Source organism: Rhipicephalus sanguineus, chromosome 7, assembly GCF_013339695.2.
Source record: "Rhipicephalus sanguineus isolate Rsan-2018 chromosome 7, BIME_Rsan_1.4, whole genome shotgun sequence".
In the NCBI taxonomy this organism is placed as follows: Eukaryota; Metazoa; Arthropoda; class Arachnida; order Ixodida; family Ixodidae; genus Rhipicephalus; species Rhipicephalus sanguineus.
This window is the reverse complement of record NC_051182.1, coordinates 103,522,138-103,594,226: the sequence shown is the minus strand read 5'-3', so window position 1 is coordinate 103,594,226 and position 72,089 is coordinate 103,522,138. Positions and strand designations below refer to the sequence as shown.

The 72,089-nt window shown below is 46.7% G+C and overlaps 1 long non-coding RNA gene across 1 annotated transcript; it reads left to right on the top strand.

Annotated features, from left to right (window-relative positions):
• The first annotated feature begins 55,807 nt into the window (after positions 1-55,807).
• Positions 55,808-71,653, top strand: LOC119400833 (uncharacterized). The gene is made up of 4 exons (XR_005185266.2): positions 55,808-55,823; positions 62,808-62,920; positions 65,767-65,878; positions 71,418-71,653. It is a non-coding gene; the product is annotated as an uncharacterized LOC119400833 (long non-coding RNA).
• The last annotated feature ends 436 nt before the right edge of the window (positions 71,654-72,089 follow it).

The following is a 72,089-nucleotide window of genomic DNA, read 5'->3' as shown; positions in this document are numbered from 1 at the left end:
AAAGCTGAAAACTTTCGGGGGGGGGGGGTTGATCCCCCCCAACTACCCCCCCCCTGGCTACGCCCCTGGTTTGATTCCCTCTGGAACCGAAAAGTTTTAACAGCGGATCTATTTGTGCCACCCGTCGGTTGTAATCTATCCCAAGAAAATTATGATGATCATGAACCGGCACGCACTATGTTGGTTCACTGCTTCCTGTTCGTCTTCTTCATCTTCTGCTTCGTTCACAGAACACGTGCGTGGATTTGTTTTGCGCACGATTTAATAGCTCTGATGGGTGAGAAAACGGATCCATAGACATAGAAAAAAATAGACAGAGAGAGATAGAACGGAAAAGGTAAGAAATTGTTGGCGACAAAATTTTTTTCTCAAAGCGGGATTCGAAACTACGTACCTACTTTCCGAAAGAGACCTCCCTAACCACTCAGCTATCCAGGCACGCTAGCTGAGCATATTATAGCCTTGTATAGTATAGTATAGCAAGCGGCTTCGAAAGAGGAGTCAGGATGACGATGATGAAAAAAAAAAGTAGTTATAATAAAGCATATCATAGAAAGAGAGACAGAAGGACACAAAGAGAGAAAAGAAAGATGTAAAAAGAGAAACAGATCGAAAAAAAAGAGGAAGTGACAAATAAAGAGAAAGGAAGGGAAGAAACAGAAATAAAGATAGTGAAAGAAAGAGAAAAATAAGCAGAAATATATTCCGTTAAGCTCACTGAAACAGCTGCTTCCAGCGCTTCTCTTTAACTGTTCTTTTCGTTATCTTGTAGTTTGTCGCTGTAAGTTCAAGTATAAAGTAGCTGACCACAACTTTGACACTTACCTAACACGTGACGCATCAGCAACAACGCCTACACTGTTGCCAATGCATAAGCCAATGCAATAAGTGTTTTCTAGGGGAGCATTCACAATGAAACTCATCGAATAACTAATGTTCCTAAATTCGCGATTGCTGTCATTCAGTAGTCTTGAGGATGCCCTGTTCTAGCCACGGGAAAGAGCACGGAATGTCGTAAGTTACTCGTACGAATCTTCGGTTGAAAGCCCATGTTTAAGAATTACTAGTCGGTGTCATAATATCGCTGTTGTATCGATGCCAACACACATGGTGATAATAAATCCCTGACTTTTATGGTATAAGGCATAGCCTGACGTGAATTAAATTCGGGCAGCTTCGCAATAGGGGTGCCAAGCTTGAAGGAACAGAGCAGTGTGCTCTTCTTTGTTTGTCTTTATTTTTTCTTTGTTCATATCGGTTTCGCCTTTTCTCTGGTCTCTCAATTTTTATGTGTTTTGTCTTTGTTATATCTATTCCTCTCTCTCTCTCTCTCTCTCTCTCTATATATATATATATATATATATATATATTTGTCCCTTTCTCGCTCCTTCCATTTTTTTCCCTTTCTTTCTCTCTCTCTCTTTAATTCTCTCTCTTCTCCTTTTTCTCTTCATCTCTGTGATATGCTTCACTCTCTCCCCTCGTTCTGTACCTCCTACTCACCCTCACATCTCTTTCCTACCCCCTTGCTATACCATGATATACAAGGCTATGTTGAGCTCTGCTAGCGTGCCTCGATAGCCGAGTGGTTACGATGCTCGACTTCGGATCGTGGGTACGCGGTGTCAAATCCCGCCACGTCGAGAAATTGTTTTCGCCAAGAATTCCTCTCTTTGTCTCTCTCAGTAGTCATTCTCTCACCCATCAAGTTAATGCGCCTCACGTAAGACAAATCGGCGCACGTGTTCTGCGATCTAAGGAGAAGAGCACGAAGATGGCGCGTACACGTTAATGGTGACGATAACTTATGGAGACAGGAAACGGCATAACTAAAGCTTAACCGCTCCGCCGCGAAAATTTTTTGTTGTTCTCTTTTTCGCCGGAATACTGCACAATGGTTTGCGAACAAATTGGCTACATAATTTTTGCTTGCATTCTGTTTAGCGCTCATGGAAAATAATCTCGTACAATCATGTATGCCCAGAGACTTTATGTCAATAAAATTATATCGACCCTCTCGGTGGGTTACTGCCGTGTGCGCCGGAGCGCCGTTCTGTACGTGTGTATGTATGTATCCGTACACACACACACACACACACACACACACACACACATATATATATATATATATGTATATATATATATATATGTATATATATATATATATATATATATATATATATATATATATATATATATATATATATATATATATATATATATATATATATATATATATTCGCACCTGCGACCCCACAATTCGCGGCACGACGCGTTAAACTACTCCGCCACAGTGCACACGTCCTCCAGCGTACTATGCGTGAGCTATTTATATGCACAATTTACCGCTGATGGTACGCAGGGCTTTAACGTGTTTTAGCCTAGCAGAGGTGTGTTCACTAAGACCGCGTAAAGGGTGCACAATAATGGGCTTCGCCCCGCTCGCCTTTCGCCGGAGTTGGTATGCGCCCCTCCGCCGCCCTGTATGTTCACCAACAGGGCATGGTTGACCGTGGTCGCGCGTTAAATCTTGAGGGAGGTGGGTGTACGTGTTGTGCTTTCACATCAAAGTTTGAGTTGAAGAATGAAGGTCACAATGCTCGCTGCGGAGGCCGTGTTTGCGAACTATTCGGCCTTCCTTCGTAGGACATTCAGCTTTGGTACTACCGCAAATACTGCTTGGCCCTTGCGGCGAAACTCAATTTTTTGCTTTTAAACAAAATTAAATCTACAGATTCGCGTTGCATTGATGTGCCTCCGATTGATGAGTGGACGCTTCGTCTTTGCCGCTCTGTGCATGTTTAATTTTTATGTCGGATTTTACCCTGCTGCATCCGGCTGAATTATTCAGAGGTGTTTTTCGTCGTATTAACTGCAGTTTTCTATTTTTTTTTCTTTTCAGCCACCTGAAGGATGGGACGAGTGCGTATTATGCATGAAAATTATCAATTTTAGAGAAACTGTTGAAGTGCAAACATCTTTTTGTACGACTCTGTACCCTCGTACTTCGGTGGTAATAATTAGTACAGTCTCCGTGCGCTTTTGCCAGTTCCAGAGCGGTCACATGACCGTATAATAAGATGCACCTTTGGAAATCCTGTCGTCAGCTCTATAGAAAGGTCGTACATACTGAAGAACGTGACCATAATAAAAAATCTGATGAAAACGCCGGACCTGCGCGGGACACGCAGCACAGTCACATCTAATGCTGGAAGAGCTGCCTTTCTAGAGCCCGTTGTAAACTCTCTTGGGTCGACTATTACAAATACATATGCAAGGTACTTGTAATGCAAGGTCATTATTCTTGCGAAATAGGAAAGCACCCATTGAGCCATTATTTGCCATACTAAGGAGAAGCGAGGTACCCCCTACACATCTGTAGGGCATTATGTGTGCTTTGTTGATAATGTGGATGATGGCAATAAAGAATCATGGCTGAGCCCTTTGTAATGACTGGGAAGCTTAAAACCAACCACTCGTTACGCAAATCGCATTGTGTGAGCCCCAGTTGTTGTTTTCCTCTTCTAACACGCTATATTGCATCTAGCTCTTAACGAGATTCCTTGACCGATGTAATGCCTGTATAGGGTCTTTTCGCGGAATAGTTTAAAGAACCGGTTTGGTTCTGTGGTACAACATTGGCGTGCCGCGCAGATGGCCTGGGTTCTCAGTCCACTCGATGCTGTATATTTTTTTTAACACGAAAGTGTTTTATGCCGGGATCCACCAAGACTTTTATGACGTTTTTCTGTCACGGACATAAGCCAGCAAAATAAACGCCATCAAATGGCGAAGGAAACAATACTATACAAAAATGTTCCGTTGATGGGAATCGAACCCATGACCTCTTCGTCTGCAACGATGGCCGGCAGGCGCCTAGCCCACTGAGCTACCACCCAACAGATAACGGAGGCTACCTTTCACACTTCCCTCTCAGAGCGCTCTTAGACGGATGGACGAATGCTAGGAGCGTCCCCTTTATAAGGGGGCGGTGACGTCTGCCACCAGGCTAAAAAAACGAGCCGTTGTTACGACCGTCTCATTCGGCGCGTTTCCAAGAGAAGTGTTTTTCGCGAACGCTTTAGCGCCCTGCGAGGTGCTGGCTTTAGTCCAAGCCTCCCTCATAGCATCAATCCATATAAAAAATATAGCTCTCCGACGCTCGCCTGGCTGCCGTACCGCGTTCCCCGCTCGCCTTGTGAAAATTACCGGCCAGGTTGAGGGAAGACATGACGCACGTAGCGCTTTTCTTCGCGCTTCAGGACACTTTGAAAGAATGCATATCGAGTATCAGTGTTTATTATGTGCTTGTTGATGTCATATTTTGCGCGGGATTTACGATATGCGGTGTCCACGTCAGGGGCGTAGGCAGATTTTTTTTTTCAGGGGGGGGGGACTTCCTTGTACTGAAGTGGGGGCCGGGCAGGCAGATGTGGTCGAGTGTCATTTTGTGATCTGTATGCTGTGGCAAAAAAGAAATTTCCAGGGGGGAGCGCCGGCCCGGTGTGCCACCCTCTGGCTTTACCACTGGTTCACGTATATGTTGAGAACTTCAGGTTCCCCAACGGTTAAAGTATGATCATGGGCGTTAGTTGTTGGTACGGAGATGTGCCACTAGGCGTCAAAGTGAGTGCGTCCACATCAAGCGGTGCTATATCTGCCAAACAACAGTGCACACTGTACAATCTCTCATATACTAATGTATTATAAACAATCAACTACTTCTGTGACGACACGGTTCCGTTTCGTGTTATAACGATTTCTATAACAGAGGCAGGGGCGTAGCCAGAAATTTTTTTCGGGGGAGGTTCAACCATACTTTATGTATGTTCCTGGGTGCGTTTGTATGTGTGCGTGTATATATGCGCAAGCATAATTGAAAAATTTCGGGGGGGGGGGGTAGAACCCCCCCAAACCCCCCCCCCCCCTGGCTACGCCCCTGAACAGAGGAATCAGCCTTTTCTTTCTCTCATTTCGCGCGATAGCGGTTACGGACACCAGCGGTGGTGGCAGCGACAACTACGGCACCAAAGTCGGATGCTGTTGTGGTCTCATCACAGCTTTCGCGCTAAAATTAGGGTTTGAGCGGGAATCGAACCGAGAGAGAAAAGGAGAGAGAGAGAGCACTTTCCTTATCCAGAAACAGGATGGTTAACCAGCGTATATATATACCATTATGCAGTGGTCAGCTTCGGATGACACAGAGGAAGAAAGCATAACAGCGAAAGCTGTTATGAGATCATTTCAACGGCCGTTTTTGGCGCCGTAGTTGTCCGCCGCCGCCGGTGTCCGTAACCACAACCGCGCGAAATAGAAAAAAAAACATAAGAAAAAATTTCCAGCATGGAACGGAGTTAGAACCTGGTCCCTCTGCGTGGGAGGCCAGTGTTCTACCTCAGAGCCGTGCCGGTGCTTGAAACTGCCTTGCAAAAAGACGCTATACAGGCTTCATGTCCGGAAGGAACCACATTAACATATGTGATTTAGTGTGGCAGAAGAGTGAAATAACAAGCACGCATAACACAACGCGAATTCTGTAACCAGGTGTCACACAATGCGAATTGCGCAACGAGTGGGCTGTTGGATGCTTCCAACACATTACAAAGGGCTCTCCAATAATTCTTCATCCTCGTCAGGTACACCGTCAACAAAGTGCGCATAATACCTTACATGTTTTTAGCTGGTACCACGGCTCTCCGTTGAATGACGAAAAATGGCATAGTGGCTGCTTCCCTACTTCAAAGAAATTATGATGATTTATAGCGTAGTGGGTCCCTCGCAAGTGCATTTGTATTGGTTGCCAAGGAAGCCCATAATCGCATGATCCATTTCCTCGGGGTCTCAATAAAGTTCTTCGCCCCCCTCTCTATAAAGTTCTTCGCCCCCCTCTATAACATACGTCAACGTATGTTATACAGCATGACGGGAGAGGGAAATTGCGACCGGGCGTCACCCAATGCAAATTACATAACTGGTAGGCCGTTGAAAGCTTCCAACACATTACAAAGGGCTGAGCCATAATTCTTCATCGTCATCAGTCGTCGCGTCAACAAAGTGCACATAATGTCTTACGGACGTGCGGCGGGTGCCTCGCTTCTCCGCAGAATGAAGAATAATGGCGTTGTAGGGGCTTCCCAACTTCACAAATATTGTGATTTAGGCGTAGTGGGTACCTTGCTAGTGTACTTGTATTAGTAGCCCCAAGAGAGTACAACGGACTCTTGAAATGCCGCTCTTTTAGCTTTCGCTGTGACTGTGCTGCGCTTTCCGCGCAGGCCTGGCGTTTTTTAAATTAAACAAGCCTTTAATGTTCTTTATATGATCTGTGTTTTCTGCAACCTCCATACAGATAACTACTGTCAATGATGAAATTTCGTATTATGCAATTCAGGGACGTTTTTTGTTCTTGCATGTCCTTTGAATTCCGATTACAACGTGTTCTATGAAGAATCCTTTAAGTGCGGAGCACTTTAGGAGCCCGGCTTGTCGTCCATTCATGCATTTCATGTGGCGTGATCACGCTCACAGTAAAGCGCTCAGTGGATGCCATAACAAGGATAGAAATGCTAAAAATCGCTACCAATGATCAAAATTGTCATAATTAACCTAAAATTGCAAAAAAATGTTTTCCGATGCATGCGGCTTACTTCGATGCTGCGCTGGAGGGGGCGCCGCCGCTCCACGGAGCACGTGATTTCTCGTCTCACCGGCTTTTATGGCGCTACGTCTGAAGGGGTAAACAACCTGTCAGATCTCGCTACAAACGACACGTATGTCTCAATTGCCGGCGCAAGCAGGAAGCAGGGTTGCCAGGTCGGGGTTCTGTGCGCCAAAATGGCTACTTTTTCAGACTCTTGGCGGGAAAACTTTTGGCTTGGCTACTTGGCTATTATTGGCTACTTTTCTTACAGCCAAGCTATTGTAATCAAATAATTGATCGAAAGATGTGTACCTCATAATATGCAGCAACTTTATCAAAGACTCGAGACACCTGCCTCACATCCACGGCACTTCGAACCTTTTCAAGCTTGCCCACCGGCATCCTGAATCCGACGCGGGTGCTCTTTTCAAACAGATGATCCAAAATTTTGCATGTTGGAATCTTCAGCTCCAGCAGGAATTGCGGGATCTACAAGTGAAAGCTATTAATACTTAAAACCCGTCATCAATTTTTGACGAAGGTTTTAAGCTATAAGAATAATGTCTGGCAGACATTAACTGGTCCATCTTGCATAGAGATCTAGAGCAGTTGAGCAGATTGTCCTTCTGATCTCAAATGCCGAAGCCCAGCGAGTTTTTTTGCTGGGCTTGAGAAAAAGTGGCCCTAGGAAAAGGAACTTCATCATGAGAAACTTGTTCAAGTTTCTCATCGAATAAGGAACGTGAACAGTTCCAGCTTTGATATTCCCCGGAAATGATTGCCACTATTCAGGCAAACATATTACAACTGTACTGCAGCTGCGATTCGAATTGTGTGATACTGTTCCAGTGTTGCTTGCTTTCTCGATTAAACTGAATTATCAAAATTATCAATATCTGGTGACGCCTTAGGTTCTGGCTTTCGAGTATCCGGCAGCAAAGCACGGCGTCCTTGGCGTCTTTTCGCCTCCAAAATTTGAATTTGGCACTTGTCTTACACAAAAGGAAATGTTTGCGGATACGTGGCTGAAACTCGAAGACCGTTGCTTGCGATCTCATTCTGCAGACCTTTCATTGTTGAATGCGACTTTAAACCGTAATTGGCAGTGAACAGGACAATCGGAAGCGTTCCGCATCCAAAATGCTCTGCACTCACCGAAAATAGGAGTCCGACATCCCACGAACTGCGTTTGCAGTTTCTTAGGAATATGTCCGGACTTTGGCTCAATGATATTATAACGGCTCGGACTTCATCATCACGCAAGAAATTACTGCTAAGCTGACTCCAATATGTGCTTTAATCAAAGCAACTGTAATTTAGAGCACATTCATGCAGCACTCATTTTTATTGTCGCCTCATGGTCATTTATTTTATGAAAAATGACGCAAGACAATCTAAGAGAGTTCCATTTTAGGGACAGTGCAAGAAACTGTGCTATCCTACACGAAATGGTTGCTGAAGTGTACAATTTATCCTTAAATATCCCAATTCGGATTTCGAAGTGTTCATATTCTATTTATTACCACTTTCACCAAAAGGCATTTGCGTTTATTCGCGTGAACAAGAATGTTGCAATTATTCTGACGCGCGCAGGCCTACTTTTGGCTACTTTTGCTGCCCTTGGCATCAGTTGGCAACTTTTTTGGCTAGTTTTTTCAAACTTTTTGCCTAAATTTTCTCGTCTTGGCCTGGCAATCCTTGCAGGAAGTTGAAAAAGCGCAGCAATAGGTAGCGCACATGTCGCACACCAAGTTTGCGAATATTTTTAAGAAGATTCTACTCGTACCGGGGAAACCCTACGTGTTTTCATCAAACATTGCCGTCATCAACGCTTTGGAAAACGAAATAGTCGGACCTCTAAGAGCGGGAATCCTTGGGTGCCCGTGTTGCACCCTTTCTCAGGTTTCGTAGTAGTGAAGCTGCCATACGTCGTTTTATTCCTTTCTCTCGTTAAGAATCTACTGAAAAGCCCGGAAAAACTAAAGCACATGGTAAGCACAATTATTTTCACGCGATGAGCATGCCTGGTATACTGAACACTGGCACTGATTTGGTCCGCGTCACTGCTACCATGGTTACGGTAACAGATAAAGTAACAAAACTTGAAATTCCGTGACATGCTGCATAGCTTTCGGGAACATTAGAGCGGAAAACCAGACCTCACATAACCGAGAGATACAAAACATAGCGCTCGCAATGTGCCTCTCGTTCTTGTGAACGTCTGGTTTTGCGCTATAACGTTCCCAGAAATGGCTACGGTGCTCGGCTGGTGACTCGAAAGTCGTAGATTCGATCCCGGTGGCGGCGGTCGCATTTGGATGGAGGCAGAATGTTAGAAGAAAGTGTACTGTGCGATATAGTGCACTTTAGGTGGCACTGAATGGTCGAGATTTCCGGAGACGGTGGCGGCGGCATGCCTCATAATCATGCCGTGTCTTGGCTCGTAACATCGTTTGATGCTATATTTCCTGAGACCTATTTGTTGCACTTGGAGCTGTACACGCTCCACACTCCTCGGTCTTTAAAGAATATCGGAAGGTTAATAATTTAAAGACCACAACAACAGCTGTTCTGACCACAGACAGTGAATAAAGTAGCATATGGCATTACTTATTATGTACTGATGGGATAGTCGGGGAGCCATGACTTTCACGAAACTGAGAGCATTTGAAGTTTTGAATCGTCGATCTGCATACGGCTGTTCCACGTCTCGGTGATGCATATCAACGTGGCCCTCCGCAGTAGTTCATCGTGGTTAATGTCCGCGGCGTGGCTCTGCAGCGACCTCACGTTCTCGAAGGCCAACGTAAACTGGTCTTCTCCTACCCCGTCAAAGGTGGCCAGGCAACCTCAGCTAATCGTTTCTTCACAAATGGCGGATCAGAGGGGTAGCGCGCAGCTGGCAGGCTGTCGGCAGAGCCGTGTCTTCTTTCGAGAAGAAGGCGCGGAGTGACGCCACCGGTTGCTAGAAAACGCGCGGTAGCGTTATCGCTCTGCCGAGTTTTCTGTTCACCACAGACGGGCCAACGCTCGGTATAAAGAGCTCCGTCGTTAAAAACAGCAGCGAACACATTTCTAACAGCCTAGTACTTCTACAATGCTGCTTATTGCTGCGCGAAAACATATATACGTGTATTTATAACACTGACGCCTCTAGGTAAACCTAATTATTATATACTCTTTGACTTAAAGGAGTACTGACATGAATTTTAAAATTTTTCGGGTTGTTGCTCTAAATGAAAGCACGTGTGTCGAGAACCCTAAGAAGAGTGTCGTGGTGCCTGGGGATGCATGGCATATATTTTTAATACCGCTTCTTTCAACTAGCAGTTTCGGTTTCGGTTTCGAGAGGGCGGCTTCATAGTGACGTGTCAAGTCGGCCCGTGACGTCACGGGCAGACTGCAACGCACGAAATATGCACATGCTGTCCTTTGCTGTCAGTCGAACATGGTTCATGATGAGTGAACTGTCGTCCAGTGCCTCCGACAGCGATTTCTGTGATTTAGGCTGCATGCAGAACCCAGATTTCGCAAACCAAGTGAGCTGACTTGAAACGTCATAGGGCTCTCCATGCGGTGAACAAGGTCTATCCAAATAGGTCGCGAAGCTTCGGGCGAAAAGCGGTTCAGATCCTATTGTCAGCGACATCAGCATGGGGAGTTATGGGAGTAGCGATTGAAGCGCGACTAGGTGTGGTGGGAACAAACACTAATAACAAAAAACCTAATTTCATTCAACAACAAAATAATATTTATATTTTATGACCGAGATTTATTTCAGAATAACATTTATTTAGATCCAGTGTACAAAGAATTCATGAAAATGTATATGCATTATCAAAAATCTTCTTATTAGCGCCCTCTAAAGAATGACACATGTCATTGCTCTGCAACGCAGTCCTTGTAGTGTTCGGAAAGGCGCGCGTAAAGTTCGTCCTGCGGCGACACACCCCCTCAGGTGTGCTGGTGTTTCGCACTTGCATGCGTGCTGTGAATTACTGTGGTGAGAATTTGATTTTTGTGTGCGCGAAGTTGCGATGTGCGTTTCATCATTGGTGAACGTGTTGGCTACGGTGTCCAACGGACAACGGCACGAGGCGGCTAACATTTCACGCCGAACGCTTTCCTCGGTACTAGCGGAAACGATGTGGTGTTCCAAGGATGCAATAGCAACACGCGTACGCCTGGCGAGCCCTCTCTTCTAGATAAGACACCGGGGCAACGGTTCGGAGTAGTGTGCTTGCTGGATTTTCATGGATCAGTATTCCTGCTGCCCGGTTTCCTTCGTGAACATGCGGTGCCTACTATATTTCCGGTTATCGGTGAGCAGATCGCTAAGTTATCTGTCGCGCTACGATTGCTACAATTCGCATGTCTTGATACGTTACACGTAAGGTTAATTTATCGGAACAAAAGGCAAAACATAATGCACGTAGTGTACGCACCTTTTGTACTTATGACATTTGTTGCTCATTGTGTAGGGTGTGTTAAATTGCTTTATTGTGACCATTGAATAAAACTGAAATATCATTATTTTGGCGTGACCAGGCGTCATTTCTTCTCGTTAGAACTGAAGCACGCATGCAATGCGCTCTTTAAGTCCCCTGCGCATGTGCGAAGCAAATAAGCAACGCTGCAAATATGAGATATACGCTGCTGCCCACGTTATTCACGCTGTGGAAGATCACACGAACGCAGAATAAAAGCTCAGAGAATAAAGTTTCCTGGTAAAACCAAGGCGAATTCCACGACGGTACACTTAAACACGGCTGTTTATTCACGGGTCGATACTAGTTTAGCTAGCGTTGGCTTCAAGCGCATTCGCCAAGGGCTTGCCGGCTCGCTGTAGCGCGAGTCCTTAGTGATCAGGGGCCTAGGAAAAATATTTTGAGGTCAAATTTCGCGCTAGTGCCAACAAAATGACGTCACTTTTTTACCGGATATTGCGTCACATCCGCTTTATTTTTTGTTCCGCCGGAAGTGTTCCCTCCTCACACAGATGGCGCCAAGCCCCATGAGCAGCTGATGAGCAGCCATTTTCTGAACGTATGGGCTTCTATGGAAGCTTCGCTACCATTTACATTTACCTTGCGGTGAAGCTGCCTTGCAGGTGCTGGGAGATGAAAAGTTTAAAATCAAACTTAAATATTTATACGTGTTTCCCGGATGCGGTGTGGGGAGAGCGTTAACACTACATGCCAAGGAAACCAAAAACGTCCGTTTTGCTGCACTTCAAAATCGTGTCAGTACTCCTTTAACAACTTTGATCCGTACAAATGAAATTTTAGTGGTAAGTAGTCAGGTTGTTTAGGATTCCTAATATATTGTCACTAATTTCTTGAGTTCTGCTTTTAGGCTGTCTAACGCACCACCGCTGTTTGCTCTCCAGGCCCAGGGCCAAGGCGTTTTATTGTTCCGGGTAAAGCGCTAATGATTGTACTTTCGTGGGCTTGGCTCTTTTATTCATGGTGTCGGTGTTTCGTGAGTAGTGTTATTTGAGGCGAAAGTAGCACATTTTTTCTAGTATGTTTGATTATGCATTCTGTATTCCGTTTTGTGAGTGGCTGTCGTTGTATTTTTGGAGCGGTCGTCGTATTTATCGCCGCAACTTTCGAAACTTAGGTGACGAACTTCGCTGCTTTCCGGAATATTTATTTCTTCACCTTTCGCAGTATATCACTGTCATGTAAAATTTGTATTTATGGAACATACGTCGCCAATAACGCATAAAAGCATGCTTCCAGAGCTACAAACCATATTTCCTTTTGATTTAGAACTGTGGTAATGTATAGGCGGCGTTACTTTCTGAGGTATTACTTTTGCTTTATACAGTACATTCACTGTCGGCTTCAATTCATGCCCGGCATCGCATAATGAAATTGCTCAACTCTTTCATTTTCAGGGAAATACCCGTTCAGTTAAATGTTGCCAAGTGCTCGATAATAATGAATGTAACCAGATCATGTAAGTATAAGGAGCATTATTAAATGTATGAAAGTTACAGCAAGGCCGTAGTAATTTGTCAGTTGCCACTCTTAAATATGAAGCATTCAAATCATCAAGTTTCATGCGTATTTTCATGGCTGTTCTCTTCGTGAAGGTATCTAGAAACATTACTGTGATGTTTCATGCCGCGAACGAGAAGGGCGCGCACGCGAAAAAGTGCTGTGGCCTTTTGCATTGCCTGTATAATTTCTGTGGAGTTTGACGAAGATAGCTTTGTCGTTTTCAATGTTTCAAAGAAGTGCAAAGACATGACATCAATTTCCACGATCGGGTTCACTCCCGGCCCCCGAATGCTGTATTGGCCGGCATAAGAGAACAGCTGCCCACTTTGTATAAACTGTATCGCCGGGTATCAGTCACATCACAACCGGGTAGAGCTTCGGTAAGTGAGGTGGCTTGAAAGATATACCTATTGGAAGTTGAGAAAGACGGGGCATGACCTTTCCGAAGCGAGCCTTAGGAGGTGGCGAAAGCCTTAAAGGTTGTTGCTGGAGCCTCGGGAAAATCTTTCTTCGGAAGGAGAACGCACTTCTCGTAGACGGAAACGAGCTCTCGCAGATGCCAAATATGAACACCCAGATCAAAGCTCCTGTCACTGTAACACTGCACCAGAGCTGCGGGGTTGGTGAGCTGCTTTACCACCAGATAGGAAGAGAGCAAACGTCCAGCTATGCAGAGGCCCTCTATTGACCTCATATGTCATTTGCGATGGTTCGCTAGCACATCGAGCGAGTTCAGGAAATAAAACGCCACTCAAATTTTTGTCGCCTGCTCTGTTACATGATTCCAGACATCACGTCAGTCAGTGGGCTATCCTTCCGGCGCTAGTTTAGCCCACGTGGCTGGAGAGCCCATGATATGCACACAACGAGTACAATTACACGAAGACATCCATCCATGTCGTAATACTCGGCTCATAGTGCGACATAATCAAGCACTCGCTGACTGGTTCGCATGCAAACAGTCAGTGATCTGATGGATATTTTCAGTAATACTGACATCTGTGTTTTAATGCCAGTACCGACGTTCTGTCAGTTTATGAGGCATAGATATAGTCCAGCGTAGCGTGCACGCGCGACCACGCGCGACGCGGTTAAGCTACGCCGGCCAAAACCGGAGAACTTATAGTCTGGCGTCACGGCGTAGCTGGCGCGCCCGGCGACATTCGGCGCGCTCTGCGTGGCCAGCGCGGAAATAGAGCTATAGCAACCGCGCCCGGCGAGCGTGCTCGGCGCTCGGAATCCACGTTCGCATCGTGTTGTTTACTGTGCGGGCACGGAGTGTGGCCTGGGAACTCGAGTTACGGCGGCCGGGTCGGCCGGGTGTTGTAAACACAGCCGCCGGGCTGAAGCTACGCCAGTCGCCCCGTCGCTGCTGCCTCGTTCACCTCGCAGCGCTTTTGCTTAAATATACGAGTTCTTATTGTAGACGTGCCTTTGTCTTTCTTTACTTGTGAACACGCAATATCATCGCGCAACCAACGCTCCGGACGTCTACAAATTGGTGACCACGGACTATCGAATTTTTTACAAGCATTTTCCTGGCTGCGACGACGATGGAAACCACCGGCGATTCCAGACAACATCCCCCGACCCTGCAACGACGCCAGCAGTCTCCGCCGTCTCTTTTCGGCTTCCGCAATTCTGGCCTGCTGATCCGTCTCTCTGGCTGGCGCAAGTAAACAGCCAGTTTGTCACGGCCCGGGTAACGACTCAGACATCAAAATTCCACCACGTGGTGTCTGCGCTTCCACCGAAGATCGCCAGCGAAATCAGAGACCTCATTCTGGCCCCACCGGAGACGAACCCCTATGAGAAGTTGTCGGCCGAGCTCCTGAAACGCACTTCGTCTTCAGAAAGGCAGCGCCTCCAACAGCTGCTTTCTGCTGAAGAACTAGGCGACCGTAAGCCTTCACAGCTTTTGCGCCGTCTTCAGCAGCTTCTTGGTGACAAGGCCACCTCGTTCGATCAGGACCTGCTACGAGAGCTCTTCCTATAGCGCCTACCTTCGACCGTCCGCATGGTGCTCGCCGCTGGAGCGGACTTGTCGCTGGAAAAGCTTGCGCAGCTTGCCGACTCCGTGATGGAATTCGACTCCCCAACCATGTCAGCGATCGCGACCACTTCCACAACAAGTGAGGCATCTCGCCCTTCGCCACCAGACCTGCAAGCCCTACGCGACGACTTTCGCAGCCAGATCGAACAGCTATCCGCTCAGATAGCTACCCTGTCTGCGCGCTCTCGATCCTTGTCACGCCGCCGCTCCTCTTCCCGCCGGCGCTCCTCATCACAGTCTCCGCCTCCCGGCGAGTGTTGTTATCACCGGACCTTCGGTGCAGCCGCCCGAAAGTGCTCATCTCCCTGCACGTTCTCGGGAAACGCTCCGACTCACCACTAGAAGCGGCGAGTGGTGGCGGTCCAGCAAGCAGCCGCTTGTTCTTCGTTTTGGACAAGGCTTCTGGGCTCCGTTTCCTCGTGGACACGGGAGCCGAAGTTAGCGTTGTTCCACCCTCACCCGCATTCCCGTAGAGTCGCCGATCTGCAGTTACGCTGCAAGCCGCCAACAAGACCACCATCATGACTTACGGTGAGCGCGCGCTCACGCTGTACATTGGACTCCGTCGAGTTTTCCGTTGGGTTTTCCTCGTAGCGGACGTTTCTTACCCAATTCTCGGAGCGGACTTCCTTCGTCATTTCGACCTGCTCGTGGACATCTCCCGCAAGCGCCTTGTCGATGCTAAGACACACCTAACGGTGCAAGGCATAGCGTCAACAACCGGCATCACCGCACTTATCAACAAGCCACCTTCTCGGTGTACGAACAGTTACTCGACGGCTTTCCAGGCTTGCTTCGCCCGTCCAATTTTCTGCTCCCTGTCAAGCACGATGTTACCCACCACATTGTTACCTCAGGGCCACCTGTCCATGGTCGTTCACGACGCCTCGCACCAGATCGACTCAAGGTTGCCCGAGCCGAATTTGATCACATGCTCGAGCTTGGCATTGTGCAACCGTCATCAAGTCCTTGGGCTTCTCCGCTGCACATGGTGCCCAAGAAGTCCCCAGGTGACTGGCGACCCTGCGGCGACTACCGCGCTTTGAACAACGCCAACGTTCCTGATCGCTACCCACTGCCTAACATCGCCGACTTCACAGCACCACTGCATGGAGCAACCATCTTTTCGAAAATTGACCTGGTCAAGGCGTATCATCAGATACCTGTCGAACCCTCGGACATTCCCAAGACTGCTGCTTTCGGCCTTTTTGAATACCTGAGGATGCCCTTCGGGCTCCGTAACACCGCTCAAACATTCCAGCGGTTTGTAGACACAGTCACCCAAGGCCTGCCGTTCTGCTTTGCGTACATCGATGATCTCCTCATCTTTAGCCGCAACGCAGACGAACACCTTTCCCATCTTCGATAGCTCTTCGAACGCCTTGCCGAGTACGGCCTCATCGTCAACAAAACCAAGTGTACGTTCGGCGTGCCTGAACTTGACTTTCTCAGACACCACGTTGATTGTCATGGAATCCGGCCACTCCCTTCCAAAGTGCAAGTTGTTCGAGACTTCCCAAAGCCAACTTCTTTGCGTCAACTGCGCGAGTTCCTGGGACTGATCAATTCCTATCGGCGTTTCATTCCCCGCTGTGCTGACCTGATTAGACCCCTTACTGACCTGCTTCAGGGTAAGAAGAAGAAGTGTACTCACATTACATGGTCTGAGAATGCATCAAGCTCCTTTGAAGCAGTTAAGACAGAGCTCGCAGCCGCCACCCTGCTTGTTCACCCAACACCAGACGCTCCACTCTGCCTCATGACCGACGCGTCGGATGTGGCAGTTGGAGCCGCCTTACAACAGTTCGTTGACGGATCGTGGCAGCCGTTGGCATTCTTCTCGCGCAAGTTGTCACCCACAGAAAGCCGCTACAGCACTTTCGGACGTGAACTCCTAGCTGCTTATATGGGTGTGCGCCACTTCAGGCATTTCCTTGAAACCCGATGTTTTTTCATCGCCACGGATCACAATCCGTTGACGTTTGCCATCAAGTCGGCAAGCAGCAAATTTTCGCCCCGTGAGAGTCGTCACCTCGCTTACATCGCGGAATTCACAACCGATCTCAGGCATGTGCAGGGATCTGCGAATGCTGCAGCCGATGCGCTTTCTCGCCTGACAGCTTCCGTATCTTGCGCCGCAGCGCCGGCAACTGTCGATTTCAGCGCCCTAGCGTCAGCGGAAGCACAGGAAGAATAACTCGCTAAACTTCGCCTATCCCCTGGGACACTCAGGTTTCGTGCAGTTACCCTTCCGTCCTGCACCGTTCCTATCTTGTGTGACATGTCTACCGGCAACCCTCGACCAGTTGTTCCGAGCGATTTCCGTCGGGCTGTTTTTGACTCCTTGCATACCCTTGCTCATCCTGGCATCCGCGCTCATCCTGGCATCACACAACGCCAATTCTGTAACCAGGCGTCACACAATGCGAATTGCGCAACGAGTGCGTTGTTGAATGCTTCCAACTCATTACAACGAGCTCTGCAATAATTCTCCATCGTCATTAGCCAGACCAACAACAAAGTGCATATAATGCCTTACAGGTGTTTAGCAGGTACCACGGTTCTGCGCAGAATGATGAAAATTTGCACACTGGCTGCTTCCCTACTTCACAAAAATTGATTTATAGCGTAGTGGGTCCTCGCAAGGGCACTTCTATTGGTAGCCATGGAAGCCCATAAGCCTCCCATGATCCATTTCCTCAGGGTATCAATAAAGTTTTTTCCCTCTCTCTATCTCTTTCTCACGCTAGCATATATTATAAAACCTGGTGGGAGAGTGAAATAACGACCGGGCGTCACACACTGCCAACTACTTAACTAGTGGGTCCTTTAAAGCTTCCAACCCATTACAAAAGGCTCAGTCATAATTCTTCATCGTCATCAGCTGTCGCATCAAGAAACTGCACATAATGCCTTATAGATGGTACCTCGCTTCTCCGCAGAACGACGAGTAATATTGTGGTGGGTGCTTCCCAACTTCATAAAAAAATAGATTTGTGGCGTAGTGGGTACGTTGCTAGTGTAGTTGTATGAGTAGCCACAAGAGAGTTTATAACGGGTTCTAGAAATGCCGCTCTTCGAGCTTTCGCTGTTACTGTGCTGCGCTTTCCGCGCAGGCCTGGCCTTTTTTTTTTGTGCAGTATTGCACGCCTCCCGACGACTTCGCACTTTCGCCTACAGGGCTTGGTGGCCCAGGTATGCGCGCTTTTCTCCTGAGGCGATTCAAGGGATGGTTCACAGCTTATTACGTGTAATGATTTTGTTTAGTTTTGTGCTGAAGCCATAGTCCGCACAAATGCCACTTCGCTCTCTGAAGCGGCCGTCTATGATAATAAAGTCAGCTGCTTGCCTTTCTCCGCATGACATGCCAAATTGTCCCTATTCGATTTATTGTTTCACTGTTGCGGTGATAATCTAAATTTCATATCATTATTCTGACATGTTAATCACCAATGACACCGATTGATACACATTGCAACATGTGTGTTGACACCTTGATTATCATCATGCAGGTGAGCTTGCGAAAAAGACCGGCGCCAAGCGACAGTATTTGATGTTGTATTACACATGGAATAGTATGGTTTTGTCGGAATTGATAGAAGGAACTAGTAAGTGCATTTATATTAGTATTTACATACTAAAAACAATCTATTTGCCTATAGTATGGTTATCATGCAATTCGTGCTGTGTATCTGGCAAAGCTGCCTCGAGTTGCCATCATTTTTTGAACTATGTTACTGTGTTCCCTGACAAGCTGCAATTTTTTTATTTTGAGTACAGAATTCACATTCGCCGTCGCCTATATATGGGATTTTCGCTTTAGTGTACATAACAAGAGATCCGTTGTATCTCTGAAATTCGTTACACAAAAGCAAGCTTCTGAACAGTACTAGCATGCCCTTCGACAGAGGAAGTATCATTGTGACATCCTATTCAAGTGGCTACAGTTCTTCAACGCTAACACTTCTAGCGTTTGTTACGCACGAACGTATGATCCCCATAAGTCCAAAACGTGGAGATATTATTGTGTAAGGCAAATGGGTGCCAATCTGTACTTTCAGACTATAAGGCGTTCATGTTCATATTATTACGGATTTTTAAAAATATCTCTCAAAAACACGACTTTAAATTTTTTCGTGAAATTTGACACACGTAAGAGCTTTTTCTAGGGTGCACAGAACGCTTTTCATACTGTGCTAATTTTCTTTATATATCTATGCTAGAGCACTGCACGGGCTCGGGCTTGCCCGAAAACCCGAACCCGGCCCGGCCCAAGGGCCGGGCCGGTTAAACTAGTTTTCACGGCGGGCCCGGGCCGGGCTCGGGTCTGAAGCTCCGGGCTTAGGGTCGGGCCCCGGTTTGAGGTGGCGGGCTTGGGTCGGGCCGGGCTTCGACTTTGCTCAGTTCTTAAAGGGATACTAAAGTGAAACACTGAATCGGCTTAGCGTGATAAAGTGCACTCTGAGTGCTCGGATGTCATTCATTTCACCACCACAAGTTTATGAACCGAGGAGGAAATCAAGGTCAAAGTTCCGTTTTTAAATTCCGCGCTGAGATCTACGCGCTTGATGTCGCGGATTTCAAACTGTATTTTGTCGCATTTTTGGGGCATTGGCTTTACGGAATTTCCTGAAACTGTATGTTAAGTCTTCTACCCCCTCAGAGGTCAATGTACTGCATTTTTACCGATTAGGAACCACGTAGGCCTCTGTAGACGCTATCAGATTGTATGACCTCACGGCGTCTGCATTGCGAATTTCAAGGTGTTTTCGCCACCTATATTTTCATTTTGCGCGATTTTGCGCTTACCAAGATCCTTGTCGCGAGCGTGGTTATTACGGAATTGTAAAAGAGTAATAAATTTACTGGTACAGAAAAATCATTTTTCTCTGTCATGTCCCTTAAAGTTTGTTCCACATGCGTTGTCCGTACATTTATCTTTCACATTTTATACCGAAAAAAAACGTTTTTTTTTAATTGGGTGGCAAGCTGTTCGGAGAAGTTTTATAAGAGACAAGTACTGAACTTCTTTTGCTTCTTGCATATGGGGCTACTTTGTTTATTAAAATGGGCGAGTAAATAGACCAGGCGCTTATATAGTTCACATCTCGCTATTCTGTGCTTTATTTGCATTCGTTATTACTTTATATCCCAAATGCTATTCAATAATAGCAGTAATAAATGTAATATAATAAATTTATACCTCTAACTTATCGTAAGAACGATCATATAGAGCTCTACAAAGCGGGGAAACGTTCTTGAAGGCTCCAGCCCTCCACTAAAACGAAACGACTGCACGGAGTCTGGTCACATAGAATCTCTATAAAGACCGATTATTTTTCCGTGGCTCCATCACAGCTCCGGTGGTCATGTGACGCGAGATAGACATGCGCAGAATGCTTTGTGTGCCCACATTGTTAACGTCTGAGCTTTCGCCTTCTTCCGCTATATCAGGGTTCTCAAAGTCTCCTCAGTTATAACGGGCCGCATTCATGAAAATTTACTCCCGCAAGGGCCAGTACAGTGACGAAGGCAGGAGCGGGGGGGAAGAGGTTGTACCAAATGTTAGCTAATGTTGCCATTTGAAAGACCTTCCCTATATCTTAAGTATGGGTCAATTCTGAAGGGTATCTGGTGGTACGATTCCAACAACATATCGATACCTATCTCCAAAATGACTAAAATTTGTACGCCGATTCTGAAATATGGAGTTTTCTCTCACGGTTTTGTATCAGCACATGGTTGCCGCCGGGGGTGCCTCACGAAAAAAATATGCTTTAGACCTGTCATGGCTCTTGATAGCAGATGGCGTGACTGTCTTAACGTGGGAACGGCCCGCTGCGCGCAGAGTGACGCACCTGAGGACTTTCAATAAAGTTTTGCATCCATCCATCCAATAGACCCGTCATGCCTTTGTAGCTTAAGAACGTGCTTATAAAAAAATGAAAAAAAAATGGGACGAAGACAGTCATGTACGTGCCACGGGACGCGTGGCGAGGAATATGCAGGAACAGCATAGGTCTATTAAACAAGGCTTGGGGCAAAGTATATTCGCTTGACGAAATATCTAGCTTGAAAAACGACAATTACTAATTTCGTACCGGGTGATGTCCTTTTATCTCTAACCGTATGCATCCAATGCGTAAGCGTCGACGCACTTATTGGCGCCTTTATTAGACCGAACGCCGAAAATAGATCGAAATCTCTTCGTCCACCTCCTGCCAGTCCTACCCGCGTTTTCCAGTGGCCGCCCACTACATACAACATCATTAGGAATGAAGGAAAGGTGGCTTTTAAGGGCTCGTTTTTCTTTGTTCCAAGGAAAGTATAGGAGATGTTATGTAATTGGAATATAATTGTGAAGAAAGTAAAGTTGACGAAAAGATAACTTGCCGCCGGCAGGGACCGAACCTGCGACCTTCGAATAACGCGTCCGATGCTCTACGGCGCTGGCTACGGTGGCGGCCATCCCCCCGTCCACTTTATAGGGTATATATGTACATTTAAACCTAGGAGTGTTAGTCAGCGCCGATCGCAGCCATGGCGGCGAGTGTGGAACACTCTTTTCTGCCTTTTTGGGGTCACGTAGCACGTGATCTTTTTGACGAGCTGGCAGCTGACCAATAATCCCACGCAGACTTCCTGAAGGCATCAAGTCTGTCAGAAGGAGACCCTTGCTATATGAATGAAGGAAAGAGGGCTTTTAAGGGCTCGTTTTTTTTTGTTAGACACAATATTAAAGAGAACTAACAGACAATAATGCCAAGGAAAGATGCAATGTGTAATAATTGGAATATAAATGTGAAGAAAGTGAAGTGGACGAAAAGATAACTTGCCGCCGGCAGAGACCGAGGAAGGCATACACCACTATAAAATGAAAAAAAAAAACTTTGTGCAAGCCGTGCATAACATACACTGCTGATAACTGCAAGGAGAAGCCCTCAAAAAGGAGTTTTATAGATGACATTGAAGAGTGGCACGACGTTCGTTAACTAGGGAACTGAAGGGATTATCTGGACAGCTATGTTCATTCTGCAGAGGTTCACAAAGACATCGTCCATTTTCGCCGTACTGGAAGTTTTAAGAACAACGACTCCCGACGCCTTCATAATTCGCAAGGCAGATGTGCGCCCCTACGGCAATACAAACATTGCGATAAACTTTAGCATGGCAGGATATGTGACGCAACAGCGCATGGCGTGCTTCAAACTGGAATCTCTTGATAATTTGGCTTTCTTCCTCTATTTATCTAGCTGTGGCAGGGTGCTACTATGCCGAAGACAGGTGCTACATATCCGGGAAGGGTGCATGATTGGCCTTCTCGTTACAGCAAGCTTGAAACCTCAATGGAGTGAAATAAAAACAAAGTGAAGGGATCGTTCTGTTCTCTCTCCCCTGTGTTTTTATGGGACTCCCTATCAAAACTGAACTGCTGCAAATCGCTTTCCTTGCTGCAATATCTGCTACAAAACGCTCTTGATGATCCGCATTGTATTTGCAGAAAAAATAGGTACAGTATACCACTGCTGAACAAACATCCATTAAGCCCAGTATGTCCGCTCAACTGTTTCCACCGTGAGCCCCTTTTTAGAAGAAATTACCGTAGGTTAAAGTATAATTGTTAGCGAAACGTACGCCCACAAAGCGTAGATATTTGCCACTTAAAACACCTTGCTGTCGATTCCATGTTCGGGCAACACCACCTAGATTACTGGCTCGGGCCTCTGTCGGGCCCGATCTGCGGTCGGCCCGGGCCGGGCCGGGTAGGCAAAATTTTTTCTCGGGTTCGGGCCGGGTCCGGGCGTCACCTTGAGTCACCGGGCCGGGTTCGGGCGGGTAAAGCTAAACAAGTTCCGGGCCCGGGCCCGGGCCGAAAATCACGGCCCGTGCACTGCTTTAATCTATGCTACGTACGCCTTGTGCTCAATGCAACTCCTTCAGGAATTGGAAGGTATCCGACGCTCCTAAATAAAAGAGCGTCCATCGGCAGTCACTGGGATTGCGATTGTACGTTAGTAGCCTCAAAGATGTTCAGGTGTGTCATGGTAAAGAGCACGAACCCGAGATCACTACGAGAATCGCGTTGTTCAAATGAGCCAGCGAGCCGCCATTCTCGAGTGTAGCTCATTTGCACGTCGGTCCATGAACCTTTTCAAATGCTGGCCTGTTTGCTAAATTGACATCCTATAATGGCTCTTCAATAAATTTTCGGTGAATGCGCCTGCGAAAAAGTACGTATCTTGCCTTATCTTTGCCCCTCGTAGGCACTTCTTTGTTCTATCGAGAGGCAAGACTGCTAACGTTCTCCCAGAGAAGCCTTACCAATAACTTGTTAGCCCCTGAGTCCCAAAATACAAACTCTGGTTCGCTATCTAGGGTTTTTTCAACAACCGGCATATCACTGTCTCTCCGACCGAACCTGTCTAGCTGCGCTTACAACCGTTCTTATCTTTCGTCTCCGCTTCACTGGTCCCTCCTGTTATATTTGCTTTCTGCGGAACTACGGGACTACGCCTACGTTTCTCGGTTGTCTGTCCTTTCACGTTGAGTATCTCATCTGAAACCTCTTTTTACAGCGAAAGCTGTTATGAGATCATTTCAACGGCCGTTTTTAGCGCCGTAGTCGTCCGCCGCCGCCGCCGCAGGTGTCCGTAACCACTATCGCACGAAATAAGAAAAAAAAAGGAAATATAAAAAATTTCCGGTATGGAACGAGGTTCGAACATGGGCTCTCTGCGCGGGAGCCCAGTGTTCTACCTCGGAGCCATGCTTTTTTTTTATTACCGGTTTCATAACACGGCACACACATGTTAATGTGGTTCCTTCCCGACATGAAGCCTGTATAGGGTCTTTTTGCAACGCAGTTTCAAGCACCGGCATGTCTCCGAGGTACAAAACAACACCTGCATTGTACCTCGGAGCCATGCCGGTGCTTGAAACTGCGTTGCAAAAAGACCCTATACAGGCTTCATGTCGGGAAGGAACCACATTAACATGTGTAATGTGGTGTGGTAGAAGAGTAAAATAACAACCAGGCGTCACACAAACGCGAATTCTGTAACCGGGCGTCACACAATGCGAATGGCGCAACGAGTGGGTTGTTGAATGCTTCCAACACATTACAAAGGCGTCTGCGATAATTCTTCATCGTCATCAGCCACAGCATCAACAAAGTGCACATAATGCCTTACAGGTGTTTAGCGAGTACCACCGTTCTCCGCAGAATGACGAAAAATTGCATAGTGGCTGCTTCCCTACTTCACAAAAATTATGATTTATAGCGTAGTGGGTTCCTCGCAGGTGCACTTCTATTGGTTGTCAAGGAAGCCCATAAGGCTCTCATAATCCATTTCCACAGGCTCTCAATAATGTTAATTCCCTCTCTCTCTCGCTCTTCGTTTCTCCGGTTAATGTATGTTATAAAGCGTGGTGGGACAGTTAAATAACGACAGGGCGTCACTCCAATGAATTACGTAACTAGTGGGTCCTTTAAAGGTTCAAGCCCATTACAAAGGGATCAGCCATTATTCTTCATCGTCACCAACCGTCGCATCAACAAAATGCACATAATGCCTTACAGATAGGTGGTACCTCGCTTCTCCGTAGAATAACGAATAATGTCGTGGTGGGTGCTTCCCAACTACCCAAAAATCATGATTTGTGACGTAGTGGGTACGTTGCTGCTAATATACTTGTATTAGTAGCCACAAGAGAGTTTATAACGGGCTCTAGAAATGGCGCTCCTCCAGCTTTCGTTGTGACTGTGCTGCGCTTTCTGCGCAGGTAAATGGCATTTACAGTTTTATTCGGTACATTGAATATCGGAGGACAACATTATTTAAGATAAGCGCCAATTAAGCGTCGTGATTTTAATGAAAATCGATTGAATGAGATCGTTGAATGAGGAGACGCTTCTCTTGTGAGCAGCTGGAATCTACCACCTGCCCTTACGTCTTGTGTCCTCATTGCCCACGCTGCTCTCTCCATGATCATCTCCGTGCAATCTGCGGCATCATCCACTTTTTTTGTTAATAACAATAATATCTGGGGTTTAACATTGCAAAACCCCCATATGATTATGCGGGACGCCGGACTGGAGGGCTTCGGAAATTCAGACGAGCTGGGGTTCTTTAACGTGCACTTAAATCTAACTACAGGGGCCTCAAACATTTTCGCCTGCATCGAAAGTGCAGCCGCCGCGGCCGGGATTCGATCCCGCCACTTTTTTTGTTGCCCAACTGGCAAGGTATCTATGTTCGCGGCGCGTTTATACTGTTCTGCACTCATTGCTCAGTGTACAATCTTATAAAAATAAAATTGGAAAACTGTGCTTTAGTGGTGCGAAGACAGAGCAAACAGTGGAACTGACAGCATCCCCCTACTCGTTTCCCTCCTCCCCACCCTTACGTCCCTTTCTCACATCTTGCTACACTATAATACACAAGGCTATTCTATACTTTACTCTCTCCTGTGCTCCTTTCCCTGCACCCTACTCGCACATCTCTCCTCCTCCCTGTCACTTCTATTTCTCACCACCATGCTATACTATACTATCGTTTTCGCTGCCTTTGACGAGTATTGTCACGTGGTCGTGACGTCGACGGAGGCAGCAGTCAGCACGTCGAGATGAAACTTTTTATTAGGCCGAACTTGTGGCCGAGAAACTGAAAGCTACAGCAATACACTGATAGCGGCGAACAGAGCTTCGACCGTCGATCAACTGACAAGCGGTCAAGGGCGTCGGCTTTTATACAGGCGCTATGGAGCTTTCCAGCAATATCGCTGGTGGCGGCGTTATCTCTCGACAAAGCTGGAACATTCGCGTGCGGCGCGCAACCTTAACAAAACGATTTACTAAAATCGTGAAGCTTCTAGAACACTGCTTCGCGGCCAGCGTCGAGCGTTGATAACCGTCCATGCTGGTCAAACTCGAACACATCAAAATAAAAGAAGAAGCGGGCGTGGCACTGCCCTCCTCTGAAAAAGCATCGTCCCGATGCTTGCAACAGAACATGGAAAGGAAAAACCAAGTGCATACACAAATAAATTACAATAACAAAGGAAAACGTAGAGTCCCCAGGTTCGCTAACGCGCAAAAAACGGCTTAAGGCGCACGACATGGACGACTTCAGGTCGTGCGGGGCGTCGCTTGGAGTTCATAATGCCGTCCGGGACGACCTCGTAGTCAAGAGCGCCGTGACGTCGAAGCACCTTGTATGGGCCGAAGTATCGCCGAATAATTTTTTCACTGAGCCCACGTCGGCGTATCGGCGTCCAGACGCACACACGGTCACCGGATTGGTACTCCATGTGGCGTCGTCGAAGATTATAGTGACGGCTGTCGACCCTCTGCTGATTCTTGATGCGCAGGCGGGCGAGCTGTCGAGCTTCTTCGGCGCGTTGCAAATAGGCGGCAACGTCGAGATCGTCTTCGTCGGTGGCGGTTGGTAGCATTGCGTCGAGCGTCGTTGCCGGGCTCCTTCCGTAGACCAGCTTGTACGGCGCCATTTGCGTCGTTTCTTGCATGGCCGTGTTGTATGCGAAGGTCACATACGGAAGGATGGCATCCCACGTCTTGTGTTCGACGTCGACATACATGGCCAGCATGTCGGCGATGGTCTTGTTTAGCCGCTCGGTGAGGACATTGGTCAGTGGGTGGTACGCTGTGGTCCGGCGGTCGCTTGTTTGGCTGTATCTCAGTATTGCCTGAGTTAGTTCAGCAGTAAACGCCGTACCTCTGTCGGTGATGAGGACCTCTGGGGCGCCATGACGCAGGAGGATGTTCTCAACGAAGAACTTCGCTACCTTGGCGGCACTGCCTCTAGGTAGGGCCCTTGTCTCGGCGTAGCGGGTGAGGTAGTCGGTAGCTACGACGATCCATCTGTTTCCGGTATTGGACGTCGGGAACGGCCCCAGTAAGTACATCCCAATTTGCTGGAACGGCCGTCGAGGTGGCTCGATAGGCTGCAGAAGTCCGGCTGGCCTAGTCGGCGGTGTCTTGCGTCGCTGACGGTCCCGGCAGGTCTTGACATAGCGAGTTACGTCGGCGACAGGGGGCGGCCAGTAGTACTTTTCCTGTATTCTTGCGAGCGTGCGAGAAGCACCCAGGTGTCCAGACGTCGGGTCGTCATGCAGAGCCTGGAGGAACTCTGGTCGCAATGTTGAGGGCACTACGAGAAGGGAATCGGCTCGAAGCGGCGAGAAGTTCTTCTTAAGGAGAACACCGTTGCGCAAGAAAAACGACGTCAGTCCTCGCGTGAATACCTTGGGAAGAACGGTGGTTCTGCCCTCGCGGTATTCCACAAAGCCCCTGACTTCTGGGTCCGCTCGCTGTCGTTCGGCGAAGTCTTCGGCACTTATGGTTCCCAAGAAGCAGTCATCCTCCATGTCGTCCTGCGGCGGTGGGTCGACGGGGGCGCGGGACAGGCAGTCAGCGTCGGAGTGTTTTCTTCCGGACTTGTAAACGACGGTAATGTCAAATTCTTGAAGTCGTAGGCTCCACCGTGCGAGGCGACCTGAAGGGTCCTTCAAGTTAGCTAGCCAACGCAAGGCGTGGTGGTCGCTCACAACTTTGAAGGGCCGGCCGTAGAGGTAGGGGCGAAACTTCAATGTAGCCCAGATGATGGCCAGGCACTCCTTTTCTGTTGTGGAGTAGTTGATTTCTGCCTTTGATAGCGACCGGCTAGCATAACTGATGACCCTTTCGAATCCGTCGGTCTTTTGCACAAGGACGGCGCCGAGTCCTACGCTGCTTGCGTCGGTGTGGATTTCCGTATCGGCGTAATCGTCGAAATGCGCAAGTATGGGAGGCGTCCGCAGGCGTCGTTTCAATTCTTGAAATGCTTGAACTTGCGACGTTTCCCACCTGAATTCGACGTCGGCCTTCGTGAGTTGCGTCAGTGGTTCGGCGATCCGTGAAAATTCCATGACGAAACGTCCATAATAGGCGCACAAGCCGAGAAAACGGCGTACGGCCTTCTTGTTGTTGGGGGTCGGGAAGTCAGCGATGGCAGCTGTTTTCCGCGGGTCCGGGCGAACACCATCCTTGCTGATCACGTGACCCAAGACCAAGAGCTCCTCGTACGCGAAGCGGCACTTTTCAGGCTTCAAGGTGAGTCCGGAGGTCTTGATTGCTTGAAGTACAAATTCAAGGCGCCGAAGGTGTTCGTCGAAGTTTGAAGAAAACACAGCGACGTCGTCCAAGTACACGAGGCACGTCTGCCACTTCAAGCCGGCCAGTACTAAATACATAACTCGTTGAAAAGTCGCAGGTGCCGAGCAAAGACCAAAGGGCATGACCTTGAACTCGAACAGGCCGTCTGGTGTTATAAAAGCAGTCTTTTCTCGGTCTCTCTCGTCGACTTCTATTTGCCAATAACCGGTCTTGAGGTCCATCGACGAAAAGTACTTTCCGTTGTGTAATCGATCCAGGGTGTCGTCTATCCGGGGAAAGGGACACACGTCCTTCTTCGTGACTTTGTTCAGGCGACGATAATCGACGCAAAAACTTAGAGTCCTATCCTTCTTCTCTAGCACCACCGGGGCTGCACACGGACTCTTCGACGGCTGGATGATGTCGTCCCGTAGCATTTCGTCGACCTGTTTCTTCACGGCCTCGCGTTCTCGCGTCGAAACTCTGTACGGGCTCTGACGGAGTGGTCTGGCCCTTTCCTCTGTTATGATGCGATGTTTTTCCACGGGAGTCTGTCTAATTCTTCACGACGACGAAAAGCAGTCCTTGTATTACAAGAGCAGGGTTTTGAGCTGTTCTTGTTTCTGCTTCTGAAGGCTGGGATTGATGTCGAAAGCTGGTTGCGGCGCTTTATTCGTAGGAGTAGGCTCGGGAGAATTGGTGAGGCCGAAAGCATTGCTGGCTTCTGCGATTTCTTCGATGTAGGCGACCGTCGTGCCTTTGCTCACGTGCTTGTACTCGTTGCTGAAATTCTTGAGCATAACTGGTGCTTTCCCTGCCCGCAGCTCTGCTACTCCTCTTGCGACGCAAATCTTGCGGTTAATCAAGTGATGCTGGTCGCCTTCAACAACGCCTTCTAGGTCAGCTGTTTTCTGAGTGCCGACGGAAATGATGACGCTGGATCGAGGGGGAATGGTGACCTGGTCTTCCAGCATATTCAAGGCGTGCTTTCTTGGCGGAGTGTGCGGCGGTAGTGCCTTTTCCGTGGACAGTGTTATTGACTTAGACCTCAAGTCGATGATGGCTCCATGAAGGCCTAAGAAGTCCATACCAAGGGTGACATCTCTCGAGCAACGCGGCAGGATTACGAAGTTCGCGGGATAAATCCGGTTGTTAATGGTGAGTCTCGCTGTGCAGATTCCCTCCGGCGTTACGAGGTGACCTCCAGCTGTCCGGATTTCGGGGCCTTCCCAGGCTGTCTTAACTTTCTTCAGCTTCGTGGCGAACGGTCCACTGATGACAGAATAGTCGGCTCCGGTGTCGATGAGGGCTGTGACGCTGTGGCCGTCGATAAGAACGTCGAGGTCGCTAGTTCGTCGTCTTGCGTTGCAGTTCGGTCGTGGCGTCGGGTCACGGCTACGTCGGTTTGTTCCGCTGCTTCCACGTTGCGTCGTCAGGTCTACTTCGGTCCGCGAGGTTTCGTCGTCAGGGGTTCGCGTCCTGTCCTGAAGCCTTCGTCGTGGCTGCGGCGTCGGCGGCGGAGGGTCTTCGGTATTCCGTCGTACAGCAACCGCACCTCCATCGGTTGCTGCCCTTAGTTTTCCGGATGCGGGCTAGGTGACCGGCCACGGGTTGGGCCAGTGTATGGTCGGCGTTGGGGAGAGGTGTAGCGGCCTGGCGACAGCGATCGGGAAGGTCCTCGGGGGCTCCACTGCGCCCCTGCCATATAGTCGGCGATGGCACGTGGTCGTTCACCCTGCTGTGGACGCGGCGCGTCGACGGCGAACCCACGCAGTCCCATCGTCGATAATGGCAGCGGCGGTAGGTGTGGCCGGCTTCTCCGCAGTGGTAGCAGAGTGGACGATGGTCGGGGGCACGCCAAACATCGGTCTTCCTCGGCGTGTATCGCTGACCGGCTGGCGGGTGGCATGACGTCGGTGGTGGCGGCGGTGGTGCCTGGCGGTGGAACTACTGGTGCGGCGCGGCGTCTTGACGTGGGCGAGGAGGGGGGCGTTGCGTCGGGCTGCAGCAGCATAGCTCATTGCTTGCAGCTGAGGCGGTGCCGGCTGAGGAACACCCAGTGACTGTTGGATTTCCTCGCGTACAACGTCCGCAATCGACGTCACTTCGGGCTGTGCAAAAGGTGTGAGCTTTCGCAGCTCCTCTCGCACGATGGCTCGGATCGTTTCGCGCAAGTCGTCGGAGCGGAGGGCATGAACTGCTGCGCTGTCTTGGAATGCGCGGCGATTGTACTGCCGGGTTCGCATTTCCAGCGTCTTCTCGATGGTTGTGGCTTGAGAAACAAATTCCTGGACTGCCTTGGGTGGGTTCCGCATGAGCGCAGCGAAGAGCTCCTGCTTAACTCCTCGCATGAGAAGGCGAACTTTTTTTTTCTTCGGGCATGGTAGGGTCTGCGTGGCGAAACAGCCTGGTCATCTGTTCCGTAAAGAGCGCCACGTTTTCGTTCGGCATCTGCACGCGGGTCTCGAGCAGAGCCTCAGCCCTCTCTTTGCGGACGACGCTCGTGAATGTTGCGAGAAACCTGGCGCGAAAAATGTCCCACGCTGTCAGGCTTCGCTCTTGGTTCTCGAACCAGGTCCGAGCGGCGTCTTCCAAAGCGAAATACAGATGCCGTAGCTTGTCTTCGCTGGTCCAGGCATTGAAAAGGGCGACTCGGTCGTAGGCTTCAAGCCCGCTTTCCGGGTCTTCGAGTGATGATCCGCGGAAGGTTGGCGGCTCCTTGGGCTGCCGGAGAAGGATCGGCGCAGGCTGGACGCGATCGGTCATCGTCGTTGCGGTCGATGTTGGGATCTGGGGCTGCCTGGTTTTTTCGGGAAGGAGCCCGCACTCTGGCTGTAGTCCCTTCAGCCTGCGGCTTGTTCGACGATCCGGGTTTTCTTTGTCGTAGTCCTCGTCTCGGCTTGGGCTTGGGTCAGCGCTTCGCGGGGGCGTCCGGATCATGGAAAAAGCAGCACCTCCACCAGATGTCATGTGGTCGTGACGTCGACGAAGGCAGCAGTCAGCACGTCGAGATGAAACTCTTTATTAGGCTGAACTTGTGTCCGAGAAACTGAAAGCTACAGGAATACACTGATGGCGGCGAACAGAGCTTCGACCGTCGATCAACTGATAAGCGGTCAAGCGCGTCGGCTTTTATACAGGCGCTATGGAACTTTCCAGCAATATCGCTCGTGGCGGCGTTATCTCTCGACAAAGCTGGAACATTCGCGTGCGGCGCGCAACCTTAACAAAACGATCTACTACAATCGTGAAGCTTCTCAAACACTGCTTCGCGGCCAGCGTCGAGCATTGATAACCGTCCTTGCTGGTCAAACTCGAACACATCAAAATAAAAGAAGAAACGGGCGTGGCAGTACAGTCGTCATAAGATTCTCTCACAAAATAACCGATGGCGGCTATACTCATCAACAAAAAAATTGACCACACACGGAAGCAATGATGACTATACTCGTGATACTTGTGTTTCCTGAAGCTAGTTGGTCACACTTTTCCCTATTGTGTCATTTGTGTCTCGGCTTTCATAATATTGCCATTTTTATTTCTATCGCCTTGCGGCCAAGCCTCCTTTGAGTTATCATTTTTTTGTGGTTAGTGAAATAAGGGAAGATCATTGAATTGAAATAATGGTAGTGTTTTATTCAGAAAAATACGGCAGATCCCACGTACTGTGGTAATCGATGTAATGCGAAGCAGCCGGCAAAGAGCTGCTACATGGCCTTGTTCGTCTTTGAGGCAAATGAAGTCATTCATGCCATGGCATCTGGTTGACTATATATCGCATGTTTGCCATTCATGCATGCATGTCCAATCCGGTATATAAACGTGTATTCTTGAATATACGATGCATGACCTGTCATTTATGTTCATCACGCACTCGTGTCATGCCATACCAATTTTGGTATATGTCCAGTTAACAAAACGGCTGGAAGCGCACTATGAGCGTAGCCTGTATATCACGTCGTACATGACATGCGTGTCATGGTTTTCATGTTGCCACCTCTCATTTACGTTCGTCATACAGCCGCGTCGCGCAGTACCAATTTTTGTGTATATCAAGTTAGCGAAACAGCAGCGATTGGGCAATGAGCGCGGCATGTAAATCATGCCGTAAATTATATGCATATCATGATTTTCAAGTTACCACCACTGATTTACGTTCATCATACAGCATCGTCACGCAACACCAGTATTGGCGTAAATCAAGCGAGCGAAATGGCCGCGAGGGCACCATGAGCATGGCATGTAAATCATGTCGTACATGACTTGCATGTCATGATTTTCACGTTACCACTTCTGCTTTACGTTCATTATACAGTCTGGTCGGGCAATTCCGATTTTTAGGTATATCAAGCGAGCGAAACGGCAGCGACCGCGCAATGAGCGTGGTATGTAAATCATGTCGTACATGACTTGCGTATCATTATTTTCCCGTTAGCACCACTGATTTACGTTTATCGCACAGTGTCGTGGCGCAATGTCAATTCTGAAGTATATCAAGCGAGCGAAACGGCAGCGACCGGACCATGAGCGTGGCATGTAAATCATGTCGTACATGAATTGCATATCATGATTTTCACGTTACCACTTCTGAATTACGTTCATCATACAGTCTCGCCGCAAAATACCAATTTTGGTGTATATCAAGCCAGCCAAGTGGCCGCGAGGGCACCATGATCATGGCATGTAAATCATGTCGTACATGACTTGCATGTCATGATTTTCACGTTACCACCTCTGATTTACGTTCATAATGCAGTCTCGTCGTGCAATACCAATTTTGGTGTATATCAAGCGAGTCAAATGGCCGCGAGGGCACTATGAGCATGGCATGTAAATCATGTCGCACATGAAATGCGTGTCATTATTTTCATGTTACCATGTGTCAGTTATGTTTGTCACACAGAGATGTCTCGTCTTACCAGTTTCGGTATGTATCCATTCATGTAAACGGCCGCGAGCGCCCCGGGACCATGTAATGTAAATCATGCTGTACATGACATGCGTGACATAATTTGCACTTTAGGACCTCTCATTATGTTTTCATACGCTCTTCTCACGCCATACCAATTTTGATACATATCAAATGGACGAGACAGCCGCGAGAGCCCCGAGACCGGGGCATGTAAATTATGCTGTTCATGACATGCATGTCATGATTTTCATGTTATGACCTGTCATTTATGTTCGTAATACGGTCATGTCGTGTCATACCAATTCTAGTATACATCCCATTAACGAAACGGCTAAGAGAGCACAAAGTCGTTGGCGGCTAGATAGATAGATAGATAGATAGATAGATAGATAGATAGATAGATAGATAGATAGATAGATAGATAGATAGATAGATAGATAGATAGATAGATAGATAGATAGATAGATAGATAGATAGATAGATAGATAGATTAGATAGATAGATAGATAGATAGATAGATAGATAGATAGATAGATAGATAGATAGATAGATAGATAGATAGATAGATAGATAGATAGATAGATAGATAGATAGATAGATAGATAGATAGATAGATAGATAGATAGATAGATAGATAGATAGATAGATAGATAGATAGATAGATAGATAGATAGATACGCTCAAAGGCGCAGAAGTTCGCTAAGAAATGCTTCACATTAAAAATAAAGGCTCTACAAAAATGAGCGAACAAATTAGTAGAAAATCTTGCGGCCGCCTCTGGAACTGAGGTTACGCTTATGGCGCGGGACTTTGCCCCAGCTTAAGAACCTGGCCAGCCAGCTCCTGAAACATATCATATTGTCAAAAGTTTTGCGCTGGGCGCTTCCACTGGTGCCGTAGCAGTGATCAAGACTGTGAGCAAGCAAAGGACTGATAATATCAACAAGCCTAATTTAGGGTACACGGCCCCTTTATTCCTTTGAATCTTGACACACTGTGATTGCGGAAACAACACGATTCACGCCTTTCCACTTTGCTGAGTGAAGTGATGTTCGCATCATGCCGGAGGATACCATTCGCGTGACAATTTGGTCACACCTGATCATTGCAATAGACATATCGAACCGAATATGCAGAACGGCAACGATTTATTCTTCGAATGCTGTGAAATCATGTTCGAATCCTGTCAGTTTTAAATACGAGGCATTTCTTAGAGAACCGCAGGCAGTTTGCCCGTTTCAATCTGCATATATATAAATGCGAAGCATTTCTTAGCGAACCTGAAGCATTTTCAGCGTTTCTATCTATCTATCTATCTATCTATCTATCTATCTATCTATCTATCTATCTATCTATCTAGCCGTGTACGTCTTGGTGCTCTCGTGATCGCCTCGTTATCTTGGTGTAGGCAAACGTTTGTGTGGTCAACACCAAGATAAGGAGGCGATAAGGAGGGTAATAGGTTTGACTAACACGATTTTTTATCACGACATGAATAACGTGAAAATGTGGTCCTCTACGTCGCCAAACCCACTCTTACAGACGCGTCTGGCACATACCAGTATACCACGGGCCACGGGATGCGGGTATGCGCGAGAGGGGATTGACAGTTTATATCTACCCAGGAACGTTGAGAAAAAACAGTGGTAATTTAAATTCGAGAGCGTTACGAAAAACCGACATTGGCAGCGTTGACTCGAAGCATGCAAAGAATCAAAATCAGGATCCCAGCAGAAATCGAACCCAAGAATTGTCCGTGGCAGTCAGGTATCGTACCACATAGACATGCCAGGTCTTGAAACTGCTTTGCAGAAAGACCCAATGCCGGCGTAATGTCGGTGCAACGTCAATTGTGGTTGTAGTGCTGGCTATGTAATTTTATAAGCAAGCAATACGCAGTGCATATGTACCCCTATGACACAGGCGTCATGTCGGATTAACGACGATTGTGGTTCCAGTGTTAGCTCTATTTATACGGCAGTCTAATAAACACTATAGTTGTATTCCTGTGATTTAGAAAGCTATAATCAGGCGTTGCTCGACCCCGAAGGAAAACGCTAACGAGAGTGTGGTATGATATTCACATCATCGCTCCGTAAAGCGCTTCGTTTCACTAATACTGGCGACTTTTCTAATTGTGAGTGCTGACGTTACGTCCGACCAGAAGCTATGCTTTAAACGTCAGTGTAGTCGGCGTTCCTGGTAAACCCAGGATGTGCACAGAACTACTACACTGAGAAAAACACATCTATCCACTTCGTAACGCTTGGTTCAATGCTAGAAAATGGAGCACAGACACTTACTCGCCGCCTGCTTTGCTAGAAAACGATTTCCACAACGCGTGGGATCTGTCGATTTCTTTATCTATCTAGCCTCCTACGCCTGGTGCTCTCGTGTTCGTCTCCTTAGCTTGACGCATACCAAAACTTGAGTGGGAAGGAATTAGTCCATTGGGAACACCATGAACAGATCATTACATTCATGACGTGAAAGAGTTGCCGCGTACGTCATAAAACCCTTTATTTCAGTTACCTGTGACACATACCTGTATACCACGGCCCAGGGAATGCGGGTATGAGCCACAGGTGATCCACAGTTTCTATCAGCCCAGGAACGGCGATTACAGACGTTCAAAAGCCTTTACGCGATCGCGTATGGAGCTTGTGTCGGAGAAAATGCGGGACAGGCTTCGGCAGTGTTCTCGGTGAGGGTGCTGTTAGAGGGAAGGAAATATTGAAAATAATTACTAGAGCCGTTATCGAGCACAGGGATTCCGGGTAGCAGTCCAGTATTCATCGACAGAGGTGCACCAGTGTTGAAACTGCTCACGAAAAAGACCCCACAATGTTTTCATACTGCGACATCAGCTGTTGTTGCAGTGTTTGCTATCGCGAATCTAAGAATGCTACAAACATTACATATTCACTCCTATGACTCGTCAATCTATGGTCAACATTTGCTCAATCCGGAGGAATAAGGCCCAAACTACTTCTTATGATTATCGCACCGTAGCGTGCCGTTCATCTTGATAAAACTGACATCTGGGATCTAAGGTCAGTGGCGACTTCTCGTCGGACCGTAGGATACCCTTTGACCTTCGGTGTAGCCGACGTGCCTGGTAAGACCACGGTCAATCCCGTAGGAGGAGGGGGGGAGGTCTTAGGATGCCTTTCCCGCCAAATACTTGCTTTCTCATTTAGGCACTTTCACAAAAGTAGGTGCTTTCCTCAAATAGCAAGGTCTTGAGGAAGTGCTCCCCTACCTATGACCCCCAAAATATTCCTCGCTACGCGCCTGCTTATGAAATACTCATAGCTACTCAAAATGCACAAACTAAGTTCATAAGCCACTACTCGCATATTGCTTCGCATGACATCACCTTCCAGAATAAGTGGGATCTGCCGAATTTTTTTTGTTGTTGTTGTAATTGCGAGATTTTGTGCTTTCATACATGTTCATTATTACGCTTTTGCAGAGAAGCCGCGATGTTCTCTTTGGGCCAAGAAATGCTGCCTAAATCAGGTCGACGAGATAACATTGAGGTATTTTACTGCCCTTTGCGAAGATCCCCTGTACACCAAGTATCCAACAGGTTGTCCGCTTGCTGAGAAATAAAACATTTTTTATGCTGAAAGTATGACATCTCCTAATCGGGCAGCTTTTTACATCAAAATGCGTTATTTCATACTTAAATATCCTCCGTGCATGTCTGAGTTGTGTGGATAAGAAAGTTCTTTGGACAACGGGAATCCTTGCTGCTGTTCTAAATTTAATAGCACATTGATACATCTAATGTCATTCAAAGAGCACTGAGACAAGGATAATGTCAGTATATCGCCACGTAAGATGCATGCGTTCATTATAATCGCGTCCTTGGTAGTAAAAAAGTAGCTTCCAATTAAATACATAGTAGAAGTTTCTGTGAAACTTGATGGAAAGTAGTCTAATCAGAAACTTTTAGTTCAGCATTACGTCAATTCTTTCGATCAAAATACCAGCGCCACTTTTTCGTAAACATCCTCATAGTCAGTACTACAAGAAAAACTACGTAAATCTCGGTGAGTTGGTGTGATAACGGAATTTCCTTTGATTTGACACAACTGGCATGACACCTTGAGCAGTAAACTCAGCGTTTGGGGTCGCTCCGATAAAACAATCGTTCGATTTAGTAACGTGATGATGAGTCTCTTGGTGTAAATAAGATGCTGAAGGCCTTTTGAAACACTGAAATGGGGCTTAAGTTCGCCAGCGAAATACCATCTGCACAACTATTACAGTTCTGAGATCTAAAGATGACATTTTCTAAAAACCAGCCTTGTTGAGAGTACAACCCCAGATCTGTCAAACCACTCCTTAATCAAAAGTCAGGGCCAGGGCTGGGCAAAGATACTTTGAAATTGTATCGCGATACGATACAAGATACTCAGGCAAGAAGTACTTGAGATACAGATACAATATACTGCAACACTGATTGTATCCGATACGATACATTCCAATGGTATCTTAAGATACTTCGATACATTCTCATATTTGTTAATATATATATATATATATATATATATATATATATATATATATATATATATATATATATATATATATATATATATATATATATAACGCAGCATTAAATGTATATGCATATATATGTTCGCTTGAAAACTTATTAACTGCGACCAATTGTGTTTCATTTGAATGAAAACTCTGTTAGTATCTCAAAAGTTTTGTACTTCTTGTTCATGGTACATCTGTTTCATTCCGAAACAACTTATTGGCGCTGTTTTAGCTGCTTAATATGACAGCCCTTTATACATTTCGCTGATAGCGGTTCTTGCTTGTAGCTTTTGTAACCGATTGAAGCTAGTCGCTGCTCTGCTTGCTGATCAGCAAGCGGGTTGCCAAGTAACCATATGAACTGCAATAAGAAGCCTCCGAGCGATGGTGCAAATACCGCTGTGGAGTTCTACCTTGCCGGTAAACATATTACGGTTTTCGCAATAACGGATCACCGGACAGGTGTACGTCACCAAGAACATGTGCAGCCCAGAAACGTTTCAGACGTACAATTACGCAAAGCGCTGCAGGACACCGCCGCTATTCACGTTATTGACACCTATAGATCCGATTACCTGGTGACTAGCAACAGTAAAAGGACTCAGGGAAGCCTAAACAAGGAAAACAAATATATCTAAATAAAATAGAAAAGCGGTTCCGTATCAAACACAGCGAATAAGTATAGAAGTACGATATAGGAGGCACCCCTAAGAGCTCATAATAATTGTTGCGTTTTACGTCGAAAAACCACGATATGGTTATGAAAGACGCTGTATGGAGGGCTCCGGAAATTTTGACCACCTGGGGTTCTAAAACGTATACATATTAGCACACAAGCCTCTACCGTACTCCCTCCATCGAAATCCGGCTACTGTGACCTTCGGGCCAGCAGTCAAGTGCCATAAGCACTGGACCACCGCGGCGGGTAACCACTAATAGCTACGACAATTAAATTCAGCGCCTATGGAAAATGGCGTAAGACGACTCTTTGGGACGCTCATGAGAAAAACGGAGAATATGGTATAACAGTGTTTCTCAATATCTTTGCCAGCTTATTTAATATGGCGTCTAATAATTTACGTTATTATAATTCAAACTCAAATTTGCTAATTTACTTAGCAGTAAGCAGAATTATCGTTACTGTATACTCCAGGCGCGCCTGGATTATTATATATTTGTTCCCAACATCACCTTTACATAACAGCAAATTCAAGTGGAATATAAGTATATAAACATATTCCAACTGAAGAAGAAGAGAAGCAGAAATGACGAAGAGACTTAAAAAGAAAAGACGAAGAGAGAATAAAGCAGAGAGCTTACATTGGCAGCACGTTAAAGGCATATTGCAATAAGCAGACCGGCAGAAAAAAAACAATATAGACATAGGTAATGTACGGGATGGAGAAGGACAGCTAAGAAATAACTTCTGCTAACAATCAAATTATGACTTTAAAAACCCTTTGAATAAGAGAAAAACAGACGTACGCCAAGATAGCGTCTGTTAAGTGAATGCTTGTTCTGTTAAATTCAGCATCTGTACCGTTGGTGCCATAGCTGTTAGAATCTTCTTTGCATATGTCAATCTCATTGCATGTAATGGAAACTTACACTCACGAGATCCTTCAAATCGCCAAAGTGTGAAAGCCACGAGAGGCAAAGCAACCCGCCATTCTTCCATTCTTCAGACTTCGTAACGTAGCACCACACAAGAGGAACTTCGATAATGACTTTACAGCGGCATGAGCATGTGTGCGAAAGACGCCGCACGCATTGTAGTACGCGGCACAGGAGAGTGGCTAAGTGCCGAGTATCATGGCACTGACAAAACTAAAAAAATCACGCCATATCCACGGAATGAATGATGATAAGTGGGCGAAGCTCGAGAGGGGGAGATCATCGGTAAACCGTAACTCTCCCGTGAAAGTTAGCCCATTACATCATTAAAAAGACGTAAGTCTGTGCGTATATTATACAAAATCAACTTTTATTTTGTTCTTGTTCGTTTGCTGTTTCGTTTCTTCGTTTCTTCTTTTCATTTCGTCGTTGTCATGGCGGCTGGATTGCGAGGTCCCTTCATTATGACGGCTTTACGGTCCGTGAAATGAAGCGAGAGAGGTTCTTGTACTGGCTGCAGTGGGAAGTTTGCAAACACTAAGTCTATGCACGTCCCTCGGATCGTGGTAGGTTGCATATGGATACATCTTAGTGCGTATTTGGAAAGCATGTGCTGCACGATCCAGTCATTGGCCATGAGGTCCACGTTGAAGTCCCCAACCATCACAAACGGACGGTTGTTGTACTTGTTGTCGTAGTCACGTAACACAGCGTCTATAAACGACTTGACGTCCCCGATAGACAGGTTGGGTGCGAGGTACACGGTCATGACGGCGACTAGCAGACGGCGACTGAATCGGTGGACCGGTGTTTCGACGCGTGGTGGCGATTCCGGGCTCGATTGTCGGCTCCGCGATGGAGTGCCAAGCATGAAGCTTACCCCGCACCTCCACCAGTGTAACGACGTGGGATCGACGAGGACATGGTGCACGACAAACAAACACGCTTTATCGATCAGAGAAAGAACTGCAACGTCTTCTTCGTCCCTGCGCTGGGCCAAGAACACTCACGCTGCTTCGTTGCCATCACCACTGGCACATACGCGCGGCATAGCCGGTCACCTACGAGCTAGGAGGGACAAACCCGCGGCTTTAGGAGCTTCGCCCCTAAAAAATGATTAAACAAAAATTCAGCTGGGCGCAGACGTTCTCACGCTTGTCTGTAGAGACGACGCGAGCGCCACCTCGTAACTCTGCTCAACCAATATATAGGGACGCTCGGAGCTTATCGCCTATCCTCGCTGGAAAACTATTCCGGAAAGATAAAATAATGTCACTGCATTTAGTTTTGTTCCGGTGATTTAGTGGCAGCAGTATCAGCTTGAGAAGCTCGAGCTCAGCCAACGTTTATTGCTTCGTACGGTGGTGGTGCTGTCGCAGTATCTTGTATCTAAGATACACGATACATTCTTCAATGTATCGGAAATACAGATACAGATACTTGTTTTGCGAGACATATCGCGATACAGATACAAGATACCCAAAAAGTATCTAAGATAGTATCGAAGATACATGTATCTTTGATACTGCCCAGCACTGACTCAGGGCACTCAAAATAGTGAAGAAGGGCATCGCTTGTCTGACAATGCAGCGATGCATCGCGGCATCGTCAACCGCGGAGCCAATGATCAGGAGGTCTTGTAGGCACCAGGCGGAAAAAAAGTTTGTCTGAGCAGGTGAGCCGCCTTAAGGCATCCGGTTTTCCGATTTCTGTTCTCACATCCGTCTACGAAGATCGAGTGCGCCAGATTAAGCAGGAAGAAAAAGTGTAAAAACGGGCGGTCAAAAAAATGGGCAATGCCTTAGAAGCAGAGGACCGTGCATGGACTAAACAAATGTGGCATCACACTACGATGTCCATGTCCTCTTATCATAGAAGAATAAATTAGGCAAATTATGAGCTTTGGTGAAAACAAAAAGCATGAAAAAGAAAGGTCTAGACTAAATGAATGTGGTGTGAAGCACAGGGACGCTTCAATGTCTTGTACACTAGGTGTAGTACACAGAATACCCTTATCTTGTAGCAAAGTGTACTTAGGGCAAAGGGGCAGCTGCCGCTATGTATGGTAAAAAGAACGCTATGGAACCCTGAACATTTGCACGTATGCTAATTTGCCTTCGCACTGCCACACGTATGGGTGCACGCCCCTTTTTAGTGATACGACGGTGCTCTTCACAAGCAATGACCAGCCGACAACGGAACTCGCAAAGGCATTCTACATACAAGAGTGAGAGTCAATTGTCAGCAAAACATCGGTATGTTTGCATGAAAAAGAAGTTAACCTAAGTAGTACTATGTTTGTCTGACATGCCATGTTCCATTATGAAAATAAAAATTCCTCGCGCGACTGTGCTAATGATGCGATGTCAATGTTGATTTATATTTACCTCGTAGCTTTCTTTAACGTGCCCCGAGCACACGATTGTGTGCTCATACTTGGGTGTTCACCATCGGGGTGCGCCGGCAGCCACCACAGCTGAACTTTCTACATTGGACAGCAGGCGGTATAACGACTCGTATGAGTAATTACTCTTTGTGACCGCGTCACGTCACTGCAAATGTCGCCGCTAAAGACAAGGTTGGCTTTGATGTAAGTCTTTCAGTCAAAATTACGCACGCACTGCACAAAGTTCATGCGCTGAAATCGAAGGCACGTTCGTTAGTTAGCCCTATATTTTCGCGTTTGAATCAGTAAGTACTCCACACATGTACACAAATCTCACCACCGATGATCTATACTTACGAAAATCATATGCGCTCTAATGTCACTTGCACAATTACAATTACCGTAAATCACAGAATGAACGCCCCTGTGATTATTCATTTTATGTTTTTTTACAAACCCTTGTAACTAAGTTCATGGCTCGCGTTACTGTCAGCCAGCTGCACGTATTTGGCCTCATAATACTAGCGCGTGTGTAGAATGGGTAAAAGTTCTTTGCTACGTAAATCACTCAGATAGGAACTTTTCATCTTTTGATGTTTAATGTGTTATAGGTGTAGCAGCGCTATCGTCGCTGAAGGGAAAAACCCATGCCTGAATTACGGGAAACTGTTCGACGCTGTATTAAACATTTCAAGTTCTATTTGGGTGTCCTTGGGTATTTACTAAAAATACACGTAAGAAGCCAGGCACTGCTATTGTCTTGGAGAAAGCGCCATGCATTAGCCTCTTCTGAGAGCGCCACAAAGAACTGCTTGCTTGGCAACGTAGGCAGAAGAATATCAGATGTTTTCACCTTTGTTTTGTGCGTTATTCCACATATATTCATGCGTTCTTTGCTGCTACGTGAAACGAAAATCTTAGGCACTAAGGAAAATTTGAGCAGTTTTTGTGAGGTCTGAATGAGGGAGCATTAATATTCTTTTGAACGCCCAAGCCAAGAAGCAGCAGCAGCCTTCAGTGGCAACGCTGCATACCGCAGATGTCCTGGCGCGACGTGTGGCCGCTCAAGAAACAGCGGCCACCAAGCCCGCCAGACACGCACAGGTGCTTCGCCCAGTGGTGGTTAGAGATAAGGATTACGCGCAAAGCCTTCTAGATAGCTGGCATGCACACTTTCCTTTATTACATGATACTACTAGGACCGAGGTTTGCCTTGTCGAGTGCGAAGTGACGAAAGCGGTCACGTCAATTCTTTTCTCCTAGAAGACTGATTCATAAAGTTCGTAAGATCTGCATAGAAATGCAGAGCAAGCGTACGTGTACACTTCCAGATTTTGCGCGCTCTTTCCGCAGGATAAATAATTCGAGATATAACTGCACATGTTAATGACGGCCTTTACTTTTGTTCCATTTGCTCGCTCTGCCGTCGTGTCACCTGCAACACATGTGAAAGCTCCCGAGCAGTGAGCTTGTATTTTACTTCACGGGGTGCAACTTTCATTTCATTTTTATTCCTTAAAGATCCCATTGAAGGGGCATTACACAAGGGGTGGGTACACACATGAAAAATCAAAGCCACGTCTTAATACAGTGAAAAGTAATCTGTTAAGGTGGCCAAAAAAGTTGTGGGACCGGTGACGGCAGCAATGTCGTTGGAAAGGCCGTTACAGTCTGTTGCTGCACGGTAGCAGGATAAGGACGAAAAAGTGACAGTGCACGCACCGTCACTTAAAAAAGTGTTTCCACAACCTAAAAATTTTTGGACCCTTCAGGGTGTTTGTTTTGTTTGCCGCACGGGCAACGCCCTTCTAGATTATTCAGAAGCACCGTAACCACAGGGAGTTTAGAAGCACTTGTTTAAAAAATTAGGGTGTAAGGATGAATTACACCCTAGTGCTATGGGTGTTTATGAACACCGCTAAGGAATGGGTGTTAGAACAAGCTACACCCGTGCGAGTGGTGTGTAATACATAAAAACACCCAGAAAAGGTAGCAGTTACAGTTAGCAGCATATACCTATCTTCTATATATCTTCTTTCCTGTCAGCCTCTTAGGGGCACTACAGACATCAGCATGCATCTGGTCCCTTTACGCACACCGCAGAACGAATTTTCCCTCTGTTGTTGCCCTTCCCAAGAAGGAAGATATTGGTGCCACCACTGCACTTTTTATACCTGCACCTATGCAGCTGATAAAATAAGGTGCCGTGGTCTTGAATGGCAGCATAACATCAGTGTATATGTTTGGCATCAACTTGAACGCACGAAGTACGGTGTGGTCGTTCTCATGGCATGGTGTGGTCGTTCTCATGGCAGAAATGTGCAATCCCTTGATGAAAAAGTGCATTGATATAGTTTCAAAATTCCGGCGGTCCCCACACCACTGTGCCTTCTTCTGCCATCCAACCGCTGTAGCTGATACGTGTGCAGAGTACCAATGCTCCGTGACAACTCATGCAACTATACAAGCTCCATGACAACTCATGCAACATCATGACCCAGAATGTCGTTTTGCTCAGCAGGCCTCCATATTATCTCTTTCCTGGGAAAGTACATGAGTGAAGTAGAAAACTGTGCATATTTCTAGAAATATGAAACATTTCCCACTTTGTCAAAGCAATGGATTGTGGCTCCAACACAAAGAAGTGTGCCATCCGGCCATTACACGCGCGATGCAGCTCATACTGAATACGATATATGCAGGAAATGCATAGAATTGGGACATTATGACCACGACCGCACTGCAGAAGCATGACCTACAGCAGTAGAACGCAGTGGAATGAAATTGCACATAGGCATGTTCAGGCGGAGGAGGAGGAATAAACTTTCTTATCAACCATCAATTTAAGTGCCGTGGCCTAGGGCTCCCTCGTGGGGACGTCGAGGTCTTGCCTCTTCGCCGCCTCGCGGGCTTGCTGGATGGCCCATAGCTGATCGTCGAGGTGGGAGCTGCGCAGGCATCTTCAGAGAAATTTAGGATTACCTCTTTCCAAGCACATACAACAGAATTATTGTTAATTGAATAAAATGTGCATTTCTTTCTTTTAAAAGAAATAGTTACAAAACTAAAAGCTTCTCATATAACTAAAAACTTAATTCAATATTCGTTGCACTGTTATCAGCGACAAGTATTGACAGTTATTTAAGCTAAAGCTTCAGCACCAGGAGATTTCGATTGTTAAAACTACTGCAAAAAGTCACAAGGTGATTTGAATATCAAAACTGAGTCAAAACCCACAAAGTACAATGACCTAGGAGAACATGCTGAAATCGGCAGAGGCAAAATGACCGGTAATAATATTGTTACGAGAAAATGAGCAAAAAATTGAAATGAAGTACTACTACCACCATAGCAACCTTTTCTGTGTAAAAAAACAAATACCTACTTGTTACCATAGGAAAATGTAACGTATTGGTTTAAACTCGAGTTTTTAAGAGGCGGCGACATACTGTAAGCAGAAGTTATGGCCTATTTTCTAGGCTTTCTTGAAATGCTCAGAAACCTTTACTACTTCTGTCCTCGGTGTCGTTTCCCGCTGGCCGAGTAGGGACTATTCAACACCGACAGGAACGTTGAACACCTTGCGATGGTACTCAAGAACGAAGTTGCGAAATATGAAAGAAGCAACTTCGTGGTCGGTCGCTGCCGGGAGAGCTGCAGTCTCCGCGTAGCGTGTCAGGTGATAGACGCCGACAATGATCCACCGGTTTCCCGAACCGCTACATGGTAGAGGGCCGTAGAGGTCGATACCAACGGGGTCAAATGGGCGAGCCGGACAGTGGAGTGGCTGCAATGTTCCAGTAAGATGTCGCGTAGGTGTCTTGCCTTGTTGGCATGTAGTGCAATACTGGACGTCTTTTTGCATAAAGCTGTATACATTCCGCGCCTGTAATATCGTTGACACAGCCTTGCGTACGTTTTCTTGACTCCGGCTGAACACAATGGGGATTTTCATGGAAATCCGCGCAGATGTCAGAGCGCATATGACGAGAAACACGAAGGAGCCACTTCCGACCGTCTGGCATCTATTTGCGGCGGTACAGGATGTTGTCGCGCATAGAAAAGTGGACTGCTCTGCGGCGTAGCGCTCTCCACAAATGGACAAAACATGGATCGCTAAGGTAGTCAAACAACAAGGCAAGGGATGGGTCCTTGCGCTGCTCCGAAAGCATATCAGTGGCGCTGAGTGGTAACAAGGTGATGCAGAAAGGTGGTAGAGGAGCCACATCTGGTGCCACTGGTGAGCTGGGGAGCGCATCAGCATCTGCGTGCTTGCGACCAGAACAAGATACGACAGGAATGTCATCTTCTTTCAAGCGAAGTGCCCAATGACCCAAGCGTTCTGACGGGTCTTTCAAGATTAAAAGCCAACATAGGGCGTAGTGGTCTGCAGCAACGTCGAAAGGATGGCCGTAATGGTACCGGCGAAACTTCTTCAGTGCCCAAATTATAGCCAAGCACTCCTTCTTTGTCACGGAATAGTTCAATTCTGCTTTCAGAGTGCGACTCGCATAAGCGACGACATATTCGCCTCGGGCGTCTTTCCGGTGCCAACACTACGCCTAGGCCGATGCCATTCGCGTCGGCGTGAATTTCCGGGGGAACAGCTGGATCGTAGTGGCGAAGGATAGGCGGGGAGGTCAACAGGCGGCGCAACGGGTGAATTGCGTCATCACATTCAGGTTACCAGGCCGATATGCCTTTACTGCTGGTAAGCAGACTTGTGAAAGGTGCGATGCTGGACGCGAAGTTATGTGCGAACCGACGTAAATAGGAGCACAAGCTCATAAAACTGCTGTGAGCTTTGATGAATGTGGGCTTTGGGAAGTCGGCGACAACTCATAGCTTATCGGGGTCCGAAAGAATGCCGTCTTTTGAGGTGACATGTCTCAACATGGTTAGCTTCCGCGCGGCAAATCGGCACTTCTTCATGATGAGTTGTACACCCACAGAAGTGAGGCACGTGAAAATGTAGTACAGATGAACATGGTATGCGTGGAATATGACTAAAAATACGATTATGCCGTCCAGACAACACAGGCAGGTCTTCCACTTGTGGCCTCTAAATATGGTATCAATCATACGCTCGAATGTTGCAGGCGTTCTGCAGAGCCCAAATGGCGTGACGTTGAAACTGTATAGGCCATCCGGCGTTACAAAGGTTGTATTGGGGCGATCACGCTCAGTCATTGGTACCTGCCAATATCCAGAAGGCCGACCCAGGGAAGCAAAAAAATTCTGCGCCTTTTAAACAGTGAATAGAGGAGGAGGAGGAGAAAAACGGAAAGACAGGGAGGTTAGCCAGTTCTCAGACCGGCTGGCTACCCTGTGCTGGGGAAAGGGGAAGGGGGAGTGAAAGATGATAGAAAAGAGATGTTACAAAAATGAAAAAGAAAAAGAACAATAGTACGATAAACGACACTGGTTAAAGTCTGTCTATGAGACTAGTTTTGCGCAAAAAGCGCAATGACGCTTTGAAAGCTTTCTGTGCCGAGGATGGTGAATAGAATTGTCTATTTACGGCAGCGGAGAGACGCCTTTTTTCTAATCTGGTTTAAGGGGCCATAGTCCACGCAAAATCGAATGAAGCCATCTTTTTTCTTCACCAACACCACAGGTGATGACCAAGGGCTTTCAGAAGGCTGTATGACTCCGTGTTGAAGCATTCATCCACTTGCTCTGTAATGACCCGGCGCTGCTCGGTGGCAACGCGGTAAAGCCGCTGTCACAGCGGGGAGTGGTATCCTCTGTCGATGGTATGAGTGACAGCCGTGGTGAGGCCAAGCGAAGTTTTGTGAAAGTCAAAAGAAGAGAGGAACATGTCAAGGAGAGCAAGAAGTTCGCGTCGATGGGAGGGCGAGAGATTCGCGTTAATGGCGGTGTCGAAATCTGACGAACTGGATGGTTGGGATGCAGCAGTGATTGCGTCAATGTCACAACCGGAGGGCCCATTGGTAAGATGAAATTCATTAATGTGTTCGATAGGTTGTTCATATTTTAAAGTCTCACCATGAAGTAAAGTAAGCCGGTATTTGCAGTGGGTGGTGACCAGCGTTGTGGTTGATCCAGATGCGATAGTGAGAACGACAGTTGAAAGATCAATGCCTTGGCGCTGAGTGAACATGTGTGATGGCGTAAACGCTACCGTGGCGTCAGGCAGCGCCGCACACGAAAGAGAACCAGGACTGACGCCTCAGGAGTCAAGTAGGTGTCGGCATGAACGTTGAGTTTGTAGGTGAGAGGGGAACGATCGCGCAATAAAAATTCACATGTTGGATTAAGAGACACTTCCGCATGTGAGCAATCGATCGCAGCTTCACAAAGGAAATCCCAACCGGGGATGGGGTCTTGGTTGCATGATGGCAGAAGAAAAAATTCGATTATGTATAGAATGTCTTCAGGACAACGCGCGCCGTACACACAGTCGAGGGATGTATGCGTTGCGCGCAAGGCGTAAACAGTACCATGCCAGAGAGAGATGTTGTCACTTTCGTGATTATTCGACAAAGCTTCTCGTTCATTACAAAAACGGCGACCCGGTATCAATGAGGGCTAGTGCGGCGACTCTCTCGGCGTCAACATCAATAACATTTTGCGGCGAAAATCGAGGCCATAAGACTTGTGAAGAAGCTGCAATTCTTGCCTCCGGAACTGCGCCGGTTTGCCTCTTCAGAAGGTGGTCGACGACACATAGGTGATGGCCACCGGCGACGAGTAGATGGGAAGCAACCACTCTCTGAGCGGCGATCCGAGTCGCAGCGGATCTGTGCAGATGCAGAAGTGGTGGCATGTTGCGGCGGGTAGGTAGGCGCACCGAAGGTGGTGCATTCAGGCGTAGTACGGCGGCGGCAGACGCGTGCAAGAAAGAAAGAAGAGGGAAGATGGCACTGTCATGGCACATATGCGCCTGTCCATTGAATTCCTACAAGCGGTCACTTAAATCGGTCGATCTTAAAAACAGTAGCAATTCTCGCGTCGCTTTGCTGGCCTGTAATGCGCAGGGCCACGATCCGAGGATCGTCTCTTCGGAAAACGGTCTGTCGTCTAACTTCTTCAGTGCATTGCGCAGAACGTTTCGTTAGTTCTCAAAACGTTCACATAAACACAGGATATGGTCTATCATTTCTTCGCTATTACACGAGTCGCATCTGGACGGGTCTGGACGGGTTTCGCATTTCTATGCGAAAACGCCTTCGTGAAAGCTACTCCTAACCACGGGCGGCACAGTAAAGTTGAATCACGGCGGAAGAGGTGCAATGGAACTTGGAGCTTCCTCGATGGGTCTTGTTCATGAAGGCACCGGTTCCAGACACTGGGGTCACTCAACCACGTTTGTGACATTGTGTCAGCGAACAATCGAAGACCCCTTGCAGCATCTGTCCTCGACAAGGGTATTGGGGCTGTATGGGCATCCTCGTGGGCGACCGGGCAGCATCAACAGCGAGGTTGTTACCCACAACACCACAATGTTCCGGCAACCATTCGAACACTACGTCATGTCCCTTCAATAAATCTTGGTGAAGAGCTTCTCTCAGTTCGTTTACTAACTGCTCGTGCACCCTTCGTCGTAATGCTCATTGCAGACTCTGAAGGGATGCCTTAGAGTCGCAAAAGACAGCCCACTCTTGAGGCCGGGCTTCCGCGATATAAAGAATAGCAGCACGTAAGGCGGCAAGCGCCGCTGCTGTTGATGTCGTCCTGTGAGACGAACTTGACAGTCACTTGGCAGGCCGGAATAACAACAGCACCTGTGGAGCTGTCGGCTAAGACCGTTCCCTCGGTGTAAATATGTTTCCTTTGGTCATATTCTTTGTCGAGTAGTGACAATGTCGCCTGTCGTAGGGCCACTGTCGAATGACGGCTCTTCTTCGTTATTCCCGGAATTGTGAGGCGTACCTGTGGTTGTTGTAGGCACCACGGAGGCGACAGTGGTCTTGCTGCTGGAGTAAAGCCCGACGGAAGGCATTCTCTATGACTTGAAAAAATCTTTGAAAACTTGGCTTGCGGTATCTGAAGTGGCGACGCAGCAATATGGTGACCGGGAACTCAGCAGAGATGTCTAATGTGAGCTGTTAAATTGTCATTAGTGTGGTATGTTGGAATTATTGACAGGGACTTTTCGTAGAGCGCCCACTGCGCTTACCTGAAGAAAAGACTAATTTCCATCGTTCACATAATGCGGTTCCTCTCCGGGAAAACTTGGGGCACATCGATGCGTTTCATGATGCAGCTATACAGAGCTCTGTTTCTGGGATTTTTACGTTACAGCTTACCGATGCTGACCAATACATGCAAGACGAACGTCCGCACTCTCGAAAGTTTGCAAGTCCAGGCACTACGCACGTGCTTAGGTTTACCACGCTGCTCCTCAACTCACACGACTATTACGATCGCAAGAAAGCATGCGATTCCAATACCTTTAAGAAGATTCTAAAATAATCTACGTCGTACAGCCGCAATCCACCGCGGCCTTCGCTCTCGCTCATGAAATAGCACCAGAAACCTGTAGAAGTGCGCTCCTGCGATTTTTTGTGTGTTTGAGCAGCCGACAACGCAGCAGTTATTTTTCGACATCGCTGAGGCCCGACAGAGTCGTTAAATCACGACGAAAACACATCCATCCGTGCACTCGCGTAGACGCTCGCGGGAACGCTGCTCACCGGGACCCGTCAGCGCTTCCGAGCCGTGGCGGCAGATGGCGTCGTCGGCGCTTTGCGCATCGCCTATAGCAACTACACCTCCATTGCTTACAACCTTTAGTTTTCCGGATATGGGCTTGCAGAACGGCCCCGAATCGGCCCGGTGTACTGGCCGCGTTGCGGTGAGATGTAGCGGCCTGGCGACGGGGATCGGGTATGTCGTGGTTTCCACTGCGCTCCTGCGAGATAGCGATGTCACGTGGCTAATTATGGTGTTGGTAAACACAATAACAATGTTCCGAATTACGTAATAAACGTTAGCTTCTATGTCTTGAACACTAATGAGAGGCTCACATGACATGTGGATGACCCAGTACATTCAAGTGCGTTTGTAAGGCCTTAAACCACTTTGTTTGATTAGGTTGAAATGAACTCGAAGCACGCCATCTGTACTACTTACTTGCATCTGTCAAATAACTTTCTACATAAAAAACTGCATTTAACTCAGACCATGCCAACTGTTTTCTTTAATTGCATCTTTTATTCACACTCTACGAGATCCGCCTCTCCCGCTACGCACATAAACCACGACAGGAAATGCATTGCACGAGTGCTTCCAACGACATATGAATGTACACTTGATTCGCAGCAGTTCACATACCATCCACAGCAGCTCTAAACGACGCGGGGTCTCCACACTCACCAGCGTTACATGAACAGCTGTGAAGTAGCTTAAAGCATACTTCATCACTTTTGCACGCTCCCGGTTGTGAAATACCGAATCTATACAAGTACCTCGATGAATAGTTGCGTTTATCATAATGTTCAGCACACAAGTTAGCACAGAGTTCCACAGGTCAACAGAAGGGTAAAAGAAATCAGCCCAAACAATCCGCAGATGGCGCAAAAAATATAGCCGTTGAATGAACTGATTTGGACAAGTTTTGCAAAATAACAAACGGCAGGCAGCAAGGGCCCATAGAAAACACAGCACAATGGGCTAGGGACGTCATCAAAGACGTAAGCGGGTGGCACTCAGACTGTCACAACGGAACAAAAGGTATAAAATATCGATTGTCGCCTCACACCGATCTTGTAGGCGAAACAATCGCTGCAACAATGATGACGTCAGGAAAAGTATAATAATACTCTACGTTAGCGAATAGCTGAGCTAAACAAATGTGTAAGGGCATAGCAGGGTGTTATGGAGGAAACAATGAGATAATTGCGGCGGTGTTATGGACAGACAGCTTTTTGCTCGCGAAACATGGCATATGCTCAAAAAACAGGATAGCTGAAAAACATAATTTGCTAAGGTTTGTGCACGAATACAAAGGGAAAGAAGACGGACACACAGCTCAGGAAAGCACTACATACCTACCCCCCAATCTAATCGTCGAGCACGGGCGGCATGACGAAAAGCATGGGGATTCTACTACACTAGAGATCAGCAGAGTGCTGCGACAACTTCATAGGAAGTCTGCATAAGAGCCAGAAGGGAATAATAACAATGTGCTAAAAAGTCTGAATCATGAGTGAACACAAATGGCACGAAATATATTAGCGATTGCTGGGCCAACGGCTTTACACCAGAACAGTGGAAGGAAGCCAACGCAATGTTTTTTACCAAACCTGGCAAACCAAATAATGTCTGAAATTTACGGCCCATATCACTCACCTGTTGTGCGGGAAAGTTTATGCAGCACTCATTCCTTATCAAAATAAAGAATTATTTGGAAGAAAACGAAATATGCCCAAATACTACGTTGGGGTTACGGGTTGGACTATCTACCCAGGACGTTAACTGGAAATCAAGCAAGTGCTTGACAGTAATACGAGGTCCCCCATAGCTATATTAGGGTTGCACCTTAAGAAACTGATCGACAAATCCGCACACTTGGGCATATAAGTTAGCAAAAAAGTGGAGCTCACTCAGACTAGCTCAATAAGCGTATCTTGTTCGTAGGGCTCCACTCAGACTCACACTCAACAAACTTGTCCTCAGCTGGACGCAATCGCACTCAGACTGACGGCTTGATCTCGGTCTGAGTCAGAGTGAGTCGGCTTATGAGCACGTTAGCGAATAATTAGCATGAACTGCCACATTAGCATTAATAAGCGTAAAAATAGCATCAACAACCGCCGTGATGTTCCCTTTTACACAACAGGGACCATCACGGCGACGAGAAAAAAAGAACTGAGAATGTCCCTATGAATGCTATCGCAGTAAGTATATTAGGTCGCCTGTATGAACTTTAGCGACACTCTAAGAACAAAAAACGTGCGATCTTTATCACTTTAATAGTGTGTCAAAGACTGCGCACTGAAATTTGTAGAAACCAGGTGGAAAGGCTCTGTGACGGAATTTCCCCTGGTGTACTGGCATACAGGCTAAATGATCTCCCGCAAATATTGCAATATTCAATTAAATACGTATGAATATATCTGATTGTTGTATTATTCTACATCTTGATCTTTCTTATCAATTCAAAGTGTCATAGCATCCCAAATGCCCTGCAAAATTTTCCGATAGGCCCTACTAGATAATGATACAAATGATGCGTTGTTCCAAACGGAAACCTTTTCTAGCGCTCGCACACAGATCCTTGCAGGCTGTTTACGCTGAGACGTGCGCGAGATCTCGGTTCGGTAAATTATATGTAAGGTACTCTGCAAAACGAGAGAGACAGAGAAATAAACGTTTATTTGTGAAACAGTGTTCCGAGCGATGCTCGGTATCACCCTAAGGTGGGAGGGCTCCCTAGTCCAGGAACCCTCTGGCTTCAACTGCCCTCTTGGCCCTGATGACAAGTTGTCGCTGGTGTTCCAGGTCCTCGAAGGCGAGCTTGGCCTCCCACGTTTCGGTTAGGTGGTCGTCGTTCGTGTTTAATGCTGGATTGACGTCCGTCTCCGGTTGCATATTGAGGTCTACATGACACGGGCATTCCAGGAGCAAATGTGCCATGGTGTCCGGTACGCTGCAGAGCGGGCACATGTAGCTATGTTTCGTTGGGTAGAGGCGGTGCATTAATATTCCATGTATGTGTGTGTTGCTTTGCAGGCGTCTGATGATCACGCTTTCTTCTTTAGTCAGTTTTGGATGTGGTGGAGGGTACACCCGTCGCTCCAGTCTGTAGTGTTGAAGTAGCGACGAATAGGTGTTCTGTACCGCCTCCACCTCTTCAGCCATGGGTCGGGTATCCTGTGGGTCAAGGACAGCCCGGCTGACGTGCTCGCGGGCAGCGGCATGGGCCGCTTCATTTCCCTGTAGACCCTCATGTCCTGGAACCCATATTATACAGGCGTATGGGAGTGGAGTGCTTCGCCGTTTTATGATGTTAAGTGCATGGGCTGAGATGCGGCCCTTCGCATAATTCCTGCAAGCTGCTTGCGAGTCGGTGAAGATCACCGCGGCGTCTGTACATGTGGTTGTGGCAAGAGCGATTGCCACTTCTTCCGCTGCTTCTGAGTTGTGTGCCTTGACCGTGGCCGACGCTAACTCTCGGCCTCGAGAGTCTACGACGCTGACAGCGTACGCGTTTCTGTGCGGATACTTGGCCGCGTCGGTGTAGCGGGCGTCCGGGTCTTCCTTGAACTTTCGTTTAATAGCGTCAGTTCGAGCCTTTCGTCTACTTTTATGGAATGTCGGATGCATGTTGCGCGGAATAGGCGCGATGAAGAGGGACTCTCTAACGTCCAGCGGACGAAGCAGAGAAAAAAATGGACAGATCCTACGTACCGTGGGAATCTATGTAATGCAAAGCATGTGGCGGGAACGTGACAGTGGCGTAATTTTTTACATTGAGCAAGACGTTACGAAATGACTAAAGATAGGCTCAAATGATACACACACATAGATACATTGAAGAGTCGCACATGTGTTGTATAACCAGTTGTTTACAGTTGTGTAACGATGGCAACAGCAACATAGGTATTACCAACACCAGAGGCGGTAAGCTGATATGCAACGCTTATGCTTGTCCGTTATGATAAAGAACGCACGCACGTATCTCGAAACCATGTGCGTGTGTGGAAGGGGTTCTTCACAGTTCTCACGTAGATGGCGGCGAGCGCAATGGCTTTGTCACGGTGATATATGTGCACAACGCAGACCTCGCCGATTCCGCTCGCTGCTTGTCTGTGTGTGTTCAGTGTCTGGGATTCGGCCTACGTTGAAGTTGCGCACGCCGTGTTATTATATGTGCCCACGCCTCCGCATCGGCAATGAAGCCAGGTGCCGTGGACGACGCAGTGGGCTTATCGCTCCAGGTTTCAGAAAGTGCTAACACGCCCGTTTCTGTAACCAGAGCGTCTTTTTCAAAGTCGTGCGCGTGCACATACGTTAATCTGATATGACGCATGTATCGCAGGAGTACATATGTAGTGTATATTGCTGTGTTATAAAGTTAGATAGCCAGCACCACAATTGACGTGGCACCAACATTACGCCTGCATAGGCTGTTTTTCCAAAACAGTATCTATACCTGGCGTGGCTCTGCGGTAGAATACCTGACTGCCACGCAGAATGCTTCTGTTCGATTCCGGCTAGGATCCTAATTTTTATTCTTCGCATTCGTCGGGTCAACGCTGCCGATGTCAGATTTTCATAACGCTCTGGCATTTAAGTTACCAATGTCTATTCTCGCCGTTCCTGGGTAGATATAAACTTGCACTCACCTGTGGCGCATACCCGTATACCGCGGCCCGTGTTAATCGGGTATGTGCCACACGTGTCTGGGGGACAGTGTTTGACAACGTACGCGACACGATTTTCACGTTATTCACTTCATGGTCAGACAGTCACATTCACCAAATCTTCTTACCCTCCATGCCAACTTTGGTCTGCAGCAAGTTAAGAAGGCAAACATCAGAGCACCCCGACGTAGGCAGCTAGATAGATAGATAGATAGATAGATAGATAGATAGATAGATAGATAGATAGATAGATAGATAGATAGATAGATAGATAGATAGATAGATAGATAGATAGAAACTGCCAAGGTGCCTGAACTTCGCTAAGAAATGCTTCGCATTTAAAATCGAGAAAAAGGTGTACGGTTGCATAGGAGATATACTATCGAACAAGGAATGGCGCTATAAGAACTTATTTGCAGAACGGAGCAAAGCCGACACTAGCGAGAAAAAATTGCGCAAGTTGATGAGGAATAATGTAGGTATGCAGAAAATTATAATATGTACAATTCCAAAATACATCATACCTTTTTAGTTTTTTGAACCACCAATTTTCCCACCCGACAAATTGCTGGCCATTCGGTAGCCTATTCGTTCCGCCGTCACTGTGCAGAAACGCCGCCATTGTTTCAATGCCAGCTAATGCGTCGAACATGTAGAATACTCCCTGGCGCTTTCTTTTGTGCTGTCCAGCAATTAGACGACGGTGTGCGGAGAACGACTGTTGGAAATCCTCGATCCAGTAAGAAACCATACCATGCGAAGCAGCGAGGAGCTGACTATAGATCATTGTTTGTTTTAAAACCAGTTCTGTAAAGAGCCAGCTTTTACAGTGGGTTACTAGGTATCATAACACTTTAGAAGGCAGCTTTTACGCCAGGTAAGCCTGTTTTTACGAAGGTTTCCAGCATGCTTACTACACTGTGACGCGTAAATATGCGTAAAGCCCTTTTTTGTATCCCTGGAAGAACAAGCGGCGCAATGGCTTCCCGAGTTTTGTGCTGTAGCTCGCAAGAATACGTTTAAATGGAAACTGCGGTTTTCTTGAGCACCGCGCCAAAGGAAACAGATAAGCACTTCACATCGCGCGCAAGAAATTCACCGTCGACTTATGTATTTCAGAGCAGCAAGCTGGAACTGGAACGCGTGGTAAAAACCACGCGTTCCAGATCGTAAGTAAATCCATCCAACATCATTTGTGGTGACTGTAGCGGAACGTTGCTTGTGGTGGTGGCGCTTCTGTAACATCAACCGTAGTCGCAGTGTTGCCTATCCGCTATTATAACAATGTATGGACAAAATCAAGGAAGCTTCGGACGAGTGGTGCCAAGCCTGATTGAAGTGTGGAGCTGGTATCTCTTTCCCTCTCACTCTGTCTTGATTTCTCTCTCTCTTGTTTCATTTTCTCTTTTAGGGGCGAAGCTCCTTAAGGCGGCACCCGTTCGTCCCTCGTAGTCGTAGTCGTAGTCGTAGTAGTCGTAGTGCGTAACCAGTCTTACGCTTTGACCTCCAAGGTGGTGCCGGTGGGAGATTTTTCCTGTGCGTTGTTGAACAATAAAAAATTCGCAGCGTTAGCTAAAAGCCGACTTCTTCTGTCTCTCATTCCCATTAGCAGCCATTCTTTACCTCCAGGGTAGTGCCTGGTGAGATTTCTCCTGTGCGTGATTAAACAATAAAAATTTTGTTCAAAACGCCGTTAATTGATGAAATAAACCAACGAAAGACGCCAGATGTTTAGTAAAAGCAAAACGAAAGAACGCCAGATGTTTCTAAAGCAAAACGAAAAGACGCCAGCTGCTTAACGAAAGACGCCAGATGTTTTCTAAAGCAATGGTTTTCTAAACAATGAAAATTCACAGCGTACATGTAAAATTAAAGTGAGCTGCAAGTCGTCATAACTCATCGAACCTGTAGTATAAACGCGCCCGATCTCACGTCGGTGATGATGTACTGGGCAGAATTCACGGAAGATTCACGGTTTACCGATGAACCTCCGCAGCTTCGCCCACTCATCATCATTCACCCCGTGGATATGCTGTGATTTTTCTTCCTTTCTTTCTCTTTTTTCTCTCTTTCCCTTCTTTGGTTCTCTTTATTTTTTTCTTTCGATCTTTATTTCTAATCTCTCTGGTTTCTCTATTCATTTTTGTCTGGGTTTATTTTTGTCTTCTTCTTTCTGTCTTTATGTATTTCTTACTCTTTCTTGCTGTTCCTATCTTTCTTTCTTCGTATTGACTCTCGTTGTCTCTCTCTCTGAATTTCACGCTTCCTCTTTTTTGTCTCTCTTTCCCTCTCACTCTGTCTTTATTTCTCTCTCTCTCTCTTGTTTCATTTTCTCTTTTTTCTTCCTTTCTTTCTCTTTTTTCTCTCTTTCCCTGTCTTTCTCTCATATCACTTACTTTCCTCCTCATTTCTCTTCTTATCCTCACATCTTTCATCCTCAATGTCACTTCTCCTTCCCACTCCCTTGCTTGCTATTTTATACTTGGCCATGCCATCGAGCCTGGATAGCCGAGTGGTTACGACCCACGCCTTCCGATCGCGGGTACACATGTTCGAATTCCTCCTCGCGAAACATTTTTTAGCAGCCAAGCTGTTTAGCAAATCATTTCTTGCGAGTCGATCCAGAAAACTATCATTATAATATACGGTTATGTCACACAGAAATTGGGTAAATGACACTACTAACCACTGCTCTATTAAATATAACGAAGGCAACGGTTCGCCAAACAAATGGGCCGGCGTTGGTCTGCTGGCTCGGAGGCACACGGTGGAGGCTGCGGTATCCCAAGGTATCCCCGCCGACCTCCTCTAAGCCAGCGCGATTAGTGTTTGCACTGGTGACCTCTTTTTGGGCGTACTAAAGAATACACCATCACCACCCAACGAATGGTTGCGAAGAAAGAGGTATGTGCTACAGAAATTGCGTAAATCGCACTACTCACCACTGGCCCACTAAAAATGACTAAAGCAACAGTTAGCCCAACAAATGACTGCGAAGCGACGGAGGCAAGCCAAAAACCGCAAGTACGTACAACGAAAAAATACTAAGGAACAGGAAAGGCAACGATGGCTTCGAGAAGACCCTGAAGCCTTGTAAGGCCTCCGCCAACGACGACGTGCCCGTAGATGTATGTGAGCTGTGAACGCTTGGTTTCAGCTTGAATTTCTGTCTCTGGAGGATGGACAACCTTGATGTGTCTCCCACTGTCTGTGGTTTAAGCGAACCGCTCTGCTGAGAATCAACCTAGAAACAACCTAGCAACAGCTAGCTAAATCATCGCAACAACCGAGAACCAGCCTAGCACCTGCATCACCTAGCTGAGGCCTAGAAACAGCCTAGAAGCAACCAGATTAGTACACATAACTCTTCAGTTTCGCAGTTTCAAGCCATGCGCGGCTTAGTGCAAACTTCTACAATTTTTTTTGCTATTATATTCTGTTTTTCTCTTTCCTTATATATCTTTCTTTCTGTATAGTCTCTCTCTCTCTCTCTCTGTACTCGTTATCTCCACTGGCAGAGTTATTGCATATTATTACGCACAATTTAGGAGCGGAAGGGTCACACAGTTATCCACTCTGGTGGCCATGGTATGTGGCACAGTAATATTGCGCTTCAGTGACACGTCGGTTATCGTTGTAACGATGTAGTCACTGTCGGGAACTGGATGGGTCGATGATAAACTGGCGTACGTCACTGCTCGAGGTGGCAGTCTAATAATAGTGTTTGGGCTCAAGCGGCTGAAGCGGATATCAGAGTTATCAGAAACTAGGGGAAGATCGAGGCCGAGTGTACCAAAGAAACGGTCCATTAAGGCCGAGTGTGGCGAACGGAAATCAAGGCGAAATATGAGGTCATGTGGGCAACGAGCTAAAACAACAGAAAAGACTGCGGTGTGACGACCTGCAATGATGACAGCAACAGAGCACATTCGGATTACTTCTACAGTACCGCCATCAGCAACACGTATGGCCTGGCTTGTAGACGGCGTCATAATCTGCTGCAAACGGACAGGACGAGTGCACGCCTGTGTCAACGAGGGCGCTCAAGTGAAAATTGTCGTCTTTTACTTCAAGCAAGCTGTGGTGTGGGGAGCATCAGTAGAGGATATGCAGGCGTCGATGGTATTGCGGCTTTACCTGCAAATGCTACGATATCTAGTACTCCTGCTGCGAACGTCCAGAGAAGGTCGGCGAGGGAAACCGACGAGGCCGTGGAGAACGGGATTGGCGGCGCTGCGGTGACAGGGAGCGGGAATAGCGACGAACGGGCGAAGTGGTATCAGTGGTGAGACGCTCGTCAGAGGACTACCAGTATAAAGTGGAGAGTGCAGCGGCTGAACAACAAGAAGTGGTCGGGCGCATGTAGGTAGGGTATGTCTCTTGTGGTGGGTTTGACCAAAGGTAATGGCAATAACGAGAAACGTGCCCAGGCTAATGGCAGAAAAGCATATCGGCTGGTCGACGGGTGCTCGCCATTCCATGAGGCTGCAGAAGGGCAATGTAGCAGTAGATCGCTGAGCGTTTCCTGGGGAGTAAGACCGTTGTTGAGGGTGAGTCAGGGGACACGTTGATGGAAGGCCGAAGTTTGCCAACTACTGCGTGACCACAGCTTGAATGAAGGCTACCGTTGACTGTGATTGGTGCGTGGCGTGTGTGGTGAAAACGGGTGGTTGATTAGGAGCAGGACAGGTAGCTTCAATCTCCCGACGAACAATAAGTGTGGCGTTGTCATAGGCGGGCGGCTGGTGAGCGGCTTCAGAAGATGAAGTTGTGGCCATGTTAGGCGTCACCCACTGAGCTATACGGCGGTTCTTGGCTTGTTAAAACCTCCGGATATCTTTGATGATTGCGTCGACGGTGGTAACGTTGGTATAGACGAGCAGGTTGGAGGCATCGTCTGCGTTGCCTTTCAGCACATGTGATACCTTCTCAGACTCAGGCATGTGCTCGTTGACCAGGCGGCAAAGGGCGATGACGTCCTGAATGTACGCGACGTACGCTTCGGTAGATGTCTCTGCCCAAGTTGCCAGTGGATCCCACTCAGCAATCTGCCGTCAAGCGGTGTTGCCAAAAATGTCGCGGATCTTCTCTTTGAAAGATTCCCAGCGTGTAACGTCAGCTTCGTACGTCTCGAACCACACGCGCGGAGGACCATCCAGGAAAAAAGCATGTTGGCGGGCATAAGGTCCGGTCCCACCTTTAGCTGGCGCTGATCCGTTCTTAAAGATTGATCCATTTTTCAATGTAAGTAGTAATACGTAGGGAGAAGTAACGGGAAAGGCAAGGGGTAAAGACGATGTTCCTTCATCCTGTGACACGGTCAGAGCTGCGATGATACGGTCGCTGCGCAGCTTTCGTGGTGGGTACAGGGAACAACCAGCACCTCCACCACAAACATGTTACGTTAAAGACACGAGGCGTGACTATTTTCAAGTGTGTTTACACTGATGTGCACAACATCGATCAAGATGGAAGACAGCACGCACATCGGGCAGGCCAGTCCTCTTTGTCATCTTCTGTAGGCAGAATGTCTGACCCTTAATGCGTTATCTACATAGCAATATACTTGAATTGTGTCAATGAGAACGATCTATGGCCTTAAATAGAAGCAGTGTATGAGTGTATTGAATTCGACAATACGCACATTGCGGAACACATTGAAACAAATTCTTCTCAGGGTGTCCATAGTTAAGAAAGGGAAAATAGACTACCACCCGTTTGTAGCACAAAGCCACAAGGAAATCCATACGGATTTCTCAGAAATAAAGCCTCTCAGTTGCCGAAAAATTCGTCCTGGTCCGGGGATCGAACCTGGGACCAACGCCTTTCCGGGGCGGTCGCTCTACCAATTGAGCTAACCAGGAAGCTAGCAATTGGCAGTGCGAGGGCGAATTCATCGACAACTCGAAGCAACTGGACACATATTGAAAATCAGTTTTGCGGAAACCCGCAAGGTGGCGGAAGGGTTAAGAAAGGGAAAATAGACAACCACCCGTTTGTAGCACAAAGCCACAAGGAAATCCATACGGATTTCTCAGAAATAAAGCCTCTCAGTTGCCGGAAAATTCGTCCTGGTCCGGGGATCGAACCTGGGACCAACGCCTTTCCGGGGCGGTCGCTCTACCAATTGAGCTAACCAGGAAGCTAGCAATTGGCAGTGCGAGGGCGAATTCATTGACAACTCGAAGCAACTGGACACATATTGAAAATCAGTTTTGCGGAAACCCGCAAGGTGGCGGAAGGGTTAAGAAATGGAAAATAGACAACCACCCGTTTGTAGCACAAAGCCACAAAGAAATCCATACGGATTTCTCAGAAATAAAGCCTCTCAGTTGCCGAAAAATTCGTCCTGGTCCGGGGATCGAACCTGGGACATACGCCTTTCCGGGGCGGTCGCTCTACCAATTGAGCTAACCAGGAAGCTAGCAATTGGCAGTGCGAGGGCGAATTCATCGACAACTCGAAGCAACTGGACACATATTGAAAATCAGTTTTGCGGAAACCCGCAAGGTGGCGGAAGGGTTAAGAAAGGAAAATAGACAACCACCCGTTTGTAGCACAAAGCCACAAGGAAATCCATACGGATTTCTCAGAAATAAAGCCTCTCAGTTGCCGAAAAATTCGTCCTGGTCCGGGGATCGAACCTGGGACCAACGCCTTTCCGGGGCGGTCGCTCTACCAATTGAGCTAACCAGGAAGCTAGCAATTGGCAGTGCGAGGGCGAATTCATCGACAACTCGAAGCAACTGGACACATATTGAAAATCAGTTTTGCGGAAACCCGCAAGGTGGCGGAAGGGTTAAGAAAGGGAAAATAGACAACCACCCGTTTGTAGCACAAAGCCACAAGGAAATCCATACGGATTTCTCAGAAATAAAGCCTCTCAGTTGCCGAAAAATTCGTCCTGGTCCGGGGATCGAACCTGGGACCAACGCCTTTCCGGGGCGGTCGCTCTACCAATTGAGCTAACCAGGAAGCTAGCAATTGGCAGTGCGAGGGCGAATTCATCGACAACTCGAAGCAACTGGACACATATTGAAAATCAGTTTTGCGGAAACCCGCAAGGTGGCGGAAGGGTTAAGAAAGGGAACATAGACAACCACCCGTTTGTAGCACAAAGCCACAAGGAAATCCATACGGATTTCTCAGAAATAAAGCTTCTCAATTGTGGCTTTGCGCTACAAACGGGTGGTTGTCTATTTTCCCTTTCTTAACCCTTCCGCCACCTTGCGGGTTTCCGCAAAACTGATTTTCAATAGGTGTCCATAGTTGTTCTGAATAAGTCTATAATGAATCAGCGGTATAGAGTCTGATGTGACAATTTTTTATTTGAAGACAGCGTCACACAATAATTTATAATATTACAGTTGCGGTTGAGAAAGCTTCCTGTAAATGTATCAGGACTTTTAGAAGTAATGTTGCTGGAGGAAAGCTTTCTACAAAAGGTCTTGTCTCCTCCTCGGAAGCAAATTTTTAACAGCGTTTTTATGTACCGACAGAAAAGTCTCCTACACATTCAACAAACGAAGTGTATGGGTGCCTACAAAAAATAATCAAGGAAAAAAAGGAAGTTTGGTATAGGTGACAGAACATTGCGAGAAAGGGGTGACTGCTGTTCTGTCGGAAAGACTTGGAAAGTGGCACATAGATGTTCGTCTGTGCTAAGACTCAAGTGAAACGAATGTTCCAGAAAATGTGGAACATTGCAGGTAACGCCAATATGATGTACAATCTATCCTAGATGGGTGTTGTTGAGAACATGTGGATGAAGAGTGGTAAGAAAAACAGCAAGGGTAAAAATGACTTCACTATCTTTCTGATTTTGTGGTCTTAATAGCTTATGAACGCATAAGTTCCTTATAGACAACTTTGTCTTTTAGGCACAAGATTAGACATCAATGGGAGTGCAGTTGTGTAATAGGACAGGAAGAAATTGTGTCAGGTTTTATCATAGCAGGACGGAAACTATATTTGTCAAGAAGTTCATGCTTAGTAGGTGTTTTCAGTCTGCTATCGACTGTTCAACCGAGATTTGGAATGCAGAAAAGGATGTTTTAAGATAATTGTTGGAAAACGATAGAAATAGAGAAAACGACTTCTTCAGCTTGTTGTTTTCGACTGGATCAAACATGAGAAATTCGCTTCTTTTGTAGGCATTCAGAAAAACTCAAGTGGCAAATAATGAAGTATTCTTTAGTGGCATTCATGATGTTGACATACGTCGCAGAAGTAAAATGTGTCTCTTGCCCAGTGAGATTTAAAGACGGTGAGTAGTTGCTTTCAGATTTCTTATGTACGTTGTTTTCTTGAAGTGACTGTCGAACGGCAGCATCTCTAGAGGATGCTCGGATGTCGCATACTTTGGAATCCGTAAACATTACTATAGCGACTCAGTGAAAAAACTGTGTCCATCGGTCCGTCTGTCGCATAGGGTACATCTGTATGATGAAATAAATTTATAAGCAAATATATTTTCTAGATGAATTTCCCACTTATTGCTTAATGCTCAGAAGCCGAGTAGCTCATCTAGTGGTTTCAATACCCAGGTTTGCAGAAGTGCGGTTTTCCGGTGGTACAAGGCAAGACTAAAGCGAGAGCACTTCATGATAACTCTTTTTAAAATTATTTACCAACTCTGCAATAAATGTTCAGTCTGGGACAACATGCAAACCGACATAAAACACTGGACACAGCAGGCACATTCGGATATTGCGCAAATTTAGTGCCAAAGACGCCATATATTCGATGTGTATCGCTGATTGCGGGATTTACTCTCCCTCGGCCGTTCCACACGCTAACGAACAGTAAAAGAAGTTCAAATATGCCATGGCGCTGACGACCGACGAAAACGCTCAAGGATAAATCACAACGCACCACGTACACCGGACATAAAGGCATGCAAGGCGTCATATGAATGTGTACATCACCATGATTATCTCGGGAAATCGATGTACTTGTCGACGTTAGACATAGCGTCGGTTTACTGGCACGTGAAGATGCATCCCAAAACATTCCAAAGACAGCATTCCTCGCACGCACCTGTCACTACGAGTGGCTTATCATGCATTTTCACCTCCGGAACGCCGCAGCCACTTTAGAACGGGCTATCAGGTTCTCATTCAGAAGGCACCACTTGAGGCAAGTCACAAATTATTTTGATGGTGTTGTTGTCTATTGTGACACGTTCGGGACCATCTTAAGTGTCTAGATGCCATTTTAAAAGATTTTAAAAGTGAAAGCTTAAGCTGAAGTTCAATAAATGTAAATTCGCCCGAACCTCCACTCAGTACTGAATGGCACGGTCACTACGAAACAAAACAAGGTGGACGAGATCCTGCGTTTTCTGACACCTTCAGGCCCTAAAGAGTTACAGCATTTTCACGCCACTGTCAACGTTTACCGCCAGTACATCGCCCGCTTCAGGGAAGTTCAGTTCCTCACCCACTGACAAGCGATCTCATCAAAGACGCCACCTTGAAGTTGCATTCGGAGTGTGATCTGGGATTCACTCAGCTGAAAAAATGCGTAACAGAAGAATCCATCCTTAGCATCTGCGATGCCGGCAACTTCATGTGCTATACTGAGATGCGTCCAACATAGGTATCGGCGCCGTCTTGAAACAGGCTGATAAGATGTTCGAGAGAATACAAATGCATACCATTCACGCAAGCTACTAAAACATGAAGTCAATTGCGCCATCACAAAAATTGCATGCTTAGCAATAAATGCCGCCATCGATAAATGGTATTCTTATCTACACGGAAAGCATTTCACTGTGATCACTGCTCACGTGGTGTTCCAATGGCTTACCAAAATAAAAAATCCCCGAGGCCGTCTCTTCTGATGGTCGTTGAAGCTGTCCATGTACGACGTGAACAACAAGCACCAAAAGGGCATTAACATTGATGCCGATGCTGTCTAGAAACCCTATTATTCAACTCATATCCACGTATGATGAAGAATTGCGAGAGCATCCCCACGACAAACCAGCCGCCAAGCATACCATTGAGAATGCAATGACCATAGTGATGCGCAGTGGGATACGAAAAGTCGACATCCCTATTGCCCTCCGGTCTTCTCCAGAAAGCTCAGGATGCTTTCGGTCATGTCAGCGTGCAAAATGCATTGCGGCTTCTCTCTCCACAGTACTACTGGCCTGACATCATCATCGACGTTTCCGAATACATTCGACACTGCAATGCATACCAGCACTTTAAGAAGCTGAAGACCATATGCTTTGGTTCGTTGGAGCATTTACCACCAGCGGAACAAACCATTCCATCTTCTGGCCATTGATACTATCGGAGGTTTTGCCAACTATAAGCAAAACCGTTCGCTCTGAACGCGTCACGGCAAGAAACTACTCGAGAGACCCCCTTCGAGTTTGTATACGGGAGAATACCAAAGCTTCCTCATGAGTCACTTCTCGGCTTTGATCTGTCCAATGCAGAGCCCGATGGGTCAGAAACGAACACTACCGCTCTCCTTCAGCAAGAACGTCACCGAGCTTGCCTAGCTATTCTACGCGGCGAAGCAGCTCAAGCTCCACTAACAAAGCAGCGCCAATCTACGCCGTTTCTTGTCGGGGACCTCGTGTTAGTCTGACGCACACAGCGTTTACCAAAGCGTTGTCAAAAGTTGTTGGCACGATTTTTCGGACCCTACAGGGTCGATAAGCAGTTAGGGCCAGTGACATTTTGTCTTAGCGCTATTGCTGAGTTGAAGGACACTCGCACCAACCGCGTCTTTTCAGCCCACGTCACTGACATGAAACTATGTGCCACGAGATTTGTGCGCAACTTTTTCTTCACCAGGTGCTTCAGCCGACAGCGGCGGAGGGGCGGAAAGTGTAGCATCTGGATAACAACTGTGTCGACGCCAAGGGAAAGAGGGAAAAGAAGACGTTGGGATAGGGGATGTGAGCCACGGTGGTTTTGCCGTAGAGAAGGAAGGACAAGAATGGCTGCGTTCAGGAGCGATGCTGGAGGTTTGCAGTAAACAGTGAGACCTCTTGCTTCGCACGCCTCGTTACAATATATATAGTTCATGCTACTATGAGAAGTGCCATGATGTATTTCTCCAATAATTCCGTTCACTATTATTTTCTTTCAGGCAAGTGTTATTTTCAAGGCCTAGCAGTCTACAATGGTCAAACATTTAATTTCCGCGACCCATGTGTGCAAGTTTTCTGCAATTTTGCAAAACGAACCGTTGTAGTAAAAGGGTAAGTGCAGTCGCCGCCACAACTTGCCATTTCTTTCCATGTATGCTTTGTGAAGCGCCATTCAGCAGTACAGGACATCATACACTGAACCATGAAATATACAGGGCAGGCCGTTTTTTTTTTTTTTTTGCTGAAATTTATTACGACATCGCCATCGCGGAAAAGCTCCAGAACTTCATTCGAAGTTGACTGAGGATAAATTCTTTATTCAGAAGGCTCTCTATAGTTGCACTTAGTCAGATCCCCTGAAACGTCGCTTGACTTGCACTAAAGACAACATTGAAGAAATGTTTCCAGCAATATAACACTCTGTGCAGTATGAATATCATTTTATTTCATTCATTGTTCACTACTCACTGCATCGTGTTGTATAAGGAGAGTATGGTACTTTGCACCGCCTCCTCTAAGCGTTCCAACTATACCGTGCTAATGTCTTACATACCCGCGAGTGGAAGGCTTACAGAGATAATTAATATTGAACCACATCACCGTGTCCATGGAGCAGGAATTCACTTTGCCACCTGGAACTGATTCAGTTGCATAATGTAACTAGCGAAAGGTCCCCCGCGCCTCACAGATGCGCGTGGAACACTTAGAATTCAGACAATGGCCTCACTCTGCTGTGTCTAGCTTTGCTACAAGGTGCGGAACAGAGACTCACTAGCCCGGCTTTACTCATTCAATTAACTTTGCAGAGGTGTAATAATTTCCGTGGTTTTATGCCCCTGAACCACAGTGTAATTCCAAAGCACGCTCTTCAAGCGGGCTACTTATCCTTTTTACCTATCTGAGGCTCCTTAACGTGCACGTAAGTCAGCCCACCCTGGTATCACGCACAGTATGTGACGTCGAGGATGGATTGTCGTCCCCGGACTGTTTTTCGGATGCCTCAGCTGATCTGTTACTCCCTGTTTTCCTTGTAAAAAGGCATTTACATAGCTGCGAGCGGGATTAAAAATCCTATTTGTAATTTCAGCGCTTAACATGCCGTTTCATGACGCACGTGTTCCTTGGACTGGGAAATGTCGAATTACGAAAGCTTAATCAAGGGGCTTGTATTCGACAATATTTCTAAATTCCCTTCTTCTTATTTACATGAGCGTGTTCGAAATGCTGAGGATCTTCTCCGGAAACCGGGTTGCTCTGTGGGTTTTAAACTCAAGTGTTTCACTCGGCCTGTTTGCAATTGCCTGCGTAAATGTTTTTTATATCACCGAAAAATTCTGAAAGTCCTAAAATACGTGAAGGATTTTTGCGCATTAGCATAAATTTGGTGAAACTTTTATGTTTTTGGGCACTGAGTGCATGTGCCAGAAGTTTCTCCGGTATAAAATCCCTTCCGTGTTTGATCAAATTCGCTACTGTTCCGACATCTCCGGCCGCCTTGCCGCGGGTCGTATCGCGTGTGGTCCTTCTAACCTCGTTTCAGTTCATTTTTCTAGTTACGTCCTCGTTTACTGCAGTTGGCAGCGCAACTATTTGTATATTACAAAAAAAAACAAAAAAAACCCGAAGACAAGAAAGAGAGAGAAGACATACAGCGCTGCAGTCACTATAAATGTTCATTCTATCTAGTTCAGTGCAGTTCATTCGAAGGAATCAGGAATATATAAGCACAAACCGTGGAGTTGTCACTTGTGAGCGCTGTATGTCTTTCCTTTCATTCTGGCTTCGTTTTCTTAATGCCATTTTTGATGAACAAGCACCGATTTGCCCAACTTGCGATTTTGTTGCAATCTCTAATAGATATTCAATATGTCCCTCGCATGTGCGGCCTTTTGTTAAGCCTTTCGTGGTTTCGGATGGTTGGCTTGCCCCTTCTCTTGGGTCTTTGTGTTGAAGTTTCATTGCTGCATCACATATCAATCTAGTTACCGTGTCCTACATCCCCTGTGCTTCACTGTTGCCACTCGCGCTCATTTCTTTATTTCCATGTTAACGTTACACGTGTTACTGACGCCTACCAGAGGCCATATTGTTTTTGAATGCTGGTATAAAATGGCGCGCACGACGCCAGTAGTCCTGTTTACTCTAGAAATAGCGCGGGCGCAAGCAATAACGCTAAAATCTTTGACCTTGCATGTATAAAAGATGACGTATTTTGCCGGCGATCCGATCATCTGACTCCCGTAGAGCGCGCTCGCTGCTACCGTGATTGTTGCATGATATAGTGGGCACAAGTTTACCTAACAAAAGAGTTTCGTCTTCAACACTTTGACTGCTGCCACCTTCCCCGTCACAACCACGTGAAACAGTGTTCTGCTTTTTAAAAACCATTGAATTTTTCTGAAAGCGCAGTCCTAAATTCTTCTGTTGGTGAAATTACATTTTGATGGCCGGTTTCTGTGTGGTGAAGCTTCCTTCTGTTCTCCTCAGATTTAGGGCTATCCATGCCTGCACTAACCTATGCTCACAAATTATTGCATTTCTTTTCTTGCTTACTTGAAGAAAAAGCGATTTACCTCCATATTATGTATTTCATACCTAATCTACGCGAACACCCCAACAAATAGTAAAGTAGACGTGTTTTGTTATGCTTTATTGTGCTGTTATTCCCTATGTGTCATTTCAAGATATCAGAAATATCATTACATCAACTATGCTGTTCCAACGATAAATGTAGCCCATCTTGCACTTATGTTTTCTATGCTTCGTAGTCATCTTGGAAAACTCTAGAAAAATTTCAGTGTGCTATTAACAAATTTATAGCGATATAATAACAAATAGACCCACGCATACAGTCACTCGAAAACGGCGGTGAAAAGCTTTGAGAAAGGCCTAGTAGCCAAATGCGTAACAAAGATTTTAGGAGAAGGAGAAATCCCAGAAACAGCTATCAGACGGCTTCCTGTGCATATGGGCCAAGTGGACGGAATCCGAGTGAACCTCAACGAGGTCGCCAACGACCGGGCACGAGCACTGACAGGCCGTACCGGTCAAACTCGAGGTGACGTCTATGACCATTCGGGGGACACAAAAAATTCACTGCTGTCGTACAACGAAATTACGAAACACCACTACATGGAGCGTAGGCATTTTCCGTTGCCAGACCTAAAATTACGTAGACCACAGGCGGCCAGTCTGCGGTTACTGCAGACGGGTACCTACCCGACACCGTACAACGTGAGTAAAATCTATTTGGAGCTGGAATTCAGGACAGTGTGCGATGCATGTAATGGCGTCATGGAAATCAGATACGTGATGGCGGGATGCCCCGCCTCTCTCGCCGATCCCGACCGGGAATGGGAGAAGTGGATGCGGCTCATAAAGAGCGATGAACTCGATGATCAATTAAGCGCTGTCCAGAAGGCCCACGACGCAGCCACCCGTCTTCGACTGGTGGTGCCGACGCGGACGTGGCCCGCGTCCGAGGTTCAGGACCGAGCTTCAGGACTGTTTCCAATAAAGTTATTCAATCAATCAATCAATTTACACACACTCTCTCATTTTAGTGATCACTCTCACGGGGCATCACGTTTTGAGGAACGCTTCGAACTGGGAGCTTTAGGTAGTTTTATTGCATACAAGATTCATCGAGTCAATTAAAAAATGCCGAGCATAGGCCAGTCTGTCCGTAGGCAAAAGTGCTAGCGGAGCACTGACACAGAGCAATCTGTGTCCACCCATGGTGGAGGGACATGAGGACCCAATTAGTGGCATACCGAACAGACCGAGAGTCAGGTGTTCTGTAGTTACCCAGTATAAGAGTACAATATGTAGCTAATGTGCACTTTGTGCACTCATGACAGCGGTTAGCAGCAGTAACGCGATGAAGCATAGTAACATGTAGTACTGCATATGTTATTTACCTGTAGTACAATATAAGGGTGTAGCTGTCCCCCTTTATCGCAACCATGCGACAACCCATGTGCGTTACAGCATTACCGGCTGCGAAAGCCAGCCAAGCAGGTATATTGAGGATGCTATTTGTTGGAGAATTCTCTGTCAGTGCCCTAACTTAATTTATTAGATTTCTATTCGGAGAATGTGTAATAAAATTACCAACGTACATTGCTTGATTTCTAGTAAGAATATGTCATTTACGCTTTCATCGCCGCGGTAATTCAAATAGAACACTGGGCATGTATTCTTTGGTAATGCAGTACTAACACTTGAGAAACGAACCGTTGATATCTTCATAAGCTTTGTGTTCTACGTTTTTCGCTTTTTAGGACGGTAAGGTACACTTTAGCTGCATAAGCCATTCCATCTATTGATACAAAACCACTCATGATTAAAAAAAAACTGCGAAATTGGTTCTGCTAACAATGACACCCCCCAAATGTTTAAAATGGACTACTAATATAAATACATTCATTTTTCATGTAAAGAATTGTTGAAAATACAGTAAAGTGATGTCTGTGGCTACTTGGTTCACGTCAAAGTTTTACTTACGCGCTGTTAGGTTACGCACTTTGACCCTTTAGCACATGTGCGTGTGCCTTCTTTGCTCCGATTCTTTCCATCAGCGAGTAATCAAAACTAGGAAAACGATTTGAACGTTTGTATTAGATATTAGCATCAATGCGTTTAGTGTAAGGTGTTGCAAATTATCGTGTAAAGTACGACTTCACAATTTAAAATAACAGTATTTCGCTTCAACTTTAAGTGAAATTTTGTTACGAATAATGCATTGTAATCTTTTACTCACATTCCGAATGAAAAGGGTTGCGATGATGACGTGACGGTGTTAATCGGTGCCAAATCCAAATGTGGCCAACGGATGCCGCGGCTTTGAATCTATGAATTAAAATGAAATATGAAATGCTATGGATATAATGTATTATATCTAAAAACTAGAGCCAGCTCCACGCTTTGAAATCTCACTAAACAGCGGAGCTGGCAAGCAAGCGCCACCACCTGGTGAAGGCAGATTGAGTTCTTTCTTCATCTTTCATGATCTTCTTCGTTCTTATTTCTTTCATCTTTCCTTCTTTCTTTCTCTCGTTCTATATTGCCGCCTCTCCTATTTTCCCTCCACCCCACCCTCACTTTTCCTTCCCACTTATTTCTATACTATGCTGCACATGGCTACGCTATGGTTTCTTCTCTCACCTCCTCGTTTTCCTCCTCATTTCCCTCCTTCTCCCTTTTACATCAGTCCTGCTCACCTTCACTTCTATTTCTCATTCACTTGCTATGATATACCATCCATGGATATTTTATACTAAGAGCTGTCTGGCATACACCCGCTGATTATGCCAGGTAAACTGTACCATACAAAGCTATGCCTTGCTTTGCCCTCCACCTTCTTCCGTTATTTCCTACTGACACTCACTTCACTTTCGCATCCCCTTCTTTTGCTATACTATGCGTTCTACTCAGCGGAGCTATGCTACGCTAGGAGCTGTTTCGCCCATGCCCATGCCTGCCGAGTTTTGTGCTGTCAACTGCGCTACGCATAGCTTAAACAGCGCCGCTGTTAAAAGTTGAGTGCGCGTTCCCACTGTTTGCCATACAAGTGACCTTCAGATCAAGCGATTCTATTCGCGTTACTGTAGTGGAAGCTCCGCACTTATCCGGTAAATTGTTTGTGCAGATGTCACACTCGGGAAGCTCTCGGAAGACCAACCGGACTTTATCCTGGCTGCTGCCGCGATTGCGTGCCGTTGTGCAGCTAAAGACGCCATATGTCCGCAGAAGACTCATTGTAAAAGCTCACCTTGTAGATTATAACAAAACAAACGGGCGAATGAGATGAATAAAAGAAGTAACCATATATTGAAGAGTTCTTCCAGTTTTCATCCACGAAACATAATAAAAATTTTGCTGCGAATTGGATCATATAAAATTCTGCATTAATACATGTCGACTCATGACATCTGGAGAATAAGCCACGTCCACGTCTGGGTGTACTCTTACTGCACGGTTAGTTAAAAGAACGACGTATATTTAGCGGTACCTGGAAAACTTCCGAACAGTGAGTACTTAGAGGGAAGACGCACAGTTGTGCAAGGACGAAGTGGCGAAAAGAACATAAAATTCTTGCATCCATCTTTGCTGCTCTTTGTTCGAAAGTTCTCTAAGTGCCACGAAGCAGTGCGCATGTCCCGTCTAGCAATGGCCGCGCTACAGCGCAGTGGCCAGAAAAGCAGAAAAGACTTGCATCCACCGTTGCTTGTACCCTATAAGCCGCCCCTAGGCGTTGCTCTATACTTCTTAAGGACAACATAAGCCACACAACTTGACCTTGGTGCTACACGTAGCAATG